This window comes from Oncorhynchus clarkii, chromosome 12 (assembly GCF_045791955.1).
Source record: "Oncorhynchus clarkii lewisi isolate Uvic-CL-2024 chromosome 12, UVic_Ocla_1.0, whole genome shotgun sequence".
Lineage (NCBI taxonomy): Eukaryota > Metazoa > Chordata > Actinopteri > Salmoniformes > Salmonidae > Oncorhynchus > Oncorhynchus clarkii.
In genome coordinates this window covers 79182107-79243054 of record NC_092158.1, presented here as the reverse complement: position 1 = coordinate 79243054, position 60948 = coordinate 79182107, and the positions used below count along the sequence as shown (strand labels likewise).

General features: G+C 44.2%; 3 protein-coding genes, 1 long non-coding RNA gene, 2 other non-coding genes and 2 pseudogenes across 6 annotated transcripts; 4 read left to right on the top strand and 4 right to left on the bottom strand.

The window, feature by feature from the left end:
- Positions 1-3901: 3901 nt before the first annotated feature.
- LOC139421417 (fas-binding factor 1 homolog) lies at positions 3902-13484 on the top strand (annotated as a pseudogene).
- A 1308-nt stretch (positions 13485-14792) lies between these two features.
- On the bottom strand, positions 14793-17078 carry LOC139421418 (uncharacterized). The gene is made up of 5 exons (XR_011635620.1): positions 16948-17078; positions 15798-15857; positions 15568-15596; positions 15306-15362; positions 14793-15069 (listed from the first exon to the last, which is right to left on the bottom strand). It is a non-coding gene; the product is annotated as an uncharacterized lncRNA (long non-coding RNA).
- On the bottom strand, positions 15437-15509 carry LOC139423289 (small nucleolar RNA SNORD49). The gene has a single exon (XR_011635841.1). It is a non-coding gene; the product is annotated as a small nucleolar RNA SNORD49 (small nucleolar RNA).
- On the bottom strand, positions 15677-15748 carry LOC139423288 (small nucleolar RNA R38). Its single transcript, XR_011635840.1, has one exon. It is a non-coding gene; the product is annotated as a small nucleolar RNA R38 (small nucleolar RNA).
- A 994-nt stretch (positions 17079-18072) lies between the features above and the next one.
- Positions 18073-35611, top strand: LOC139421416 (sphingosine kinase 1-like). Its single transcript, XM_071172294.1, has 5 exons — positions 18073-18125; positions 27954-28103; positions 31191-31285; positions 31432-31547; positions 32887-35611. The coding sequence occupies exons 2-5, from the start codon at positions 27992-27994 to the stop codon at positions 33737-33739; spliced, it is 1176 nt and encodes a 391-aa protein (XP_071028395.1). The 5' UTR covers positions 18073-18125; positions 27954-27991; the 3' UTR covers positions 33740-35611.
- A 1516-nt stretch (positions 35612-37127) lies between these two features.
- On the top strand, positions 37128-39727 carry LOC139422279 (serotonin N-acetyltransferase-like). Its single transcript, XM_071173466.1, has 4 exons — positions 37128-37213; positions 37638-37924; positions 38229-38383; positions 38567-39727. Exons 2-4 carry the CDS (start codon positions 37774-37776, stop codon positions 38981-38983), a joined length of 723 nt encoding a protein of 240 aa, XP_071029567.1. The 5' UTR covers positions 37128-37213; positions 37638-37773; the 3' UTR covers positions 38984-39727.
- Positions 39728-40441: 714 nt separating this feature from the next.
- The window catches only part of LOC139422555 (uncharacterized), a 27238-nt pseudogene continuing 6731 nt past the window's right edge, over positions 40442-60948 (top strand).
- Positions 44628-57952, bottom strand: LOC139421415 (envoplakin-like). The gene is made up of 21 exons (XM_071172293.1): positions 57836-57952; positions 55755-55854; positions 55378-55532; positions 55050-55173; positions 54613-54744; positions 54473-54514; positions 54015-54284; positions 53778-53873; positions 53573-53683; positions 53324-53470; positions 53049-53203; positions 52856-52953; positions 52532-52704; positions 52244-52422; positions 51956-52094; positions 51607-51800; positions 49192-49342; positions 48993-49076; positions 48768-48875; positions 48555-48647; positions 44628-48443 (listed from the first exon to the last, which is right to left on the bottom strand). The coding sequence occupies exons 1-21, from the start codon at positions 57877-57879 to the stop codon at positions 44946-44948; spliced, it is 6093 nt and encodes a 2030-aa protein (XP_071028394.1). The 5' UTR covers positions 57880-57952; the 3' UTR covers positions 44628-44945.

Below are 60948 nucleotides of genomic sequence, written 5' to 3'. Positions count from 1 at the left end.
AAAGTGCCCATTTGGCAATGTCTGATTTCTGATTGTCTTAATTTACGTTACGTTGCAGCCTTAATCTAAAATAGATTAAAATCCTTTTTTTCCTCATCAATCTACACACAATACCCCATAATGACAAAGCAAAAATAGGTTTTTAGAAAAATGGAAATAACACATTTACGTAAGTATTTAGACCCTTTACTCAGTACTTTGTTGAAGCTCCTTTGGCAGCAATTACAGCCTTGAGCCTTCTTGGGTATGACGCTACAAGCTTGGCACATCTGTATATGGGGAGTTTCTCCCATTCTTCTCTACAGATCCTCTTAAGCTCTGTCAGGTTGGATGAGGAACATCGCTGCACAGCTATTTTCAGGTCTTTCCAGAGATGTTTGACCAGGTTCAAGTCCGGGCTCTTGTGTGGCCCCTCAAGGACATTCAGAGACTTGTCCCGAAGCCACTCCTGCATTGTTTTGGCTCTGTGCTTAGGGTTGTTGTCTTGTTGGAAGGTGAACATTCACCCTGAGGTCCTGAGCGCTCTGGAGCAGGTTTTCATTAAGGATCTCTTTGTATTTTGCACTGTTAATCTTTCCCTCGATCCTGACTAGTCTCCCAGTCCCTGCAGCTGAAAAACACCACCATGCTTCGCAGGGATGGTGCCAGGTTTCCTCCAGACATGATGCTTGGCATTCACTTCATCAGACCAGAGAATCTTGTTTCTCATGGTCTGAGAGTCTTTAGGTGCCTTTCAGCAAACTCCAAGTGGGCCTTTTACTGAGGAATGGCTTCCGTCTGGCCACTCTACCATAAAGGCCTGATTGGGTGAGTGCTGCAGAGATGGTTATCCTTCTGGAAGTTTCTCCCATCTCCACGGAGATGCTCTGTCAGAGTGACCATCGGGTTCTTGATCACCAAGGCCTTTTCTCCCGATTGCTCAGTTTGGCCGGGAGGCCAGTTCTAGGAATAGTGGTTTCAAACTTCTTCCATTTAAGAATGATTGAAGGTCTTCGGGACCTTCAATGTTGCAGAATAATTTTTTGGTGCCCTTCCCCAGATCTGTGCTTTGACACAATCCTGTCTCGGACAATTCCTTCGACCACATGACTTGGTTTTTGCTGTGACATGCACTGTCAATTGTGGGACCTTTATATAGACAGGTGTGTGAATTTCCAAATCATGTCCAATCAGTTGAATTTACCAGAGGTGGACTCCAGTCCAGTTGTTTATTTTATTTTTATTGTACCTTTATTTTACTAGGCAAGTCAGTTAAGAACAAATTCTTATTTTCAATGACAGCCTAGGAACAGTGTTCAGGGGCAGAACAACAGATTTGTACCTTGTCAGCTCTGGGATTTGAACTTGCAACCTTCCGGTTACTAGTCCAACACTCTAACCACTAGGCTACCCTGCATCCCTGCATCTCAAGGATGATCAATGGAAACAGGATGTACCTGAGCCCCATTTTGAGTCTCATAGCAAAGGGACCCGTTGTCATTATGCGGTATTGTGTGTAGAATGATGAGGATTTTTTTGTATTTAATCAATTTTAGAATAAGGCTGTAATGCAACAAAATATGGAAAAAGTCAAGGGTAGTCAAGAATACTTTCCGAATGCACTGTATCCAGTGGAAGAGTCATTAAAACAGCTGTATGTCCCGAGCTCACTGGCGTGTTGGAAACTCTGAGGCCCTGAAACAGGCTAGTTGATCAAATGTTGCAAGTTAGCTACAGCTTCTGGCCACACCAAGTTGATGTTTTGATACAACGTGGCACTTCACTAGTAAGATTATATAGAAAGGGAGGCAGACAGTCGGAATAGAGAGATGAATGTGATTGAAAGAAACAGAATTTTCATCAAGATATTTTCTGCTGTCTTTATTTGTTGGCTTTAGGCCTCTGTATTTTACTTAGTTGTGTTTTACTTAGTTGACATGGTAGGTCTACTGCTGCGTTGGGCTATAGGCTATCTCTGAGTTCTATGCACTAATTTCTCTAGCCGCCAGTGGACCACAGTGTATCAATTTGCCCATATTTTAACTTTTAGATTTTACTTCAGATTTTATGATTAACCACGTGAGAATGGGTTTGAATAAATAAAACGTTATTATTGAAATTAAACTGTTCCACAAAAATGCGCATATAAAAATAATCATAACTTGTCACGCAGATCGGTAGAAATGGTAGGATAAATTGTAAGCTTCCCCAAACTTGAAACTCAGGAGCTGCCAATGGTCTTTACTATAACACCCATAAAAACAATTATCAACGCGCAAGCACATGCACGCACACACAGGATGTCCCTTGAAAAAACGTGCCCACCTATGAAAATCAAAGGTCCGTCCAACGGATTAATTCTGGCAACGGCCCTGGTGTGCAGTCTAAAGAAACAGTGCATGCATTTTTTTGCGACTTGTATCCTAGCCCATAGGCTTATATGTTTTTGATAATGTTTGTATCACACCTAGTGTCCAAATAACCCCTGGAACAGGGTTGGAGAGCCCATAGCCTACAGAGCTTGGTGAAACGTGTATTCTTATAAACCCAGTCATTGCGCAATCTCATCTGAAAACAGAGTTTTGACTGGCCACTAATTATGTTATATGTTTTAGGAAAACAGCTAACTTCCTGCATTTCAACACGGTTTGCCATGGGGCAGAGAGATCTGCAGTTTTATAATGCTATTCTACATATATTTTCATGAGTCTGAGAAAAATGTACAGTTAAGTTAATTTTCTGCTACTCTTCACATTTTGTGGAGAGAAAATGTTGCAGTTTTAAAGTGAAAATCTCACTTTTAAAAGTTCATATTCTGTAAGCTCATACCCAGATAATGTTGTTGACTCATCCTATACTCATATTGGTGACCAAAGCATGAATTTGAGAAAAAAACACCCCACCTCCAACTTGTATCTCAAACAGACCATTTAAAAATGCTTGCTATTTCCTCAGAGGATGATGTCATTCTCCTGAGGATAAACTGGCCAATCAGCGGTCTTTATTTAACTAGGCAAGTCAGTTGAGAACAAATTCTTATTTACAGTGATGGCCTAGGAACAGTGGGTTAACTGCCTTGTTCAGGGGCAGAATTACAGATTTTTACCTTGTCAGCTCAGGGATTCAATCTAGCAACCTTTCGGCTACTGGCCCAATGCTCTAACCACTAGGCTACCTGGTCTACTCGCATTAATATTTTTAATGGCTGGTGCCCACACCATTCTGTTGTTGGGGTTACACACACACACACACACACACACACACACACACACACACACACACACACACACACACACACACACACACACAATACAGAATAACTGTATGTGCGCACTCCCTCTGAAACCGTTTTGGAAAAATATATTTTCTATTTTATTCAGCTATATTCAATTCAATTGTATTCCTCTTACTATAAAATAATATAAAATAATGCCATAGGAATTATAAACTAATCTTGTCCGCTAAATGAACTAGTGTAGCCTACAGTCATATTGCATAGCCAGATCAGGGCCTAACATAAGGGCCTAAATCAACAATGGACTAAAGAAACAAATACCAAAAGATAGTTTTTGGGTGGAGTTTTCCTTTAATTCATCTGTTCGTGCCACTGAGATTTTGTTGGGTATAGTTTTTACAGTCCATCACCACCACTGACTGAATGATTAGCTATGTAGACCCATTAACAATGTTGTTATATAATCATTTACTTCGCTTATATACACCAATACTGACCTGCAATTAAACAAAAAGTATTTAGCTAGATAAAAGCAATATTTGTTATTCTATATTCTGCTATTATGTACAATAATAACAGATATTTAGAAATGTTCTAACCTGAAACGCCACCTGGTGGGGACCAAACATAATGTTTACCAATAATTCACTGGTAAACAGGGAGTGTACGTTGAAAACAGAGGAACCTGCGGGTAAAACACTCTGATAAAAGCATATGGATTGGTATTATATTAACTTAAATTGAGGGATGGTTAGATTTACTCTAAATATCTAAGTTAGTATTCAGTCATTCAACCTGGTCAATCAGAGGGAGTATGTTTTGATTTTCTAGCTAACGTTAGCTACATAGTTAACGTTAAATGCCTTCATGATGAGACAACCGCCTTTCCATGTCATTTGAATGTAGCTAGTGCTGGTGGTAACGTTACAACACCAGGCTGAGTCCACACTCAGCATTATTTGTCCGTTGTTTCCAAATTTTTAAAAAGGTAGCTAGTGACCAAATATACTAGCTAAGTTTGTGAACGAATAGCTACAGACAGTAGCTTCTAGTCGTCTAGCCAAAGCAAATTTGCAGACTTGTTGGGATTTCCCTTCGCTGTGGTTACCATTAGTCACCAGGCTCAGATTTAACGCTGCTGCAGTCAGAGAAACATCATGGTAAGAATCGTATACTATCTAAATCAAGATACGAGTATTTTATCACAAGTCTCCTAATACATTATTGGTCATTCTGCAAGATTAACCCTCTTAAGATGTAATAGTGCTCATTATAGGTTGTTGAGAGCTAGATAATTCCCCACAACAAGATAGCTTCTAGTTGAAGCTTAGTTTATTCAAGTGCCAGTCACCCCATTGACTGCAGTGAACTTTGTTTTAAAAACCCTAACCTGGGTGGGTATAATTTATTGAACGTTCCAACAGGAATCTGTTCCAGAAACTTCGTAAATAACAAGGTTGCCAACAAACAACGCATACAAAGTTGTATAGTGGCCGAATAAGATAGCGCACTCCCTACCGGGTATGTCATTAAGTTTTTCACTCATCACGTTTATTCCGAAAAATGTCTTTCCTCACTCTGGTAGCCTATGGACAAACATTAAGAATAAGCTATGTGGTGAGTTGATGCCTATTCGACAGCTAGTTAGCAAGGTGACTTTATCGTGCTACTTTGTATGCGTTGTTTGGCAATCTTGTACGAAGTTTTTGGAACAGATTCCTGTTGGAAAGTTCCACAAATTAAACCCACCCCCTATCCTATGTGTTCCTAATCGATACAGGCTAAACAGAAGAAAGGACAGAAGAGTAAGTCCCTCTGATGTTGTTATTTACCCATTTAAATCCTGCACAATACAACTTGAATGGAGCTCACAGATTCATTCAATATGATGTTTTTGTACTACAGGTTCAATTGATGATATGTTAGGAGACCTGTTGGGAGATGATGGTATGTGATTACATCCCTACAACAGATCTATGACAATTCAAAATGACAAATCATTAGTATAATATACTGCAAGTACACACTGTGTAGTGATGGTAAAGTTTTCCTGTTATTTGTACAGATTTCCCAGTGAAGGCCAAAGCTCCGGCCCGTGAAGCAGGCAGACTAGGACCTCCTCTACCATCACGCAGTGGAAAACAGTGAGTTAACTGGGACTGAAAAAATGTACTGCCAGATCAGAGAGTAGTCTCAACTCTTTCTTGACCATTTAGACAGAGGATACTGTCAGTCTGCTTGCTAATTCTATGCGTTTTGGTTCTCCAGCTCACTATTGGGTGACGACTTCTTCAGAAAACTGGCAGAGGAAGCTGAAAATGAGGTGAGTTGGCAGGTCATACATTAAGTATGGCAGGGAGGCTGTTGACTGTTTTCCATATACATCTTTTATATTCACTTCCAATCCAGGGCTCTGATGTTTCTGAGGCTGATCCCACAGCCTTACTGGAGAGCATGAAAGTAATGATGCCTTGTTCTAATGACGCCTCCCCAGGGAGTAAGACTCCAGGCTTTATGTGTGAACGTTCATAACCCAGCTATGTCTGTGCTATCCTTACATAGGACATAGATGATATGGACGCTGATCTCTTTGGATCAAAGAAAAAGCCCAGTTCAGCCCCAGCTCAGAGTAAAGGCTCCGGCATTGGAGGACCTACAAAAAATCCTCCTAAATCAGGAAACAAGTTAAAAGGAGGAGGAATCTCAGATGAGCTACACATTGAGGAGAAGAAGCCAAGTTCTGCTCCTGCATCGACAGCACGTGGCTACAAGAGGTTCAGCTTCACTGGTGAGGTGACTGTCCTGTCTGGGTCTTTGGCTAGTCTGGCTACACCATTGGTTATCAATGACCCGGGCCACCAAATTAGTATTAATACAATGCAAATATACATAATTGTACATTATTTCTTCCTATTGCTGCATTGCTTCAGATGATGATATTCTTGCCCCAACAACAGACACAAAAGGTACCAAAGCTAACAGTTGGACTCATGTATAGACCACAAAATATCAGGTCAACTGTAAAATCCATTAGAGTGGCCCTAAGTGTAGAGTTCTTAACACACCATAAAGCATATTAATATCAAAACAGAATCCCCAGCTCTGGTATCATATCTGTTGTCTACAGACTTTGATGACCCTTTGGCTGACCTGTTAGATAATCTACCCATAGAAGACAAAAATGAGCCAAAAATCATCAAAAAAGCTCCTCCAGAGAGATCAGTGCTGGGGGGACTCCCCTATCATAAAGAAACAGGTTGGTGAACCTTTTTGTGTGTTTTATTTGTGAATTTATACATACCCAAAAGAAGAGCGAGCCAGAATGTATCAAATGCATATATTTCTCCTGTAGCCTCACCAGCTCCAGTTCCAAAGAAGCGGGACGAGCTTACGTTTGATGATGACGAGGATGACCTAATGGATGCATTGGGGTTTGGGGAGAGGCCCAAAGAGAGCCCTAAGAAGAATGAGACCGTGCTCATACCAAAGAACGAGAGGTAGGGTCTCAAATGCCTCAGTCAACATCATCAGTTCCAACCAAGGCTATCACAAAACCTATGGACTATGATAAACCCAACAAAAAGTTATTGGAAATGCACCCTCCCTGTTCCTCTGCGCTGACTGTCTCTAGCAGCAGTGAGCTCCCTCAAAGAGCACGCACCAGGCTAGATGAGATTCTGGGGCGTGGGACGTCCCCTCGCCTTCTGGAGCGCCCTCTAACAGGGGAGACGAAGGACCCTCCGCAGGAGCAGGAAAAGCAGAAGCATCATCAGGAGACCCCCACTACTAAAGGTAGCTAACACTCCATGTTTTTGTATTTAAAGTGTGATATGGTATTCTTGAATGAAATGAGAGTTGATGTTTCCCTTTGTCAGACCCCTTCCTAGAAGAAGAGCTGACGTTTGGTTCCTATCAACCTACACTGGTCACTACACCTGAGGGACGCCACTCATGCAGACAGTCGGTCAGGTAAGTCAGAGCTCTAGTAGAAGCCTTCCTCATAGTTTGTTTTGGTCAAAGCCTGGATCAACCAAGGTTGGGTCAATAAAAAGTCCATCATATTTAGATATAATCTGAGTTCCTGAAGATTTTCTATGTAAGTTAATGGACCAGAGTGTATGTCAAAGGAAATGGCCCACCATCTAAGATTAGCCACTCCTTTTCAGATTCTCCACTGAGGACAACAGTGCCTCTTCTCCTGAGAAGAAACTCAAACCCATCACCCCCACCACGCTCACCCCTACCTTCCCCCGGCCTGCTGCAGACTGGCTGGGGCTCTCGCAGGTAGATGATGATGAGGAGAAGGAAGAGCCCCCGCCTGTACCAGAACCCTTGAAGACCCCCTCCTCTTCGTCAGTGGGAAGCAAACCCTCCTCGTCTGGCAACCTCATTCCACAGCCATCGACAGAGACTCCAAACACCTCCTTCAAATCCCCCAAACCAGTAGGACCCAGTGTAGAGGTTTCTGCAAGCCAAAAGGACTAAGATGATTGGCTATCAGGGGCATTGAGCAGGAAGAAGACTCAATCATCCACACGGTCAGAGGAAAAGAGGACAACCCAGCAAGACTTTCTGGGGTTTGGAGACGAGGTGGATCTGGAGTCGTTTCTCAGGTAAGGCTATAGGACTAGGCTAGGACTAGGGTACTCTACATTGAAGGCTGGGTCATACTACTACAGTTCTAGAGAAACACCTACATTAGAAGCAACTGCTTATATCTCAGTATGTTGTCATTGGTTGTCTGTTACTTCCTCAGCAAATGTGGTTCTTCACCAGCTTCCAGGAGGAAAGATGCATCCACCCCCAACAAGGAACCAGGGTATGATCAACCTTAATCTAAATAGCTGTGATGTATAATATCTACCACTGCAATATTGCCCCAATGTGCTATATGAGTTCTGGTGCTTTTGGACATTGAGGTCAGGATTATGTTCCTTCTCTTCAAGAGATTCTCCTCTAACCAGGGAGCCCTCCCACAGACAGCCCAGCCCTACTGCTCATTCTACCCCAGTGAGAGAGGTCCAGTTCAGGCCTGGTATGTTACTCACTCCCATCTTAGAGGACCCAGCTAACCATGTCCCTTTTCCCTCTACGTTGTGCTATTCAACTTCTACCACACGGGAAGCATCTTTTATAACAAACGTTTCGTTTTTCCAAGCCAAGTCCCTTTCTAGTCATTTGGCTGACCCAGTCTACTAGAATGTCTATCCCTATCCCAACTGACCCTCCTGAGCAGACACAGGAAACCAATCACACATTCACTAGTGACCCAGCTGAGCCAATAGGGACAAAGAGTCATGCCCAGCCCCGACCAGCTCATTCCACTGCCGAAGAAACTATCAGGCAGAATTCGCACACAGACCACACCCCTCACTCACCAACACCTAAGACCCGTACTGAGCTTGTCTCACATCCACAACCCACAGTCCTGTCAAAGGCACACATCAGCTCTCCACTCCCCACAGATACCAGTCGAGCAGTCCACTCATCCACAATCCCTAACAATAGTCATCCAACATCCGCCCACCAAACCTCAACCTTTCTCTTCCTCTCAACTAGTCTCCCCCTTTCTATCCACAGCTGTGTCTGCTAGAGTAGGCTTCTATCCTGACCAGACCCCTCTCCCCTGCCAACCTCTGCTACCATTAGCTTCCCCCTGCCCCCACAGTACCATCCACCAGCCCTGCAGGATCACAGGGAGCCAGGATGGCCAAGTCAAGCAGAGCTGCCCCCTAACTACCCTGCCCAGCCATGGCAGTCTATGTCTGGCCCCATGCCCCATGCTATGATGCCTGGCTCAATGCGGTGTAGGTACTCTTAGGGAAACATAGGGATGGATAGCTTATGGACAGTAGTCATTTGAATAACTTTCTAACTGTATTCATATTTCTAATAGTTATACCTCTAGTTTCTTATCAATCACTGGCATTGATGATGGGCAGATTGTCCTGATTGACACATACTGTTCTTGGTTTCCCAGTGCCACAGCAAAGCCAGATGCAGAACACTGCACCTGCTCTCCAACCACAGGTATGTAGAGGCTTTTCTATTTTTCATTTATATGCCCTGTTGTCATTATGGATGATTTGTTTGGAAACCATAAGTCACTTATTTCATTATTTAACTCTTCCTCTCTTTTAAACAGATGTCTCTTTCAGCCAACAGTTTGCAACAGCTCTTACTACAACAGCAGCAGGTAAAACAATTCTCCAATCACAATTACCTTTTCATTTGATGGAAACACTTCCCCATTCATTTGTTTTTACACAGATAACTCAGGTTTTATCAGATGTTCTCTTTTGAGAGTCTTCGTTAACTTTACTTTGGTATCCGTCTCTGACTGTAGTTGGCGTCCCAGCTGCTGGGGTTAGGGGGAGCTGTGGATGAAGCTGGGCTGCAGAGACAGAAGAGAGAGACTGAGAAGCAGAATGGACATCTAGCTTTACAGGCCCGCATCATCAAACTGGAGGGACAGGTATCTATCAACTATCTTTTTGACAGTGCTCTTCCTCTTTCTGCCACTTCCATAAACAACGTTCAGCTCTGAAAACTGCGTCTTCTCTTCCAGGTGAGATCTCTACAGCAGGAGCTAGACCAGAACCAGATGTTGCTGGAGAGTGTTCAGCAGAGACACAAGCAGGACACTGAGCTCATGGAGAACACACACAGGTATGACAGGAGCTCGGAGACCTATAGAGGTCCTGCCACCACCACAGACTGAATCACTACCTCTTTACCCAAAAGAGTGTGTGTGCATCCACCAGGGCTCGTGTGAAGCTGCTTGACGATTCCGCGGCACAGCGAGAAGCACGGGCACGACAGGAATGCGAGGACCTAGCAGAGCACCTAGCCACGGTCACACATATAGCTGAACAGGAGTGTATGAAGCTGCAGGCACAGCACCAGCGCAGACTGGCCCAAACCCAGCAGGACAGAGACCGAGAGGTGGAGAGACTCAGAGACCTACAGAGGTAGGGGGGCTGCAAGATACCACATTAGAGAACAAGAGATGCCTGTATTTTCTCCCTAAAGCCCAGCTATTTTCACTGCTTGTGGATAAAAGAATGTATGTTATCTTTATATTTCCATAATGTTTCTTAATTTTTATTTGCTCTGTCACGGTTTCCTTCCTCTAGGAAGTCTATTTTGGAGATGAAGAAAGACCACGAGGATCAGGTCCAGAGGCTGAAGAGATTGAAGGATGAGGAGATTGATGCTGTGACCAGTGCCACATCACAAACCAGGTCACACATGCATTTCTACTCAATACTCATTTTTAACCATACTCTGCTAAATCTCTGACCGTTGCATAAGAATTATACAGAGGACATGCTACATCTAACCAAACTTGTAACTTACTACAGTTGACATCATATTAGCATCTCTCATTCTGTGTATTGGTGTTGTAGGTCCCTGACAGTGGTGATTGAGCAGATGGAGCATGCTGGGGGACCTTTCGTCTCGGGCGGAGAGCACCCATGAGAACACTGCCCAGGGGCTGGAGCAGGGGGCACGGCAGAGAGACGAACAGCTCCGAGGTATCATACCACTACTCAGTTTTATGAAAAGAAAACAATGATTTTCATAATACAGTAGTTTCTATTTATTTTCCCTTCAGTCAGTGAGAATGACATTGTGAAAGTCAGCTTGTCTACTCGTTTCAGTGATGCAAGACCGTCTGGGCCAGCAGCAGAGGGCCATGGCAGAAGAGAGAACAAGGCTCAAAGAAGTCATCGCCAAGATGGACACCCAGCTGGCTGAGCAGCAGAGGCAACTAGAGAAGGTCAGGAGTCACTGAGGTTAGGTCTTTGTTGACTGTGCTTCTGTGACAGGTCGTCATTGTAAATACGATTCTTAATTGACTTGTATAAATACAAATGTTGCCATGTCACTCTGGAAGAAAATAGGATTGTAAAGGAAAACGTGTCTTGAGTGACTTCATTTGAGGTCTTGTGTGTGTCAACACAGGGCTCCAGACTAACGTTTTCTGTTGGTGGCACCACGCCCCTAATTTTTAAAAATTTGGCACCATCTTATAAAATCATTCACAATGCTTTATTATCATATATGCAGTCACTTTAACTATACATCCATGTACATACTTCCTCAATTGGGCTGGCCAACCAGTGCCCCCGCACATTGGCTAACCGGGCTATCTGCATTGTGTCCCACCCACCAACCCCTCTTTTAAGCTACTGCTACTCTCTCTTCATGTATGCATAGTCACTTTAACCATATGTACATACAACCTCAGCCTGACTAACCGGTGTCTGTATATAGCCTCGCTACTTTTATAGCCTTTCTTTACTTACCTATTATTCACCTAATACAGTTTTGCATTATTGGTTAGAGCCTGTAAGTAAGCATTTCACTAAGGTCTACAGTCGTGGCCAAAAGTTGAATGACACATTATTTTCCACAAAGTTTGCTGCTTCAGTGTCTAGATATTTTTGTCAGATGTTACTATGGAATACTGAAGAATATTTACAAGCATTTTATAAGTGTCAAAGGCTTTTATTAACAATTACATGAAGTTGACCCTTCTTTTTTAAGACCTCTGCAATCCGCCCTAGCATCCTGACTGATGGCAGCCCATTCTTGCATAATCAATGAGTTTGTGGGTTTTTGTTTGTCCACCCGCCTCTTGAGGATTGACCACAAATTCTCAATGGGAAGTTTCCTGGCCATGGACCCAAAATATCTGTATGTTTTGTTCCCCAAGCCACTTAGTTATCATTTTTGCCTTATGGCAAGGTGCTCCATCATGCTGGAAAAGGCATTGTTCGTCACCAAACTATTCTTGGATGGTTGGGAGAAGTTGCTCTCAGAGGATGTTTTGGTACCATTCTTTATTCATGGCTGTGTTCTTAGGCAAAATTGTGAGTGAGCCCACTCCCTTGGCTGAGAAGCAACCATGTTTGACAGAGAAAGAACAATGATTCTAAGCACCACCCTCCTTTTGAAGCTTCCAGTCTTATTTGAACTCAATAGTCATGAGTGATCTCCAGCCTTGTCCTCATCAACACTCACACCTGTGTTAACAAGAGAATCACTGACATGTCAGCTGGTCCCTTTGTGGCAGGGCTGAAATGCAGTGGAAATGTTTTTTGGGGGTTTCAGTTCATTTAAGACAAAAAGGGACTTAGTAATTCATCTGATGATTTCATAACATTCTGGGGTATAGGCAAATTGCCATCGTACAAACTGAGGCAGCAGACTTCGAAAATGAATGTAATTCTCAACTTTTGGCCATGACTGTACACCTGTTGTATTCTGCGCATGTGATAACTTTGATTAAGTGTAACAGACAGATGTTATTCAATAAGTTACATGTCCAAGCAGGATTCAAATTTTTTATATGCGGCCTAATCCAGTGATGTCATGAATTGTTGGTTCACAAGTCAAAATAGGGCTCCAGAATATAGACATGAATGTACCTTCATCTTTGTGCGCCAATATTATGTAGGCCTAATTCAATTGCCGCTAATTCACCACCTGAGGAAACCCAAAACACATTAGCTAGATCTAAATACACACATATTGCTAGAAGCATGCATTCATCTAACAGTAAAGGTCTAACAGTAAAGGTAACATCCTAAAAAACAGTGCACTTTGAGCTCAGTAATGATCATTAAGAAATGTTATACCTACAGAAAGCAGAGACCCCTCCATTTAACATAACTAGCTTGCTTCCAAAGTGATTTTCACCGCAAATGCATGAGGTTCGTTCATTAAAGCATCCAGTGGCACATCAGACATTTATGAGGATGTTGAACAACTTCATGGTTTTATCCACCCCACAATTGAATGTTTTGATTGAGGTGACCAGGTAGAATGTGCAGCTCACACCAGTGCCACCAATAAAATATGTACTTGTACAGCCAAATCAATATTATATTCACGAAGAGAGGTTGCCTTGAGTTGCATAAATAGTTAACGTTTCCTTCCATTTCTCCAGAATGTTAAATATGACGATTGTGTTGTAGGAGCGCTGGAGAGTGAATGCAGAGCATGCTAAGGCCGACTCATCTCAGCGAGGCTTGGACGAGGAGAGACGCTCTTTAACTCAGCATGGAGAGAGAGGAGCTGGAGAGGGCAAAAGACATATACTGAGGGAGAAGTGGTTAAAGACATCCGCCAGATCCCTACTCAAGTGTTTCCCAACCCTGGTCCTCAAGTACCCCCTACAGTACACCTGATTCAACTAATCATCAAGCCCTGAATGATGTGTCAGGTTGGGGGTACTGGAGGACCAGGGTTGGGAAACAGACTTCGAAGACCCCTACTCCCCTCCATGTCTAGAGTGCCTTGTTGGAGCAGCAGCAGGTAATGTAATGCTGTGCAGAGGAGAGAAGGAAGCTGGCGGCTGAGTGGACCCAGTTCCACACCCAGGAGAAGCAGAGGCAGGACCGAGCAGAGCAGGAGGCCAGCCGGGCACTGGAGAGGGATGCTCACAGAGAGGGCTCCATCATCAGAATGGCACCGGTACTGCAGACTAGGGGCTAAGATAGGCGTGTATGTCTAGCATTGTCGCATGCAAAATGCCAGAGTTTTACCATGTTCAGGCAATGGAGTTCACCTAACCCAATCGTCATTACATTTCACTCACTTGATCTCAAGCAATTGAGATTTGCAGAGTTTTGGAACAGGTGGACCTGAAGCAGCATGAGGCGGCTGTAGCACGGGAGAGGGGGGCTCTGGAGAGACAGAAGGAGGAACTGGACAGGGAGAAGGAGAGGCTGAGTGGTACAGGCCTGCAGCTGAAGACACGTGCCCAGGAGGTAGAGGCTTACAGCAAGGTCTGGACCACAACCTCATCACTGTTAGCTAGCTATTGGGTTGACAACCAATGATTTATATACATTACTGTTGTATGCGATAGTGGAGGTAGCACAATGTTGTGACTGGGCGCCCTGCGGCGGTATTTGCAGCTGGCATCAGAAAAATATAATGAGGGGGAGAAGGCCCTACAGGAGTCCAGACAGGTGGAGACTGAGGAGCATCCACTCCCAGATGGAATGGTTTCATTCCAGCCAGCCCTCCTATAGCACCTTTGAGTTGTGTACAAATCATATCCAGACTCATGGAAATGTTAGTGTATCAACTAACCATTTCCCCTTCTGCAGGAGAGAGTGAAGATGACTGAGCAGCGTAGAGCAATGGAGACTCAAGCGCAGCCTCCCAATCACTTCTTTCCCTCAATATATGGCCCCTATATTCACAGGTGGGCTGAGCCTTTTACAAAACAAATAGTTGTTAATTTGTCGAATTAACACAGAACAGCACATTTGACAATATTTTCAATACTGTAGACTTCAGACCGTTGTTGGCAGTACCTCAAATGGCCTCCACCAAGGCTATTTGCCAGCCCTCACCCGTTCTCTAGTCCGGATTCTACAGAGCTCCAGGCCAGATTGGCCCTGCTCAGGCACACAGCAGAGAAGGTAACTAATACATTACTAACCAAATCGAGTGCTTACATTACGGACAGTTCGAGACAATTTGAGGGCCAACGCAGTTTACAACAGAAGTCAGCTTTGAAAATTACTGTTGATGGTCTAGTAAAGATGGAAGCAGATTAGTTTCAAATCTTTATTGTAGATAAATGTACTTGTTTTATCTTCTTAGGATCGTGACTTTCTGCAGGACGAGCAGTTCTTCCTGGACACACTCAAAGCGCCTTTCACACTGATTAACTGTGGAGCTTAGAGCCTTGTGACTTTCTGGTTTTAAGTACGCCATTAAACTTGACATTTTCTAATGTTTGCATTGAACTAGTTTTTTAGTCAGTCACTGATCATTCATTTGGTGAATTTCAGTTCTTGAGTCCGGTGGCACATCTTTGACCCCATTACCTAAAATAAATAAAAACATCTAGTAAGCCAAGGAAGGGCTCCAACAGGCAACTGTTACCTTATAAAACCAGAAAGTGAGTACATATGGATCTCCCATCAAGCCTCAGGGGTTTCTATAAGTCAACACTGCTGTTCAGACAGGGATAACATGTTTCATCACAGGCTTGTTACCCTCTTCACATCTGCGCCACCATTACTCATACCATAAGACTAATTCAGTTCATGTAGTTAGTTACCTGATCTAATGGCATTATTTGCTGTATTTTCAGGGGTTCACATCCAGGTTGGCAGACCTGTAAAGAAGTTACATTAATTTGGTTCAATGCTACAATTGCCAAAAGCATGGTGACATTCAGGGCTGTGAATTTCTCAGAGCAGCTTTATCCAGCGTCAGTTATCGCATCAGACGGTACTTCCTATGCAGCAATTTCATCTCTGAAGCCACAGTCACCATTATATCCACTGTAAAGTAAACCTAAAACCTAGCTGAGCACTTACCAATTAACTGTCCTCTTGACCCACCGGCACTATAAACATTTGAAATATTAATACATGTTCATCATGGTAATACTTTAATGAATCATTATCTTACAATATGAATCTCCCATCAAGTCTCAGGGGTTTCTATAGGTCAACACTGTTGTTCAGACAGGGATAACTTGTTTCATCACAGACTTGTTACTACACCCCCCACAGATTGACCACTTAATGTCAAAAGTAGTGGTTACCTGCTCACATGGGAGTGACTTCATTGGAACATTTATGGGATCACACCCAGGTTGGCAGACCTGTAAAGAAATTACCATGTTTGGTTCGAATTAGCACAACTGTCAAATGCGCCGCCCCCCCCCCCCACAAAAAAAAATCGGCCCGCCACATTCTCTACACTACATACGTTCGAAAGACTGAAATTGTGCTTAGGGTAGATATTTATACATTTCAAACGTCATACTAGTATCTGGACTAGTATTTGAATTTCCAGGGGCAGACCTCTGTGCATTTCAGAGCATCTTCAGTGCAAAGTAAAACTAATCAATGTCTCCATTTGAGTCACAAGAGACCATAGAGGTTCTAGCTAAGTACCTACCAAGCAACTGTCCATTCACCCTCCGATGCCACAACACTACAAGAAAGGGTATCAATTAGTCCATTACGGCACGAGTTCAATTAATGATCTTGCTATGCAACATGGCTACATAACCTTGAGAAACTACGCCACACAATACAGTCACTCAACTGACTACTGCCAAAAAGTACCCATTCAAATCATATGAGTTTTCCATCAAACCTCAGGGGTTTCAGTTAAGTCAACACTGTTGTTCAGAGGGATATCTTGTTTCATCACAGGCTTGTTAATTAAGCTAGGCAGACACTTCAGACCTGCTCAAAACCGACCGTCAAACTTCCCAATTTAAAACTGGTCAAACGTAATCATGGATATTGTTTTACCGCTTGAGTGGACACAGCCCATAGGACTTCCATCCACGTGAGTTAAGATGGGAGACCGTTCAAACGGCTCTGAAAGGTGCAGACAAAGATCAGACGGATACATAGCTAACCACATACAATCTACAGTGGAAACAATGTTTCCGCGCTAGTAAATTAATCATAAGTCTGCCGCAAATGTTGACGCAGACCACGTTCCCACACCTCAGGCGACCTGCACCAGTGATTACTAAAAAAAAAAAAACTACTAAAACCCGTTAAGGGATAAGGAAAATCAGGTAACGTATGTTCGAACCTGATCTACAGAAACACCAGGGTTCTGAATGTAATTTAAACAGGCCAGGCCTAGACGTTGTCAGAAAGTTAGCTAGCCATGTGGCTAGCAGTTAGCGAGCTACCTCCTTTTGCACATGGCTAACAGTGGTTACTTACAATTTACACTCATGGTGGCTGGTTGACACTGGAGTTCGTAGTGTCTTTTAAGCATTTTGCTATGAGTTGGTGCAGATAGTTATCCCCCCCCAAAAAAAAAAATTCAGCCCGCCACATATTCTCTACAGTACATACGTTCGAAAGACTGGAATTGTGCTTAGGGTAGGGATTTATACATTTCATACGTCATACGTCATGTGACCAATCTTGGACCAGTAGGAAGTGAGGTTTGAATTTCCAGGGGCAGACCTCAAGTGGAGCACATATCAGGAAGGCTACTCAGTCAGCCGTTGGGTTGGGTGACTTAATGTTTTAATCAGTGGTTGCAATCGGTCTCAGTGAATGCACCTATTAATACATATTTGTGATTTCATTTCCATATTTTTCTTCTTTCTTTGCCCTCTGTTGCAAGCCAGTGTCCCTTGGTGCACATTTGTGCACGACATAAACTCCAGGACATAGCAGGCATATATCCGACTTTGTGAAATAATAATGAAAATATATATACCGGTAGTCTAGACCTAAATGATTGAACAACATGGGATATTCTGACCATATAGCCTTCAAATAGACAAATGAGTGCCTTGGTTTGAAAATACCTAATTGCATTTGGTGAGGCTATAAGAGAGTAATCAATCTAAAGCATTGCATCTCGTCTTTCCTAATAATATTCTAACATCAATATATCATATTATTTGCTACTGGTAAAATAGGGCCTTGAAGTAGCCTAGCCAATTCATTTTCCACGAGGTAAATAGCAAAGCAGTAATTAGGCCTAACTGATCAACAATGTAACCATTAGCCTGCAGCAAAATTGGTTATTTACCGCTTTGCTAATGTTTGCTCAAGATGCTAAACATTTATTATATTCCATGAGAAAAGGTGGATTCCTGACATGGGGCACCTTGTCCAACTTTAATTTCTCAGTGTGTGATTCCCCCTTTAGTCACTAGGGAGAGACCTTTCAACAAGGAAAACAGCTGGTTGACTCCGGGTCCAACAGCAGTCAAACAGGCAGGGGCAGCCAGCCGCAGTCATCCTCATCAACCGCACGTCGATCTGCGGATCACATCGTCCACTGGATGGATAACGACACGGCCGAACCGGACCCATCCCGTCAGCGCAATGGTGTCGTGGAAGGGCTTTATGGAGAATTCACGGACTCGCTCAATTCAAAGGTCAGATATTCTGTGAGCTTGACTGAGAGTGCTCTCACTATACAAAATATATCATCGTCACTTGAACAGGATGAGGTGGTTTTCCATTTAGCCGACTGTCTTGGCTGCCGGGCTTATAAAGTGGAGGACGAAGCGGACGTTGGGGCGTTCTTTACAGCCTATTTCTACCCGTTCAAGAGGCGATGGATAAGCACAGGCATGGCCCGGCAGAAAGTAGAGCAGTGCTTTCGGGTCGCACTGGTCCAGGACCCTCTCACTAATCTTCAAGAGGCAGAGAGATGGGCGCGTGCCATCAGAGAGGCTTCTATCCGCCAGATACCCCGACGACATGGTGAGAAGCAAGGCTGCATAGTTTAAATAAAACAGTTGTTTCTTTCTGGTATAGTTATGTTTGATGAGGGCGTAGGTTCTAATTTATTTTGCCAAATGGCATCAAACTCTAGGCTATTATATTATTATATGAATAACCTGAAAAGTCTGTCATCATTGCCATATACTGTGTGTCTATATGTTTCCTCATTTATTTCGGAGGAATTGTATACTTTGCCCAGGGAAATGGGGCTTATAAATTCAGTTCAAAATGTGAGGGTAACTTTCCATCCCCTTTATCCCATACTGCACCTAAGGTCCAGTAATTCACAACCTGCTTACTCGGTTTCTATAGAATAGGATAGGCTTAAGTGCCAACTGACTGGGCAAGCTTGGAGAAGGAAATGGAATGTCCTGGAAATGGAATGTTGTTCATCTCTCACACCCAAGAACCAGCATTACCTGCTGTGGGAGGATGACTGCCAGTTACCTTTCTCAAGAGTGAAATCATTTGCATAGATTTGCATCTGTGAAATTTCTGTATAATTTGTCAGGGGTAAATTAGTCATCGCAAAAGCAACATAGCTGAACCCAAGTACTCAAGTGATTAAACTCATAGTTTTTCATCTAATGGTGCGTATGCCGGTTGTCTTGGATCAGGAAAACCCTTATTACAACACAACCGTATTCAAATGTCTGCTTTTGAAAGCTTCAGTCCATGTCATAGACTTAGGTCCATGTGCAGAGACCCTACTGAATCAGTTCTGAACATGAAACAGTGCTGCTGATGCTAGTTACCCAGTTATCACTCACTGAGGAGATCATTTGGTGTGGATGAAGCTGCCATAGGGAGAGCCATATGCAAAATACTATGCATATGACATTCTGTCAAAATATCGCACATTATCTTGAATTGAGTTTATCCAAGTTATTGCTACAAGATGAAATGTCTCACATTAATGTGTGCTTCGTTAAATTGCATTATTAGATTGGTTTTATTAGTTTATTCGAATCCCCATTAGCTCTTGCGAAGCAGCAGCTATTCTTCCTGGGCTCCACACAAAAACATAGAACATGACAAGGAACAAAACACTGATACGCTGATAGACAAGAACAGTCACACAAATAAGATAGGAGTGCATGTGCCATGGGCCTAAATAGGCAGAATGTAAGGGAATTTCCATCTGAACAAAAAGAAGAGCTGTCGAGGATATAGTCAATCATAAATCTAATCGGTTTAAGTTGCAAGAAGGAGACACCCTCCAGCATAGAAACATAAAAAACTTCTAACGGTCCTTCTCTGAGAAGGCACTTATATATTAATCAAACAGTACCAAATATTCTCTAAACATCAGCCCGGGAGCCTTGTAATGAAGTCAAAATAACAGACAGTGACTTTGCCATCTGCTACAGAATCACACAGTGTTCATAATGTCATTGTGTGCCCAGTCCTTGTTTCCTCAGTAGCTCTGGCATCAATCACTATCGAACGATATGAGAACAATCCATAACATTCAGTGACAGGTCTAGTGACCATCAACCCCTACACAAATGAGTATCATAAATAGAGCACTGGAAATCATGTATTACAGAACGGGAAAACATATACAGTGTACATATGCTAAGCATTGTGTTAATTATCTTAACTGAATAACAACTTTATTCATCTTAAATATTTCCCATTACACAGAGTGAAGATAATTGTCCATAAAACAGGGGTGCCTGCCTATTATCTGCTTAGGGGCCCATGCTTAGGGGCACTCTCTAGACCCCTCAGTGGCATAGTTCTAGAGGAAACGGATATTTGATTTGGCAGTGACGGATTTGGAATGTTGGTTGCCAGAAATGGAGTCAGGTGTTGGTGGAATAAGGAATTAGGTCGCCCCGTGAATTGCCCTTTAGGTGTCCAAGGCAACTGAGACAAGGGTCTTTGTGTGAGTTGCACCTTAGGCTTGGAGCCAGCAGGAGTTGGAGTTTCAGAGCTTTGCCAAGAAGACAGATGGTAACCTGACCTGAGAGGTAACTGGAAGCATTCTCTCTGGCCTACTGGACTTCAAAAGCCACCTAAGAACATTTTTTAAATGTCAATTCGCACATATTAATGAAGTGTCTTTCGATAGCTACTGATCATAAGCCATTGAAATGCTAACAATTGATGAACTGTGGCATGACTCAGGATTCCTGCTCTAGTACAAGAAGGCTTCCCCATCTGTAGTACAGTGACTACTGCATAATGCAATGATATCATTAATTGATATGGTTTTTTTTAGCATTCAAGATTCGGGCCAGACAATAATACAGTATTCAACAGAGTATTGGGAAGCTAATAGATGCAACAAAATACGCCACATTAATTTTTGTTCTGGAGCAGGGGTGTCAAACTCATTCCATGGAGGGCCTAGTGTCTGCAGGTTTTTGTTTTGCCTTTCAATTAAGCCCTAGACAACCAGGTGAGGGGAGTTCTTTACTAATTAGTGACCTTAATGTATGAGGGACAGAGGGCGTATGAAAGTCAGAGGTTGTATGAAAGTCAGAGGGACCAACTAATCCCTGTTCTAGAGGGTGTATGAACGTCTGAGGGACCGATTAATCCATGAAGGGATATTTATGTTAATTAATTTAATTTTATCTGGTGATGCAGCTGGATAGGTTGGATTAAGAAGGTAATTTCTTTTTTTCCTATAAGGTTAATGTTTAGGGAAAGCTATCAGACACTTTCAGTGCGTAATACCACATCAATTTGTTGAGACTGTAGATATATTCCTTTTCCAGCTGTTTTATTGTGGTTCAGTCACAGCTTGACTGGGTAAGGACTGCACAGTGTGTGTTTACGTATCTATAGTCTACCATTCAGTTCCTGTCGCAGCCAGGTCATATCGGACTGAATGAGGTGTAAATAATGAAATCCTCAAACAATGTGATGTACCTTTGCACATCAAAGGCCATGGAAGGTAATATCCTGCTATTTGCAATGCTTAGAGGTACCATAAAATGAATGTCTGCATTTTTGTAAGGAAATTCAGTCTGTCTTGACTTTCAGGAAGGTAAAATGTTTTCAGTGTGAACTTATACGACTAAAACCAGATAGAAAAGATAATGGACCTATATATTTTTTAATAAGATCATCTTTGAGAACTAACAATCACCAAAATAAAAAGTCAGGGAGAATCTAAAATGTTAAAAAATGTCATGGCCCCCATTGATTTTGTTATAACGTTTGAGTCACTCAGATAGCACAAGAACACAACATAAGCCATGGCAAAATGTGTAAAATTGCAGGAAATTAGCTTTAAAACGTCAAAATGTTGTCTCTCTGTGTGTGTTCCACGGAGAGGGTATGTATCTGTCACTGTGATATCGCCCTATGGCCCAATGCTCTTCTGACGCCACAGTGTCTCTCAGTGATGGAGACAAGAGCTGAACGGTGCCCCTGCTACATCAGTGGCCTCTCACCCTAGCCAGGCTGGTCCCCCGGAGCCCTCATCTCCTGCTCTGCTCCTTCAGACAGGCCTGCCTGTGACAGGCTGTCAGGGCCCCTGGCTCTACCTCTGTGGGCTGGGTGTCTAACCCCCAACCCTAATCTTGGACTCACTCAAGCTTGTTTGCAGATATGCCAGCTATGTCTGAGTCATGGAGGTAGTGTTATACCTTGGGGACACCTGAGACAGCAAGCTTTCACTTAAAGCCATTTCTACCAGCATTGTCTTTTGTTTTCCTCAGTATTCTGGCTAGTTTTCACTTATAGTGAGTGATGTGTCATAGCAATAATGCAATAATGTGTGGACATAATGAGAGATATTATGTTCTAAATTCATGTGTTTAGTAATGCTATATTTATTGCTTTAGTAATAGATTGAACATACACAGCAAAGTTGATCAGCTAATCAGTTCCATTCATTTGATCCCAGCCTCAGTACTTGTTAGTACTCACACTCAGCCACCTCACCTCTCTGTTTACCCATTTCCTCAGAGAAACACACACACTAGCTTGCTTGTCAGACATCCCTTCAGCATGAGTCAGGGTCACATCTGCCCACAGGCACTTAACCACACACACACACACACACACACACACACACACACACACACACACACACACACACACACACACACACACACACACACACACACACACACACACACACACACACACACACACACACACAGGACCTAAAAGGTTGTTTCCACAGAAATGACTCTGGGCAGCATGTTACAAAATATGACTTATCATTTAGGGTCCACACTGTTTCTGTAACCAACTTGACTGGTGAAGATCACCGCCTGCAACAGAAGCCCTGTTCATACCTAGTTCTAGCATGCGCCTTTTGTCCTGATCTTGTCAACATTCTGATTGTGCCCACATTTTTAGACAGGTGTAGACGATGAAAAGACACATTGTGATTTGATTGTAATCAGATCTTCCTGAGGTAGTCAGGCACGGATTGTGTCTGGATATCAGTCAAGTGTAAACAGATCTGGAATGGTCAAACTATTTAAATGATCATTATACCAGCCTCAAACATCAATGACAGATACCAACATTGATTTACGCCACCAGTAATTGTCTTAAAATAAATACATTCATGTTATTTTGAAAGAATATCTGTCAAATAATTAGCTTACAGGGAGGCACCAGCTAATCTGGTCACAATGCGGACACAGTGAACGGATAAGAGACACATTTTAATACAATGTGTAGACACGACAAACCTTGATCACATAGTTATTGGATCATATTGATCAGATCACATGTTAGCGCAAGGTGTAAACAATGCTATAATGAACCATGTATGACTGCAACTGAAACTTTTGTAACTATCAAGCTCTGATAACCAACTTCAATTCGGATAGCTTTGCTTTCGTGCTGTATCCATGTGAAGGAGTATTTTTCCTGTGATAAGTGAAACACAGAGCTATACAGTATTTCTAGTTGCTGTCCATAGGTGCACAAACGTACACTTCTTTTAATGTCAACTCGATATGTTTTCTATACCCAATTTTACCATAGATAGACCTAATAATGATAACCGGTCTTTGACTGATTAGATCACCTGTGAGCACATATGTTAGAGCCCACCTCTTATTGACCCAGGAACCATGGAAATGCTTCCTCGACATATACTCTGAGGCTTCTGGGAGCTGAAGGCTTTTGAATAATGGGAGGCCCTATGTTTGAAAGTAACGTTACCAAGTTAATGAGTAGACCAACGTCTAGATTGCGTCTTTAGTTTTAGCCCCAAGCAACCATTAATGTACTGCTACAGGAGACTGAAGTAGTCAGGAGACAGGAAACACAGCAGAATACAGCAGAGCATGATATTGCTTACATGGAAATATCTCGTGTTCTGTGGTGGTAAAGGCGGTGCTGAATTCCTACTCACAAGCTGTCAGGGGAGGATGTTAAACCGCCTCTGTATTTGAGGCACAAGGACTTCAGCATTGGCTTTGACCCCTGAGGAGGCAGCGATTGTTCTGTCATCCCTGAACTGTTTTATCAAAGCCTTTATTTGGCTCATTGTATTGAGAGCATTTTATAGAGCTCATTTGACCTCACTTGAGTGGAAAAACGGACCCTAAAAGTTATGTACCAAACGGCAGCATCCACCATTGTGTCTGAAAGACATGTAGTCAGAGCCTTTTGTGTATAAAAGCCACATTGTGTAGTGTGAAGAAAAAAATACAATGACAACCCTTTGTATGAATGGGGAAGAGTTAGCAAGACTGTGTTTTGATACTGTCTTAATACTGCTCTTTCTGATGGTTTCACACTTCACTTTGAGATATTTCGGTACCTCTGCTGTCCCTGCACAGGAGCCAAATGAGTAGGAGGTGCCACTCCAGGTCAGCCGGCTGGTAATTGGATTTCTGGGCAGGGACAGGGGAGGCCATTTCCGCTCAGACGGCACTGGGCATGAACAAGACAGAGGGGCCTTGTGTGGAGGGACAGTGGCACAGCAGGGTAAGGGTGTACTGGTGCCAGTCCTGTTGGCATGAGGCTACAGGATGGAATTCACAGAGCAGCGCAATGGCTGTTTCACTGCTCCCAGGTGTCCAATTAGGCCCATGGGACCGGTCCCAATGCCCAGCAGAACCAGACTCACACTCACATGCAGGGTTCAGAGGATAATGCTCAACTGCCAACCTTGATCCGGTATTGATAATGTCTGACAGGGTTCATTTGAGTCTGAAGTACTACTCATAACCACAAACAAGTGTAATCTCTGTAAGGATGACCCAAATTAGTCGATTGGTCGATAGGTTGTTGCTTGACCAAGATTTTTTTAGTCGAGCAGTGGAAAATATATTAAAAATAAATTATGTGGACTAATCCATTTTGAGGCCTCAGGGATGGCAGACCACAGTATTAATTACCATAATTTCTAATTTGGAATGTTTGTTTGTTTATGGTAATTTATGTTAATAGATTCAATATCTTATCATAATTACAGGTCCTGGGTGGCACAGCGGTCAAAAAGCACTGCACCGCAGTACTGAGGCATCACTACAGCCCGGGGTTCGATCCCAGGCTGTGTCACAACCGGCCGTGACCGGGGCCCCATAGGACTGCTCACAATTGGCCATCCGGGGTATGGGAAGGTTTGACTGGTGCGGCTTCCCTTGGCTCATTGTGCTCTAGCAACTCCTTGTGACAGGGCCGGGTGCCTGCAAGCTGACTCCGGTCATCAGTTGAACAGGGTTTCCTCTGACACATTGGTGCGGCTGACATCCGGGTTAAGTGAGCAGTGTGATAAGAAGTAGGCGGCCAGGCGGGTCATGTTTCGGAGGACCTTCGCCTCTCCCGAGCCAATTAAGGAGCCATGGGACCTAATTTGAGGGAGAAAACGGGGTAAAAAAAATATGCTTGTGACTGTCGGGCCTGGTTAGTACTGGGACGGGAGATCGCCTGGGAATACCAGGTGCTAAAAACTATATTATTATTACAGTCTTACCGTTGTCATTGTAGGAGTGGAAACGTTGTTGGCAGAATGCACATCCTAAGTTTTGGTTTATTTCATTCCATTTCCGAGTTGTCAATTTATTCACTGTCTTTTGTTTGAAGCGCTCCTGTCAATCTTGAGTAAGGACATGCACCTGATTACACATAGAAGTAGGCCTAGGCTACCTGGCCTGCACACAAATGTAGACCTATAAATGTGCCCATTTGGGGATCTGATACTATTTCTGATTGTCTTAACTCACAATCCCTGTGGAGCTTCTCAAAGTCATCTTTCCTTCGCCTCAAACAACAAATAAACACTCTGTTTTTACATCCATTGGGAATCACAATAGTTCCTTAACGTAGCCTAATTGAGAAATTCACTCCCTTTTGATAACCACTCAGCATGAAAGGGTGAAAAAATCTCATGCTCTGATCCGGTTGAAACGTCATAAAATAGGCCTGCCTGATTACTTCTTCTCCCTTGCGCAAATAGTCTACAGCTGTGTCTGTTTGGGAAACTCTTAGAGCCCAGGATATTTTTACATATTGGCAATGGCAATAGAAGTTATTTTTTTATTTGATTAATTTTCATTTAGATAGAATTGTGATTAACCACATGACATTGATTTTGAGACACGAGGACTTTAATATAAATTAAATGAAACTTTTCCACAAATATGTGCATATGAAAATCATAACTGGCACGCAGATCAGGAGAAATGGTCAGATAACTTGGCACTCCAAATGGAAAAGGCTGCCAACCGCTGGTGTATTCTATTACTGGCAACTACACGAGCATAATGGCAGAATCTGTGAAGCCCAGCAGCAGCGAGAAGAGGAGGGTCGGGTCAGGAACAACTTCAGGAGCATAATGGCAGAATCTGTGAAGTCCAGCAGCAGCGAGAGGAGGAGGGTCGGGTCAGGAACAACTTCAGGAGCATAATGGCAGAATCTGTGAAGCCCAGCAGCAGCGAGAGGAGGAGGGTCGGGTCAGGAACAACTTCAGGAGCATAATGGCAGAATCTGTGAAGCCCAGCAGCAGCAAGAGGAGGAGGGTCGGGTCAGGAACAACTTCAGGAGCATAATGGCAGAATCTGTGAAGCCCAGCAGCAGCGAGAGGAGGAGGGTCGGGTCAGGAACAACTTCAGGAGCATAATGGCAGAATCTGTGAAGCCCAGCAGCAGCGAGAGGAGGAGGGTCGGGTCAGGAACAACTTCAGGAGCATAATGGCAGAATCTGCGAAGCCCAGCAGCAGCGAGAGGAGGAGGGTCGGGTCAGGAACAGGTTAGGCTTATTGATCTCTGGCTTCCTCTTTAGTAATTTGTGTGTCTTCATTTTTAATCGCAGTGCTTAAAGCATCAGACAAGCTAAGTAGCCTGCATATAGTTGTTTTTATTCAAACATAGGGTGTGTCTATAAATGGAAAAATACATGTTTTTAAATTTGGAACAATCTATTGGTCGAAAGAACAGACGACTCTCGACTAAGATTTGTTTTTGTCGGGGACAGCCCTAAATCTCTCTTATGATTTAGAAGACAGTGTGCAGAAAGACAAGGGCATCTACAGTAACTACAGTATCAGAGGCTAGGAGTTCATCCTGAGTTAAAAACAACTGTCTCTGAAATTATCTCTCATGGCGCTCTGCAACATCTGAACAAGTTCTGCCAGCTTTTAATTATTCCGTTGGTGTCTGGTAATAATTCTAAAGATAACCACACAGATCATAACAGAGTAGCATTACTTAAAGAAATTATCCGGTACTTGTGTATACTTTTTAGCCAGTAGTTCTGAAAGTAGCACTCATGAGCCAAAAGTAGTCCCCGAAAATGGTGTACTACCTCACATATGTGCAGACATGTGCACCACGTCATTGCTTTCTCTCTCGCTCTGCTCTGTGTGCATCTTGCTAGCTTTCACTCATATTGCAGCTGGCTGAAGCTCATTGGCTGAAACTCAAATTGCTAGGTGTCTGGCTCACGTGTGGGAAAATGTAGGGAAAATGGCGCAGCACAGAAAAACTGTCGCTTTAAAACTAGGGATTTGTGGCTAATTTAGGTAAAACTGCAGATTGACACATCCAGCCCAAAGCGGGAGGTTTAAAAGTTCCGGAGCATATCTTCAACTACAACATTAGGCGAATGAGTTGAGGTGGCATGTGTTTTGTTAGACTTACATTTCTGGGGAAAAATAAGTGGATCACAAAAACAATAACGTTAAGCACCATCTGTGAGTGAATGGTGTCACTGCGCTTGGCATCACTGTTTAATGCTATCTTTTTGAACAATGGTATTCTGCCAAGGGATCGAGAGGGTAGAGACTCCTTTCATAACCTCTTTGACATGTCTGAGATTGATGTCAGAAAAACATTTTGGAAGACAATGGAGAGTTGCATGATTGATGTTTCCTTGATACTAGAAAATTAAGTGGAGCAATTATTCCCATGACAACTTGAGAATACCAACTCACAAACTATTCATTTTTCCCTCTTCTGTTTATCTACATCTTTCACTCCATTGCTCTCTTTTTCTATTCTCTCTCTCTCTCTCTCTCTCTCTCTCTCTCTCTCTCTCTCTCTCAGATGTGAAGTACTATGAGGTACGGCGGCCATGCAGGGTCATGGTTCTGGTGAACCCCCAGAGTGGGCGGGGCCAGGCTCTCCAGCTTTTCTCCGGGCAAATCGAGCCCATGCTCACCGAGGCTTCAGTCCCTTACACGTTGGTCATCACTGGTCAGTCCCTACACATTGGTCATCACTGGTCAGTCCCCTACACACTGGTCATCACTGGTCAGTCCCCTACACACTGGTCATCACTGGTCAGTCCCTACACACTGGTCATCACTGGTCAGTCCCCTACACACACTGGTCATCACTGGTCAGTCCCTACACATTGGTCATCACTGGTCAGTCCCCTACACATACTGGTCATCACTGGTCAGTGCCCTACACATTGGTCATCACTGGTCAGTCCCCTACACACACTGGTCATCACTGGTCAGTCCCTACACGTTGGTCATCACTGATCAGTGCCCTACACACACTGGTCATCACTGGTCAGTCCCCTACACACACTGGTCAACAATGGTCAGTCCCCTACACACACTGGTCATCACTGGTCAGTCCCTACACATTGGTCATCACTGGTCAGTGCCCTACACACTGGTCATCACTGGTTAGTCCCCTACACACACTGGTCATCACTGGTCAGTCCCTACACATTGGTCATCACTGGTCAGTCCCCTACACACACTGGTCATCACTGGTCAGTCCCTACACATTGGTCATCACTGGTCAGTCCCCTACACACATTGGTCATCACTGGTCAGTCCCTTACACATTGGTCATCACTGGTCAGTCCCTACACATTGGTCATCACTGGTCAGTCCCCTACACACACTGGTCATCACTGGTCAGTCCCCTACACACACTGGTCATCACTGGTCAGTGCCCTACACATTGGTCATCACTGGTCAGTCCCTTACACATTGGTCATCACTGGTCAGTCCCTACACATTGGTCATCACTGGTCAGTCCCTACACACTGGTCATCACTGATCAGTGCCCTACACACTGGTCATCACTGGTCAGTCCCCTACACACACTGGTCATCACTGGTCAGTCCCCTACACACTGGTCATCACTGGTCAGTCCCCTACACACACTGGTCATCACTGGTCAGTCCACTACACACACTGGTCAACACTCAGTCCCCTACACACACTGGTCAACACTCAGTCCCCTACACACACTGGTCAACACTCAGTCCCTTACACACACTGGTCAACACTCAGTCCCTTACACACCTACCTGCTTGAGCCCTATTATCTCACTGTCCTGATTGCGCACACACACACACACGCACGCACGCGCGCACACACACACACACACACACACACACACACACACACACACACACACACACACACACACACAGTGTTTGACTGCACTGCCTTGTTGGATCCCCTGCTCCCAGTATTATATACTCTCAACTGCTTTTCACTAGCAGTAGCAGTGAGTTCAAAGTCACTGAACTCTGCATAACCTTTCACTGAATAAAAGTCAGGTATCTTTGAGCAGCAGGAACAATCCAAGGAGCCAGAAATACTTTTAAAAATCACTTCAGCTACACATTAACTCCACCACCTATACTTCACCATCACCCAGTATAGCTGACAAGAAACTATCTCTGCCAGCGTTACAAACCATCACCAAGACACCTATGAGTTGTTCAATGCCTTCTTAATCTTTGAAACAACTGAAAAAGGAGAGAGAGAGGAGAGAGAGGAGAAAGAGTGTGAGTTCAGTCCCAGGGGACCCAGGCCCCAGGTTAGCATCTGGGTGGTGATGAAAAAAGACAGTCTAATTACCGATGGTCGGCGTGACGATGCCGACCTGGGACTGCTGGGAGCTGGGGCTGGGAGAATAGCACGGCACTCCCCTCCACTGCCTGGGTACTGTAGCTAGCCTGTCTGAGTGGATTAACCAGCGCCACCTCGCTGCCCTGCCTGCCTCCACTTAGAGAATGGAGCCCTGCAGAACTATCATGTCATCTACTAGTCAATGCCAGAGGACTAAGGCACACTGAGAGGATCGTCTTTCAGCGAGGGAGTAAATCTGGGGGTTTCTGTGGTGTGTGTTCATGTGCTTGTGTGCACCTGCATGTTTGTCTCCCTCAGAAACTGAGGGAGCTCATGTGGAAAACAGTTCAATGTTGAAGTAGGTATGTATTCAGAAACTGAGAGCAGAAAAACGTTATATTGGGCATCTAATGTGATATGTATCATCCTAACCCAAAAGGGACCTTGGTTCATATCACATTAACAGAGAGTAGCTACCAAGCTATAGCTCATCAGAAGAGAGGATTACATAAAATCCAGAAAGTCAAGAGATAGTGAGGTAGCCCCTGTCTATGTGTGTTTGTGTGTGGCAGTGACCCCGTGAATAAGGAGAGGGCTGGGAAGTGCAGCCTCAGCCTCCAGCTAGCAGCATAGAGTGCTGAGTCAGCCGCAGCAGCCTCCCTCTGCCTGACAGCACAGGACCACATCACTCCGCTCTCAGTCTCCCCATACATACCAAACAGCATGGACTTAAAGGAAACTCAGTGGGTGAGGGAGGGCTAGGGGACAGGTACATGTTATGCTAGGAGACGAGGAGAAGAGGAGGAGGAGGGGGGGTCGATGTAGTAATGGAGTGTCCGGTCATTTTTCAAACCTCAACACATACGGTAACTCAAGCAGAAAAGTAATGCCCTTGTGATGACAATGCCTCAACACACCCACAGAGACACAGGCATAGACACACACAATTGCAAAAACAAACAAACACAGTACTGCACACGTCTCAGCTGGCAGAATGGTGCTAGACAGTGTGCTTAGGACATCTCCAATAAGACCCCCTGCAGCGCGACTGTCTCAAGGACATCTCCAATAAGACCCCCTGCAGCGCGACTGTCTCAAGGACATCTCCAATAAGACCCCCTGCAGTGCGACTGTCTCAAGGACATCTCCAATAAGACTCCACTAAACAAACAGAGTCGGCCCCAGTCGTCACATCAACTATCACAGCAGTGGCAGATGTTTGCACTAAGGCCCGGCTGCTTTGAAGACTGCCATCGGCCAGTTGAATAGCCGCTGCACGGTCTAATGTGATATGTATGGACTGATAGAGGGAAATTGAATCCCTTTTCTCTCCCATCCCACTGATCCCTCCCTGGGGGCTTCTGGTGAAGGGAGGCCATCTCTCTGACCTTATTCCTTCTCTCTTTCCTCCCTCCTCCCTGTCCCTCTCTCTCATGGCGTTTCTCTTTGTCCCCCATAGAGCACCAGAACCATGCGAGGGACCTGGTGAGAGAGACTGATCTGTCACAGTGGGACGCTCTGGTCATCCTGTCAGGAGACGGGCTGCTGTTCGAGGTGCGCCAAGTATAGACACTGCATGAACACGTTTCCAGCATAGCTAACTTGTCTAAAGTTTCCCTAAGACTGAAAAAGCAGTGGGGTTTGTGGGGTTGGAGGGTCGTGGCCTGATGCTGTTTGTGTGTGTTTGCCTGTCCGGTCAGGTGTTGAATGGTCTTCTGGAGAGAGAGGACTGGGAGGAGGCCATCCAGACCCCACTGGGCATCTTACCAGGGGGCTCGGGCAACGCCCTGGCAGCCTCTGTTCACCACTACACTAAGTAAGTCCACTAATGAGACATTTAAATGCATAGAGTACAGTAGAATGGAATGTGACAAGGTGATTTATCCCTTTTCTATGGATGTAATTATCACATTATCTGACTGGGCAGAGTAGGCACATTTCTCCAGAGACAAGGGAGAGAGATAGTGTCTGCTTCAGCTTCACACTTCATAAAGTCCAAGAAGATAGCTACTTTTAATGGAGTGATGTAATGGGTTCTAGAGCAACTGGAAATTCAGTGGACTACTACTGAGGTAGTGTCTGGACCGCCTTTATTACTGCTGTTTGTGAAATATGAGCCCCCTACATGTACAACATCAACAGAAAAACAACAACAAAATACACAGCGAGTTGTATAACATCAGATATCTATCACAGTTGAATAAAGCTTTGCAGCCTATGAACAACTCTAATCCTAACACCCCTGTTCAACTCAAACCAAGCTAACCCTAGCCACAACCATTATCCTAGCCACAACCCTTACCCTAGCTTCATGTCCACACCCCAGTTCAATCCTAACCCCATTATCTTACAGTCAGACAGTGCAGATGGTTATGTTTAAAGTACTATAACTGTCCAGTGTTTCCAGATCTCTATGAAATATGACCTATAATGAATATGAATATGAGTTAAATAGTGTTCCTTCCAAAATAATTGTAATTAAGAATGTTAAAAAGCAGCTGTTTGGAATGGTGTGGGCATACCCCAACAACGGAATGGTGTGGGCATACCCCAACAACGGAATGGTGTGGGCATACCCCAACAACGGAATGGTGTGGGCATACCCCAATAACGGAATGGTGTGGGCATACCCCAACAACGGAATGGTGTGGGTGTACAGTGTACCGGTCATTAAAAATATGAATGTGAGTAAACTGCTGATTGGCCAGCTCATCCTCCTCTAGACTGCTGATTGGCCAGCTCATCCTCCTCAGGAGTACGACATCATACTCTATGAGGAGATAGCAAGCATTTTTGAAATGGTCAGTTTAAGTTTTTCTCCCAGTTATACTTTGGCCACTGAAACGAGTATAGGATGAGTCAACAACATTATTTGGGTATGAGTTAGCAGAATATGAATTAAATTAAATGTGAGATTTTCACTGGACAGTTACTTTAAAACAATGGGATTAGGGTTTAACCGGCGTGTGGACATGAACCTAGGGTTAGGGTTATGGCGAGGGTTAGGGTTACTGCTGTAAGTACAATGTATTACCATTCTAGAGTTAGGGTTAGGGTCATTACTTTTAAGTGAAGGAGTAGCTCCGGCTCAATTGAACCACAGACTGATACCTAACTGCCTCAGTCTACTGTGAGCTGACTGCTACTCCCTTCAGGTCTCCCCCGGTCTGGGGTAAGGAGCTGCTGCTGAGCTGTGGCTTCCTGCTGTGTAAAGGCCTGGTGACTCGGCTCGACCTGGTCTCTGTCCACCTGGCCTCCAGCGAGCGCATCTTCTCCTTCCTCTCCCTGGCCTGGGGCTTCGTGGCCGACGTCGACATTGAGAGCGAGAAGTACCGCCTCGTTGGCCCCATGCGATTCCTGGTTGGTACGCTGATGCGCCTGGCCTCCCTCAAGGTATATCAGGGTAGGCTGGCATACCTGCCTGCTCCTCCCTTCACACCCCAGAACTCCTCCCTCTGCTCCTCTCTACCCTGTGGGCCCAACAGCTCCCCCAATCAGAACTCTCGCCACAACCACATCACAAACTCCAACCACAACACCGCCCACAACTCCTCCAACATTGCCATCACAACCATGAGGACCGAGCCCCAACCAGTCAACCAGAAGGGGCCTCCTGACTCGCTCCTAGCAGACCTGGAGCAGCCGGTGCCTGATCATTGGACAGTAGTGAATGAGGAAGACTTTGTACTGGTATTGGCCATGTTCCAGTCCCACTTGGCTGAGGACCTGTTTGCCGCCCCTGGGGCCGCAGCAGACGACGGCTTCATCCACCTGTTGTATGTGCGTGCAGGCATCTCCAGACTAGCCCTGCTCACACTCTTCATGACCATGGAGAAGGGGGGGCACCTGGCTAATGGCTGCCCACACCTTGTGTATGAGAGGGTGAAGGCTTTTCGCCTGGAGCCTCTGTCCCCCGAGGGAGCGATCACTGTGGACGGGGAGATGGTGGAGTACGGGCCAGTACAGGCCCAGGTTCATGAAGGAATCGCCAGGCTCATCTCAGGCTGAGAATCTACTCTGAGAGTTTGTCCTCCCCACAGCTCTGACTTCTCGCTCCCTTTCTTACTCTGTCTACTGTATATACAAAGTGCCAAAGACATTATATCAGCCTTTGGAGAATCCCCCCTCTTTTTTTCTACAGATACATTCAGTATCTATCTCTGTGTCCTGTTGTTTAGAGATCCCTCCCTTTCCTCTCCATGCTTCATTCAGGGTCAAAGCCATGGATGTTCTTGCAGCTGGCTGGTCTCAGCTAAGAGTGTGTGTGTATGACAGTGTGTGTATGATAGTGTGTTGTGAGCGGTGTGTTTAGTAGGTAGGGGCCCACTGCTGAGGAGTACCTTGTGTGCTCCGCTGTCTGACTTAATGAGTGTGACACACGTGAAGAGAAGCACATTCTTCTGTCCCGCGAGGATGTGGCAGGCAACCAGCTCTACGTCCGCTATCTAGCCCCGGGGTAATCATTCTGTGGAGGATGAGACACGGGCCTGACATGTAGGCCTTCCCCCCTCAGGATATACTGTTTGAGTCATGGGTGTAGGTTCTCTATGGAGAAGCACAACGTTGGAGAATGCAGCATTGTAGACCTCCACCAATGATATTAGGTTACTCTTCTCCCTCTCACCAGTGAAAACCTCCCCTTTACCTCTGTGTTTAATGGATGGGGTGGAAGGGGTTAGGTGCTAGTGAGGTCGTGTTAAAGCAGCATGGAGGTTCAGGAACCTGGCCAGCTGAGGTTACCTTCTTATATATCTTGCCTATCTCCTACCCTGCTGCTGCTGCAGCTCAAACCAACATGCTTCTTGGACCACCTTCTTCCTGACACAAACACACAGGCTTGACACTCCCTTTCAGATCTGGAGCACTCAGCAAGGATGGGGATGGTCTCGTCTGCTACATATGATTCCTTTCTTCTAGCTGTGTTAAGGTTGTACTCCCTCCTCCTTCACAAGATGTTGGAGCCATCAGCACCTAATGTGTCCTTATTCTGAAGCTTTATGGGCGAATGAAAAATACTAGCTGATGGAACTACAAGCAGTTGAAGAAGATACAGAACCATTGTCGATTTTTATGAACGGTTCTATTGTAGATAAAATAATATAAATATTTCTGTTGTTTTCTGTCCAAGCACACACTAAGAAGGGAAACAGGGTTTTGCACTACGCAGCACTGCATGGGTCAGTGGGTTTTGCACATTGATTCGATCAATAAGAGTTGGAGCGACCAGGCCAGAGTGCTGTGCTGTCTACTGGGGCCTTTTTCTTGTCGGGGTGGAGATGATGAGCATTAGTGCACAGGAGCATTAGTGCACAGGAGCATTAGTGCACAGGAGCATTAGTGCACTGGAGCAGAGACAAGCGCAAATGTGAGCATTATCATCAGTTCTACTCGCACCAGTTCATGCCAGGTCGGGTTCACCCCAGAGATATAATAATTACTGGTTTAACTAATCCTAGAGCACACACTTGGTTTGGTTTGGCTCAAAATGCCATATGGGTGGAAGGGTTTTAATTTACTGTATAATGAATCTAAAAGGATGCTTAAAATGACTCTACTTGAAGGTATGCTGACTGCAGATGTAACATTAACTTCTCCCATTCTGATTTCAATCTTCCATGTCTGTGCCTGTACCTGACTTTGATATGCCTTTAGATAAATACAAGTTTAAGTTTCATTTGTCACATGCACAAGTACAGTGAAATGCTTAACTTGAAAGCCCTACCCAACAGTGCAGTAGTATATATATTTAAAAAATATAATTAATAATAAGAAAAAAAACAAGGGGGAAAAAACACAAGAAATTAGAAAGAAGAGAGGAAGCTATATACAGCGTCAGTGCCAGTACCAAATATACAACGTACAGAGATACTGGAGTATTGAGGAAGAGAAAAGAGAGAAAGGGACTGGAAGCAGGATAAATCATTTGTTATTATAATATTAAACATACTGTATGGTACCTTTTACCCCATACATACCTATCTACCTACCTAATCCTCATTTGTCAGGCTCTGCTGGTGGTGTTGACAAGGTCATAGACCATGCATACACAAGTTAAAGCACATATCCAAATTAAGAGATTAGCTATGCAAATTCTTTCAATGTGGCCCGTTCTGGGACACCTCACTGCTCTTTATGCAGTGAGAGGGGTCCCCCTAGTGGATTTACCTTAACCAGTCATTGCAGTTCAAGTGGTGGAAGTTCTGACAAAGTACTTGCACATTTGTTTCTATGGTACAACAGTAGTACTGTATAAAATATTATGATAGCTCACTTTCATTATTTGTATGTTTGGTTGCATTGATTCACTAGCATACTGGTATCCAGGTTATGAAAACAATTACAAGCCATTTTAATTAAACTACAATCACTTATCATATTGCCATCTGAATATCAAAAACCTCCATTTGAATCACTTCAGGTACGGTAGCTCATGCTAGACTGTGTATACTGAGTATCATCTCTCTTCAGTCGAATATAATCTCTCCTCAACCGAACAGACAAGCGGACATCCATTGTTGACCCTAGTGACTGTTATGTAATATGTATAAAAAACAACTGGTCTCAACACATCTGAGTGGAGTAATTGCAATTGTGTTGAACTACTGTTATCTTCTCTATCCTGTACCCTTGGCTGGTAGGGTGGACTGTGGAGTGACTACATCATAGTACTGTTATTAATATTCAAATACTGCTGTAGTCTTCTCATTGCATTCATGTCATTTTGTATGTCATCATTCCCGTGTAGGAGAGAGATCTATATTTTTCCAGGGTTTCATTTAGTAAGAACCACAGCTAAATACATGAATCATGCTGTATCGACTGAATTGTAATAAAATTCCCAAATTTTCAAGAGAATCTGTCTTGTTCATCATTAGCAGCCATCTTTTCCAGAGAGCATTAACACTGTTAATTGTCTTTTTCGTTTTTATCTAAAGTGAAAATGATAACCCAGTGGTTAATATTGTCCATTACAGGTGTTGTGTATTTGAGGGTGTATTAAAGTTCTGCTTGTAGGACCAGACTAATCTTATCTTTATGATAGCAGTGTTCCAATGTCAGTACTGCTGACAGCTTCTCTACCTCTAACCATGGATACCCATTCTAAATATCCACCTGTTGAGAGAGTAACCACTAAATAATATCATTTGTAGGCCTATACTTAGCAGACCGGTATAGAGAACCTGGCTGGAGCAAGAGTTGACCACAATTACCCCATGCCTACTATATCTCCCAAATATACAGGAGAATATCCACTTTGCCATGTGTCAGTCAAACTCAAGGGATGAAGATAGAAGCTAATACGCCGAGTTGTGGAAACAACTTCTATAATCTGCCACGTGACATAGTAATAGTCACTGGCTTTATAATGAAGAGGTGGACGTCTTTCAGGGCACGCAAGAGAGAGAGGAGGGAGGAGATAAAGAGAGGGTGAGATAAGACAATAAGGCAGGTAGAGAGAGTGTTCGGATGAGATTGCATCAGGTAAGTAAAGCAACGTTATTTTCAGTTACAGTGCTCTTGTTGGTTACCATATAAATTCAGAGTATCTGCATATAAGTATCTGCATATCATGGCAAACAAATATCGAATGGCAGAGGAAAAAACATATTGTAAATTCATTACATTCAGTGGGTTAATTCTCTATTTTGTGGTACATTAATTCTCTAGGCAATTAATAAACAGGTTGTCACAACACTGCCATTTGTGCGTAAAGCAGCTGACCTCAGGTCGCTTCATTTCTGGTTCTAGTTAATTGCTCTCCACTCTCCCTCGCTTCAAATGCTATTATTTCATTCATGAGCACCGACGTCGTACTATTCATATTCTAAATTGTAAAATGACTCACATATACATGGCCACATCCTATAAATACGGATTCTACTCCCTCTTGGTCATCTGTGCACAGGCTGTCCCAACAAGAGGAGGAAACTGAAGATTAACCTTCGTGTAACAGCCAAGAGAGAAGACTTGTGCAAACAAACAACAATAGAAGGAACAGAAGAATATCGAAGTAATCCAACTGGAGTTATAAAAGTTGTAAAATGTCTCTAGTGGGCGCCTTGCCTTTCCTGAAACCGCGCCTATCCCCTTCTGTTTCTCCTGGGCGCCAAAGAAGACACACACTGCCAGCAAGCGAGTTCCGACCGCTCAACACGCAAGATGCCATCAGCGTGTTCGAAATCGAGAAAGAGGGTAAGTTGTCCATAAATTCAGTTATAAATGTGTGTATGTATTATGTGTTATGAATTAATGGTACGAATATACAATGTATGAGCGTTATCAGGGGTACTTAAATCGCGCGTAAAACTCGTGCCAACAGCCTCTCCTTGGGCTTTACGCACGTTGACTGGGCGCGCCAGTCTGTCTCTTCCTTTCCATAACACTTTGTATTAATCCCTTGTTATAGGTTTAATGCACTGATACGAATCCGCCTTGGCATTCTTAAATACAGTGAGTCCAAGGATGATGAAAACGTGTCTCTCTTTTCCTCCGCCAGCCTTTATATCTGTGTCAGGAGACTGCCCGCTCCATCTTGACGAGGTGCGTCATTTCCTCACGCTGTGTCCAGAGCTGTCCATGGGCTGGTTTGAGGAGGGGAGACTAGTAGCCTTCATCATTGGGTCCCAATGGGACCAGGACAGACTCACCCTAGTAAGACACTTCTATGATGTTATATAATTTCCTATTGATTCATAGGTAATTTACTCTATATCTTACTGTGTTTTTATTAGCTCACTGATATTTTTTCTCAATCAGGTGCTCTGTATTACATCACCATACATATTCTTGAATGAACTCTACTTGAGCTACATTTGCATTTTTCCTTTGCTGCAGGACGCCCTAACTCTTCACAAGCCCAAAGGTTCCACAGTTCATATCCATGTGCTGGCGGTCCACCGAACCTTCCGGCAGCAGGGCAAGGGCCCTATCCTGATGTGGCGCTACCTGCAGTACCTACGCTGCCTGCCCTATGTGCGCCGTGCAGTGCTCATGTGCGAGGACTTCCTGGTTCCCTTCTACCAGAAGTCTGGCTTCAAGGTGCAGGGCCGCTGTTCCATCACGGTGGCATCACTGACCTTCACAGAGATGCAGTACCCTGTGAGGGGCCATGCACTGATGCGGCGCAACAGTGAAGCTATTGGTTTTCCTCAGACTGTGTTATTATTGGAGGAACCGATTCAGAGGAGTGAGTCTGCATTGTTATTGGAGGAACAGACTCAGAGGACTGAGCCTGAGCCTGCTGATGTGTAAATATTTTTTTACTCAGTAAGATATTAGATTCCTGTTGTACATATCAACTATGATGTAAAATAAAGTGATGTAAACATTTACATTTATATCTAAGATGGTAGTCTAAAGTGCACACCATACACGCATGAGCATGACCATGAGTCTTTAAGCTTTATTACAATGTTTTAATTTAACGTTATTTAATATGTGAATATTTCAATGTTAACTAGCTACATGCTAATGAATGTTAGAACATATATTGTGTGACTTTTGTCTGTGTGAGATTATATTTTTACTGCAAATGTTCCCGTTTTATTTATTGGAAGTTTTGTCTGAAGGTTTGGGTTGCAAGCCCCCTCCTCTCTGATGGTATATGGACTGACGTCACTGACTACCAGGCTTTAGCAGCTCAACCGTGCCTCTTTATCTCTATTAGTGGGCATTAGGTATACTGTAAACATCTGAGGATTTACAAGAGGATCCTTTCATTGGACTGCCAGTAGATCTAGTGACTTAACAAGCCCGTTTTCATACGATGAGAAAAGTAGGCTACATCCACACCAATTTGGATTCATTTGTTACTGAAACTGTTTGTCTATTCATTTCCCTTTGGGTCATATGTGCAGAGCGTTAATCAAAGCATGTAATATCTTCTCTTACTCCACCAGAACCTGTCTTACCCTTGAAACCAATCATATCTTTAATAAATATGTTTTTGTACTGTTTTTGTTATTCAAAAATATAATAAAGATGATAATGTATTAACGTTCTGAGCATGTTCAATTTGCATGACTTCAGTATAATAATTACATTTACTGTTGATTCATTTAACTATATTTATTCATAAGAATGTACAACATCATACGCATACTTTGGCTGTGTTTACGAATGCAGCCCAATTCTGTTCTTTTGCAAAATTATTGGTCCAATAAGTGGGAAAAGATCCGAATTGGGCTACCTGTGTAAACGCAGCCTACCATTTGTCACGACCCAGAACTAAAGCTTGCGTGAACATGGCCAGCTACTGGACAGCAAAGACTACTGGACAGCAGCTTTCAATCTATAGCTAGAGGACTCCTGATATCTCTAGGCGACTTCAACCTACTTACGTCTACCTTCGGTTAATTTCTTTCCACCTCCTTCTTCCTCTCCTTGCCTCTTCTGGCTTCACCCTTTCCCGGACCCCTCCCACTCACAAGGCAGGCAATACGCTTGACCTAATCCTTGCTAGAGGCTGTTCGCCTACTAATCTCACTGCAACCCCCCTCCAGGTCTCAGATCACTATTTTGTTTCCTTTTCCTCTGACCCAACCCACTCAGCCCCTACCCAGATAGTCATGTGCCGTCGCAATCTTTGCTCTCTCTCTTCCACTACTCTATCCTCATCTATCCTATCATCTCTCCCTTCTGCTAAATCTTTCTCCCTCCTGTCTCCCGATTCTGCCTCTTCAACCCTAGTTTCCTCCCTTTCCGTATCTTATGACTCGTACTGTCCACTTTCCTCCCGGCCGGCTCAGCCCTCCCCTCCAGTTCCATTGCTGAGAAAATCATTGTGATCATACAGAACAGGGCGAAAATCGAGGAAAGCTAAACTTCTGGAGGACCAATCCTCCTTTCATTCCCTCCTCTCTACATTTTCCTCCTCTGTATCTGCTGCGAAAGTCACTTTCTATCACTTCAAATTTCAAGCTTCTTCCTCTAACCCTAGGAAACTCTTTTCCACCTTCTCCTTCCTCCTTAATCCTCCACCCCTTCCTCATCCCTCTCTGCAGATTACTTTGTCAACCACTTTGAAAATAAGGTTGATGACATCAGCTCCTCATCCACTCAGCCTATTGAGTCTATTGGTCCCACTGACACAGAACAACTACGCTACGCCTTGACCTCTTTCTCCACTCTCTCTCCAGATAAAATCCTGAGACTAGTGGGGTCCTGAGACTAGTGGGGTCCGGCCACCCGACAACCTGCCCGATCAACCCATCCCCTCCTCCCTTCTCCTGAACATCTATGTGGAGACCTTCTCACTTCCCTCATCAACTCATCCCTGGCCACTGACTGCCTCCCCTCTGACTTAAAAATGTCCGGAGTCTCTCCCCTCCTCAAGAAACCAACACTTGACCACTCTGACATCAAAAACTATAGACTGGTATCCCTTCTTTATTTTCTTTCCAATACAATTTAGCATGCTGTCTCTGACCAACTCTCTCGCTAGCTCTCTCAGAATGTCAGTCAGGCTTCAAGACAGGTCCCTCAGTTGAGACTGCTCTCCTCTGTATCAGTGAGGCTCTCCTCACTGCCAAAGCTGACTCTCTCTCCTCTGTTCTCATCCTCCTCCTAGATCTGTCCACTGCCTTTAACACAGTGAACCATCAGATCCTCCTCTCCACCCTCTCAGGGCTAGGCGTCTCAGGCTCTGCACACTCTTAGATTGCATCCTACCTGACAAGCCGCTCCTACCAGGTGATATGGAGAGAATCTGTGTCTGCACCACATACTCTCACTACTGTTGTCCCCCAGGGCTCGGTTCGAGGCCCTCTCCTTTTCTCTCTATACACCAAGCCACTCGGCTCCGTCATATCCTGACATGATCTCTCATATCATTGTTATGCGGATGACACTCAACTACTTTTCTCCTTCCCCCTTCTGACACCCAGGTGGCAACACGCATCTTTGCATGCCTGGCAGATATCTCAGCTTGGATGTCGGCCCACCACCTCAAGCTAAACGTTGACAAGACGAAGCTGCTCTTCCTCCCAAGGAAGGCCTGCCCACTCCAAGACATCTCCATCACGGTTGACAACTCTACGGTGTCCCCCTCCCATAGTGCAAAGAACCTTGGTGTGACCCTGGACAACACCCTGTCGTTCTCTGCAAACATCAAAGAAGTGACCCGCTCCTGCAGATTCATGCTCTACAACATCCATCGAGTATGACCCTACCACAAACAGGAAGCAGCGCAGGTCCTAATCCATTCACTTGTCATCTCCCGTCTGGACTACTGCAACTCACTGTTGACTGGGCTCCCCGCTTGTGCCATCAAACCCCTGCAGCTTATTAGACAAAGCCTTCCAGAGTACATTTTCCCCAATTAAGGCATACTGTCACCCTGTCAGTCTTCATCCACAGACCTGCCAGGTGAACAGCTGAACCCACATGGAAGGGTAAATCTGGCACAAGGAAATAAACTCCCCTCACTCATTTATTTAGAACCAAATCTACAAATAGAGCTAAATTATAACATGATCCGATTTTTCATCCTAAAATGTTATCATGACAAATTCTTTAAATCCCATCTACAAAGGGGAGACAACCACCACCATACATGTCAACAAAGCCATGTAAACACTGCTATGGTGTGTTTGAACTAATTCTAGCCACAGATCACCTAATTCCATCCTTTTGGTTAGAAATGTGTGCATTTCCCCTTGCTGCTCTGGATGTAATAGTGTTGGGATATTTTCTAGCCGTTAGTGAGGAGTGCTGCTGTATGATGTGTTTGCTGAGGTCATAGCAATGAAAGAAGGTCGACTCCCCCAGCCATCAGAGTTAGAAGCATGAGCGGCACTAAATTGTATTCAATGAAAGACAGGTGTCAGTGACGCCTATTCATCCCAACAGTGGAAACAGAGTGGTGCAAATGCTTCCTCTTGTGTGCAGTGGGCACAGGATCAGTGCCAAAGACCGTGGTATGGCATTATGGCAATAATCACACAGTAATACAAAAGGGCCTGCAATTACTTTCGTCATCCATTATGCTTTGTTTACAATGACTGAAAACAACTTACTGTCACACCCTGATCTGTTTCACCTGTCTGTGTGGTTGTCTCCACCTCCTCAGATGTCGCCCATCTTTCCCATTATCCCCAGTGTATTTATACCTGTGTTCTCTGTTTGTCTGTTGCCAGTTCATCTTGTTGAGCGTACCAGCGGTTTTCCCACACTCCTGTTTTTGCTCTAGTCCCTGTTTTCCCGGTTTTGACCATTCTGCCTGCCGTTCTGAACCTTGTTACACTACCCTGGATTACTGACCTCTGCTTGCCCTGAGCCTGCCTGTCACAGATCCCTCTGGAACCGTGTCATTACGCATACCTGGTGCCCATTTCTCTGATTGTAATTGTATAAATGTGCCCTTTGGTTCACACCATTGGGCTGTCGATTATTGTTCCAATGTCCGTTGGTCGTGTGAGTACCTGTGCTGTGTTTTGGCTTTCGTGCCGCTTGTATTGCACAGATGATTACGGGTCTCATCCCGTGTGGTATCATTGTGTGCGTGCGTGTATGTTACGGGTCCCGTCCCGGTGTATTTATTCAAGGTACTCCTCGCTCTTTTGTTTTGGTTTCTACCCTGTGTTTTGTATGTGTGTTTGTATATGTGTTTGTTTGGTCTTCGTCCCCGTGCCTTTACATGGCACTCTGTAATTTGGGTCAATAAAAAAACCTATTACGCATTCCTGCGACTGTCTCCCGATCCCTTTATTCCATCATGACACTGCCTGCCATTCTGTCGGACTCTGCTCTGGATTACTGACCTCTGCTTGACCTGTCGTTTGCCTGCCCCGTTTTTTTGTGATAAACCTTTGTTACTTCGAACTGTCTACATCTGGATCTTCTCTTGAGTCATGATACTTACTGTACTTTCATTGAGGTGGACGGACGATTCCATGCCACACCAACTTCCGTACTGCTAGTGAATGAGTGAGTTGTCGTCATAATGTACACCATAATTTGTGTCGTTTCAGTCATGACAGTTATTCAGACAGCATGGACAAATCAACAAAGTGGTCCCTTAGACCTTTGACTGCTGTTTAAAAGAACAATATTACAATGATCAATCTGCCAACCAGGGCATTCAAGTTGTTGCTTGATGTATTTTTCTCAATTTTGGAATTTAGGGATCATCTACCTCAGCATGGAACCACAGTAAGTCATTTCACCAACCAGTGCACAATACAATGTAACATTTGGACCTATTGGAAAAATTCACCATTGTCAAATGCATTCTTCTCATCATGTAATCGCTCTGTTTTTAATCCCTATATCATTTTAACCAGTTATGGCACCAGGTCACTAATTTTACAACCTTATTTTACGACCCCACTTACAGGAGGGGGCCACTTCCTCCCCCAGGCAGGCTCATGTCCAGTAATCCCATAAAGCCCTGTCTGTAACCAACTAATCTGTTTACTAGACATCCCATAAGAGGGGACTCTCACCAGTCCCCACAACACCTTTCACCTCTCACCAGGACAAGGGGAGGGACATTTACATCTGTAGATCCTTAGTTACTGGCATAACGGCCCGTTCCGGTTGGACACACAGCAGCACAGAAGCTCTCCAGATGAAATCCACTGTGTATTTCATTAGCATGCTACCTTGTTGTATGGTTCTGCCATCTCGTGAGAATGTCAAAACACGGATATTCTCATGTTATCATGTGGTCTCAGCTGGGTCACAGAAGTGAAATTGATTTAATTCATTTTTCACTTTTTCTATTATTGTTGCATTGTTTAAAGGTGAACATGCAAGTAAGAATGTCCTTGTACTGTGTACAGTACACCACAATGTGTTCCTGTCCATATGACAAATAAACAACTTGAACTTCAACAATTACCACCATATGGGAGTAATCATACACAGAGACCAACACTTGTTTTGAAAAATGTAATGAGTGCTTATTTGGAAGTTTATTGGAAGAAATGGCTCTCACAATACTGAAAAACAAATCAAAGAAAGCTCTTCACCAAACATTAATTTAAATTATGTGTACAGCAACTCTTGAGAATCATAGCATCAATAAAGAACAGGTAAATGTGTACAGTACAACCTAGACATTTTCTGACTTCAACAATCAGAACTATAAAAATGTTCTACCTTTACCATAAAGACATAAGAACATGTGTTTGTGTTGTTGTGATGTGAATTTCTATTTAGCACGTGGAGCTGTAGCATCTCTCTAGATCTGGCATGTGTGTCAGCCACATGTCTAGACTTGGCTGTAGGAGCCAGGGATTCGATAGTTGGAGTATGATGGTGCATCTTTGGAGTCACCGCTGGAGGCTGCAGGGAGCAGCAAGAGCCCTGTAGTGACATCTTTTTTGCAGCGATCCATTGCCTCCTTGTATGAGATCTTCTCTTTCGTGATGGGGTCAATCAACTCTTTGGTGTGGGCAGACTTGTCTTGGAGGTTCTTGGCTACTGTGCTGTCGATTATCTTGGTGTTAAGAGCATCTTGGACACTGATGCGACCAGCTTTATGGGGGTTCACCAGCCCCCCAGTCAGGTACTGTGCTTCCATGTACCTCACGGCACTATCCTGAGGTATCCAGCCTTTCTCAGCCGCTTGCCCTACTGCGAGACGCTCCTTAGTCACAGGATCCTCCACTCCAGTGAAGGCCTTCTGAGCATTCAGCAGCAGATGCATGTGACTTTTGTCAATGAGACCCAGCTCAACTGCTTTGTGAACAGAGAATTTGTCCTTTCTGTTGAGGTCGACGATGCCACCCGTGGCTGCCTGTGCCTCCAGGAGCTTCTGGGCTGTGGTTGGGTCAATAAGGTTTCGAGTCAGGGCACTACGTACAGACATACGACTGTTGGTGGTGGAGTCCAGCACCCCAGAGATTGGGAAGAGCTCATCACCGCTAGAAATATTTAGGTTGCTACTGCTGCCGTATCTATTGTTTGTGAGACTTGAGTAGGAAGACCTTAGTGATGATGGCATTGTGCTCAAAGAAGATGCTGCAGTGGTATTTGTCGGTGTCCTTGGTGTTGCGATTGGACCAATGTAAGGCTTTGGTCTGGAATCCCCAGCGACCAGGAGAGCAAATTCTGAGATAGGCATTTTACCCTCCTTGTAGCGGTGCAGATCGGACTGAGTCAAGCGGCCATCCTTTAGAGCATTCTTGACAGAGAACTGCTTTCCACTCTTGCGATCCTGCAGAATCGAGGTCTCCCCATCTGGACCCGTTGAGGTGATCTCCTCCCAGTCACATTCTAGCTCCTGAAGGTGGATGTACTGGTTGCGGTCAATCAGACCCTCTAAGTAGGCATCATATGGTGACATGTCTTTGCCAGTCTCGGGGTCAAGGATGCTGATTCTAGTGGAGAGGTTGGTCTCTCTGGTGTGTGTCTCAGAGTGGTCATCTTTCTTAAGATTGTTCTGCAGCTCCATAATGTAGGTCTCCTTTTGGTGTATCCGGTCTTTTTCATCCAGGATGTCCTTCTCTAGACGTTGTACCTCAGAATCCATCTTGAAGCCCCTTTGCCTGTTAATCTGGTTTCTCTCACTCATCAGCTTGGATTGCAGCTGGAACGATATGCTTAAATCATGTTTCTCAGACTCCAAAGTCCTCAGTGTTTTGAGGAAATTTTCCTTCTCTCTCATCAGGGAATCTCTATTGAGGGTGATGCTTGTTTCTTCATGAGAGGTGCTTGACTTTGTGGTCTGGAGCCGGGTCACTTTGGTATTAAGCCTCTGGATTTCATCTTCTTGATCCCGTCTGGAACTTCTTTCCTGCAACACTAGATCTCTGAGATGGTCCCTCTCAGCCTCCACATTCTGGTCCTTCTCCACCCGAATCACCTCTTTATATACAGTCTTTTCAATGGACTTTTCCTTGCGCAAGATGTCTAACTTGATCTTCAGGTTTCGGATGTCCCTTTCCAACCGACTGATGTTGGTTTCCTCCATATCCATGTCTGTGCGTAAGCCACTGGTTAGTTTCTCAAGCTTGGGGTCTCTCTCCACTTTGAGAACTTCCTCAATAATGATCTTCTCCGCAATGGGTTGAGGGGTATTGTCAAGCTCAAGGATGCGAGATTTGATCTGTCTAAGCTCTGTTTCTACTTGGATCTTCTTTTGCCGGTCGTCCATCAGTGCCAAGTTTCTCTCTTTCTCCTCAACCAGGGCTCTCAACTGTCGAACTTCCAATTCCAGTTTTCTACGGGATTTAACCACTTCATCCAAGTTCTTGTTCAGCTTTTCATACTCCAGGAGTTGTTTTGGATCCTTCTCAAGACGCACCACTTCCTGCATCACAATCTTCTCCTCTGGTTTCTGCCTTTCCACCATGATGTACTTGTTCTGCAGGTCAAAGACAGTTTCCTCCATGTTGCGTCTTTGCTGGATTTCCTCCCTCACATCTCTCCTCAGACGGTCAGCCTCCTTTTCCAGTAGGGGGTCATTTTCGTATTTGACTACCTCTTTGTTTACAAGCTTTGTCTCTAACTTAGACTTTTCGACCTTCCATTCATCTCTCTCTTTACGCAGGCGGCTCAGCAGATCCAGGGTGCTGTCATATGAGACCCGCAGAAGTGAAACCTGGTCATTCAACCTCTTGATTTCCCTGATGACCTCTGGGCTCTTCTCCTCTTTAATCACTTCCTGGGTCACTTCCTTGTACTCCGACTTGGGTTTCTGGGAACGCAGAGTTTTAAGATCTACCATAACTGAGTTGATTTCTTTCTCCAGATCAGTGTGGTTTCGATTAGAGTCGTGCAGCTCTTTCCTTAGCCTCACCAGCTCCACCTCTGTTTCAGGGTCCACCCTGTAGATCTCATTGACGATCTCCTTGACCTCAAGCTTGGGCCGCACCTTCTCCACTTCACTGTAGCGGATCTGGAGGATGGTGAGTTCCTTCATCAAATCACTGTTCATCTTGTTCTCCTCTTCCAGGCTGGTGTGGATAGTCTTAACCTCGTCAATGAGTTTTGGGTCCTGTTCCACCCTCTTCAGCACCTTGGTAACAATCTTAGGCTGGATAGTGGGAATGATCCTCTCAAGTGTGTTGATTTGGCTCCTAGTGCGGAATATGTCATCATTGAGGGACTTGGATCTTAACCCCTCCTCTGAGATCTCGGTCTGAAAGGTCAGAACTGCTTTCAGCATCTCCGGGTCCTTCTCTAGTCTCACCACCTCCTTTTTCACTACTCGTTCTTTGATAGTCGGTCTCTTCTGTGCCAGAACTGTGATCTCAGTCTTCATGTGGACCGTCTCTGTATCTCTCACCTGGACCTCCTGCTCCAGCTTGCGCATCTCCTCTCTCAGCTTGGTGGCCTCCTTGTCAAGCTGGGGGTCCCTCTCAAACTCAGTCAACACCCTGGTCAACAGCCTAGGTGTGACATTTGTCAGCTCAGTCTCCCGGCGGATGATATTCTCATTGACAACCTTTATCTCTGTCTGGGTGCCAGAGTGTTTTATAGTCTCATCTTGGATTCGACTCTTCAGGGACACCAGGTCACCCTCTAGTTTGGGGTCACGGTAGTACTGCACAACTTCCCTCTCCTCCATTCGTTCCACACCTCTACGGCTTTTCAGTGAAATAAACCTCTTTCTGTATGTTGCTAGGTCATTCTCAGCATGGGAGCGCCTGGTGGTCTCATCCGCCAGCTCTCTCTTTAGAACGTCTGTTTCCTCCAGGTCTTTCTGCTGGCTCTGCAGCTGCCGCTGCTGTTTCACCTCCACCTGGCTCACCTTCTCTTCATTCTGTTCAGAGCAGGTAACAGTGGACAATATAGTTTAACCTATACTAGTGTTTTTTTATAAGGAATTACAGAATCCACTGTGTTGATGTTTTACAAAGTAATTGTGTCATACCTGGGCAATTATGTTCTTAGCGAATCCCATCTTGTTGAGAAGCTGATCATTCTCTGCAGACACCTCTGAGTAGAGGTTCAGTAGAGCTCTTTCCTGAAACAGAAAAATACAGTCTCTAGTCAGATCATGGACCTTGAATCAATGCCCAAACTTGAATGCAAATGAAGTCAACTATAGGATGAGGATTGTTGCAGTCTCCCAGGTCCACAATACCTTTTTAAGCACAGCGTCAGCCATGGCGGATGTGTGACGTCTTTTGGCATCTTCATCATCCACATCTTTCAGTGTACCACGGTACTTATCAGATTTGGCCTCATACTCCTACGAGACATGGTGAATATTTATTTTCTCCTTTAAGAACAACATTGACCAAAACCCTTCAACGGATAAGGACATTTTTAATGGTAGCTCTGATTATATGTATTTTTTTCTACTCACATTGAGGACATTCTGCAAGTCACGGGACTGTTTCACTGCTAAGCCCACATCATCTGATTTCCTTTTTATATCCTCCACCACTCTCTGAAAAGAAAGCAAACACACAATAAGAACAAGAGAATGTACTGCAGAAAACTAACGATGTTCATAGCAGGGACAATTTATGAGATAAAAATAACACAAAAATAAACCCACAAACCTTCTGAGAGTTCTGCTTGGAGTTAATTTGAGAAAGTCCATCACTTGGATTGATCGTATTATTAGGCAGGTTGGTCAAAAATAAGTTCAATGATTGGACAGAGCTCTGGAAGCCTTGATTCTTATTGGTTGCCTCTTGTAGCAGAACCGTTCTATAACAATAGATTTTTTATTAAGCATCAGTATATCATAGACCACAGAAGTAACCACAGACACAAGACATATACAGTGCCTTGCGAAAGTATTCGGCCCCCTTGAACTTTGCGACCTTTTGCCACATTTCAGGCTTCAAACATAAAGATATAAAACTGTATTTTTTTTGTGAAGAATCAACAACAAGTGGGACACAATCATGAAGTGGAATGACATTTATTGGATATTTCAAACTTTTTTAACAAATCAAAAACTGAAAAATTGGGCGTGCAAAATTATTCAGCCCCCTTAAGTTAATACTTTGTAGCGCCACCTTTTGCTGCGATTACAGCTGTAAGTCGCTTGGGGTATGTCTCTATCAGTTTTGCACATCGAGAGACTGACATTTTTTCCCATTCCTCCTTGCAAAACAGCTCGAGCTCAGTGAGGTTGGATGGAGAGCATTTGTGAACAGCAGTTTTCAGTTCTTTCCACAGATTCTCGATTGGATTCAGGTCTGGACTTTGACTTGGCCATTCTAACACCTGGATATGTTTATTTTTGAACCATTCTATTGTAGATTTTGCTTTATGTTTTGGATCATTGTCTTGTTGGAAGACAAATCTCCGTCCCAGGTCTTTTGCAGACTCCATCAGGTTTTCTTTCAGAATGGTCCTGTATTTGGCTCCATCCATCTTCCCATCAATTTTAACCATCTTCCCTGTCCCTGCTGAAGAAAAGCAGGCCCAAACCATGATGCTGCCACCACCATGTTTGACAGTGGGGATGGTGTGTTCAGCTGTGTTGCTTTTACGCCAAACATAACGTTTTGCATTGTTGCCAAAAAGTTCAATTTTGGTTTCATCTGACCAGAGCACCTTCTTCCACATGTTTGGTGTGTCTCCCAGGTGGCTTGTGGCAAACTTTAAACAACACTTTTTATGGATATCTTTAAGAAATGGCTTTCTTCTTGCCACTCTTCCATAAAGGCCAGATTTGTGCAATATACATAGGATTGTTGTCCTATAGACAGAGTCTCCCACCTCAGCTGTAGATCTCTGCAATTCATCCAGAGTGATCATGGGCCTCTTGGCTGCATCTCTGATCAGTCTTCTCCTTGTATGAGCTGAAAGTTTAGAGGGACGGCCAGGTCTTGGTAGATTTGCAGTGGTCTGATACTCCTTCCATTTCAATATTATCGCTTGCACAGTGCTCCTTGGGATGTTTAAAGCTTGGGAAATCTTTTTGTATCCAAATCCGGCTTTAAACTTCTTCACAACAGTATCTCGGACCTGCCTGGTGTGTTCCTTGTTCTTCATGATGCTCTCTGCGCTTTTAACGGACCTCTGAGACTATCACAGTGCAGGTGCATTTATACGGAGACTTGATTACACACAGGTGGATTGTATTTATCATCATTAGTCATTTAGGTCAACATTGGATCCTTCAGAGATCCTCACTGAACTTCTGGAGAGAGTTTGCTGCACTGAAAGTAAAGGGGCTGAATAATTTTGCACGCCCAATTTTTCAGTTTTTGATTTGTTAAAAAAGTTTGAAATATCCAATAAATGTCGTTCCACTTCATGATTGTGTCCCACTTGTTGTTGATTCTTCACAAAAAAAATACAGTTTTATATCTTTATGTTTGAAGCCTGAAATGTGGCAAAAGGTCGCAAAGTTCAAGGGGGCCGAACACTTTCGCAAGGCACTGTATAACTGTGACATAAAAACTCAGAAAAAAAGAAACGTCCTCTCACTGTCAACTGTGTTTATTTTATGTGTAAATATTTGTATGAACCTAACAAGATTCAACAACTGAGACATAAACTGAACAAGGTCCACAGACATGTGACTAACAGAAATTGAATAATGTGTCCCTGATCAAAGTAGGGGTCAAAATCAAAAGAAACAGTCAGTATCTGGTGTGGCCACCAGCTGAATTAAGTACTGCAGTGCATCTCCTCCTCATGGACTGCACCAGATTTGCCAGTTCTTGCTGTGATATGTTACCCCACTCTTCCACCAAGGCACCTGCAAGTTCCCAGACATTTCTGGGGGCAATGGCCCTAGCCCTCACCCTCCGATCCAACAGGTCCCAGATGTGCTCAATGGGATTGAGACATCACTGGCCATGGCAGAACACTGACATTCCTGTTTAAACCCTTTACAATGAAGATCTGTGAAGTTATTTTAATTTTTATTAATTATCTTTGAAAGACAGGGTCCTGAAAAAGGGACGTTTCTTTTTTGCTGAGTTTAGCTGTGTGACAGATGGGGTTCTCACCTCTCCTGTAGCTGACTGTTGACGTTGGCATAGCGGTTCTTCAGGTGTTTGACCTCTGTCTGCTGGCGGCGGATGTCTGGGCAGTACTCATGGAAGCCCTTCTGCAGGGAGCTGCTCAGCTGCTCTGTGGACTCCAAGTCCCTGCTCAGCTTCAGCATCTCGTCCTGCTTTAACGCTACATCCTTGCGCATTTTCTGTTTGTAGGACAAGGGAGAACCACATGGGACTGATCAAAGAGGATGGGTCAATCAAAGCAAAACACTCACTGCAACTTGTAAGAGTCCATCATCATGACATGATGATGATGTGTGATGAACTTTAAGTAGTCATATGACTGAAATACTGTTACCTGAAGCTTCTGGATGCGTGTCTGGAGGACATTGGGAACATCAGGGATGGCAGCATCTTCAGCCAGCTGCTCCTCAAAGCCAGAGACTGAGTTGTCCACCGTATTGATCTGCCTCTCCAAGAACATGGAAGCTGTGGCTCTGGTCAATATAAAAAAATTTAGTGAGTGAGAATCATCTTGAGCAATTGGATGTAAATAAAATAAAAACAAGTAAAAAATCAGAACATGTAGCTAACACAACCTTTACATAGGTTTTTATTTATTTCACATTGTAAACTAAATTCTTACTTTTTGTTGTACAGGTCACAGAGGACGTTGGTGTCGTCAAACTTGTTGTTAAGACCACTCAGTTTGAGGGACAGGGCGGAGGTGGTGGGCCCAAGGGGCTTCTGGGCTAGGATGGGATCCATATCTCTCTGGACCGCTGCCTTCTCTGCCTCCAGGTTCCTAACAGTCAGGGTGGCCCTCTGCAGGGCAAAACACACCATGGATATCACACTCTGGAACCACACTGTCCATTATAATGATGCTATGTAGCAGGCTGCAGTGGTCTGAAATAAAAAACAATCCCTTCACCTCATGCTCCTTCAGCCTGTTGGCCAGGTCACATGTGGGGTCACTGCGATCCAGAGGGGCCCTCAGCCGGCTCAGAATGTCCTTCTCACTGTGGTCCAGGTTCTTGCTGATCTTGTCCAGCTGGCTGGCCAGCACTGTGGTCTTTGGGTCCACTTGGGCATTAGCCACAGGGGCTGAGGACAAGCAGAGGGTACAGTGAGAAATAAGGGGACAGGAGAGGGCCACACTGAGTCTAGTCCCCTGTATCGACTAGGGTCCCACTGTGAGTTCAAACTAAGTGATTTCTGCTAAAGTTCTTAGCAAGTGGGGGGATGTTCCACTCACCTGCTCTCACTGAGCGCACCACCTCCACACCGGGGCTCCTCAGGGAGGCCATCAGAGTAGTTCTCTTTCTCTTCAGGTTAGAAAGCTCTCTGTCCAGACTGGACACACAAACACACAATGTCATTACAGTTCGCCTGGGATGGTGGTTAAGTTTTGGGTCATTGTAATAAGGAGTCTTTTTTTCTCTCTTTACCTTTCCACTTTCTCAAGGGCCTCAGTGTCTGGCGGTGGGACCAGGAAGCAGGCCCCAGGCAGGGTTTTGGTCTTCCCAGTGCTGGTCTGGACCTCCCAGTTCTCATCGTCTAAGTTGGACTTTAGCATGAGCTTCTCTGCTTGGGACACTGAGTCCTAAGGGTGACAGGAGTTTGCATCATTATATTATGCTACAGCTGTCAATTGACAGGACATTAGCTTGCCCTTTAACTTCTCAGAACTCCCACAATGCTATTCTATGAAGCTATTTTCTACCTCTCCATTGGTCCATTCACACAGGGACACCACAGGGGTGGGTTTGGTGGGGCGGAGACGCCGCAGCTTCAGAGGGGCGATGGTGCTGCTGAACTCCCTCAGGGCTACGAGGCGCTGTTCGTTCCTCTCTATCGCTCTCTCATCACCCTGAGGATATGAGGTACAGAAGATATTAGACAACAGATTGAAATAATGCTGTACGTCATAGAAACGACTGAACTTAGATACAAAGAATAAACCAAATCTCACCTCAAGCTGTAGCAGGATCTCTGGGTTGTTCTTGTTGTTCAGTGATTTGGGGTCCAGATTAGAGTTGAGTCTCTTCATGGACTCAGACAAGGTCTCTACATCCAGCTGGTACTGTGGGTAGGAACACACATGGGAGTAATGTTACATTGAGCCATGACAACGAGCCATAAGAAACGTCCTTTCCCAGGGTTAAGAGATGATGTACCTTCCTGTAGTTGTCTATGTTGTCAAGGTGTACCTCCTGGCAGATACACAGGTTTAGGAAGCTCTGCCACTCGTTCTGCAATGCGTCGCTGTGTGCCTGAGACAAACCAAGCATATTGCCCCATGGAGGATCAGAGTAGATGATGAGGTGAGTAACACATGTGGTGAGTAACTCAATGTCCTATACTTAAGCTATTACAATGGGAAAGGTTTATATTTTGTAGCCATATAAACATACCCGTATTGTGGAGCTGGCAGGGTGCTTCATTTCAACGAGACGATCCCCATCCATCTGTAGCTGGTTGGTCTCGCTCTCATGTGTTAGCAGAGTGTTGTTTTTGAACTTCTCGTACTCCATGCGCACCCCTGGGGGGTCCAGCATGCGGTCGCTCCAGTCCTTCCTGAGGATCCTCTCCTGGTACTCGCTCAGGTAGACCAGCTCCTTACTGCAGCCCTGCATGTAGTCATACAGAGAGGCCAGGTACCTGTGTCTCCACAGGGAGGCCTCCTGCACCACACAGCATGAGGAGAGACAGATCAGTCACACCTGGACTATCTTATAGTCAACGATGGAGAGATAGCACAGGCACAAAGGTTCAAATACAACCACAACAGTGTAGCATTCTGAGCCCCTTTGACATGTCAGAGCCATACTTTAATGCACACACAGATGTATTACATAACTTCTGGACTCACCAAGAGATCTGTGTACTGTCTCTGAATGGTAGACAACTTTGCCTGTGGACAGAAAACAAACCATGATAATCATTGTTTCGAGTTTATCCCTAGTTTTGGTGAGATTCAGAATGAAGAAAGCAGCCGAGGGTAGTCGTTACCGGAGAGCCAGTGCTGCTGCGGTTCATTTGGGAGCCGTAGGCCTCAATCTCCTGGTGCAGGATGTTATGAGAGGCAATCTGCTTCTCCACATCAGACAGGTTGGGCCCGTACCTCTCTGCACTTATCTGCTTCTATAACACACACCACAACACACAGGTATAGTAAATCCTCTAGAGTTCAGCTGTATGTTTACCTCAACCACATGTCTTGTTAACTTTGCTTGGCTGTTTTCCCCCTGGGGATAATACAGTTTTGTACCACTACTACTACATTCAGAAATATATGTTACTCCAAGCAACTAGGAGCTAATACCAACGGTTTGGTTGCACCAGCAGAAAGCAGTGGTCAACCAAAGTTGTTATATAATGGCAGGACAATACCGTCTACGGTCATACTGGTCTTGAATAGAGTGTTACCAAGGATATGGCAGGCTCACCTGTTTCTCCTCCAGCACCTGAGACCAGTCAATCCTGGGAGTGAGCTCCACCTCCTGCACTGCCTCATACAGGTCCCGGTACATGGTACAGTCCTTAGACCAGCGGTCATGGAGGTTTCTCACACTGAGGACCAGAGAAAAATGAGAAATAAGAGGCATATTGAAAGAGGGAAAGAGAGAACAGGTGTGTGTGTGTGTGTGTGTGTGTGTGTGTGTGTGTGTGTGTGTGTGTGTGTGTGTGTGTGTGTGTGTGTGTGTGTGTGTGTGTGTGTGTGTGTGTGTGTGTGTGTGTGTGTGTGTGTGTGTGTGTGTTCTTGCTGGAACTCACTCAATCTCTATCTCTCCAGCCTGTGGGTGTGAAAGCTTCTTGGCCCGGTCCACATCCAGGAACAGATCCTTCAGCAGCCCCTCAGCCTCAGCTAGGATCTCTGTATTCTCCTTCTGGTGCAGTAAGGGCCTGTCCTTCTTGTCATTCACTGTGTCCTGGAACAGAAACGGAAAGCCACTCATCATGACACATTTGTGTTGAATTGCACATTGATAAAATATCTGTGGGGGATTGAAAAGTTTTTACTTGATCAAGTGGAATTAAGGGATGCGTATTTCATTAAGTTGGGCATTGTAACGTGTTAGGTAAAAGTGTACGTATAACTGTGTAATTACATACACAGGCAGTGTGTGGGTAGGGATGGTAGGACCTCTTACCACAGCCATCAGCTCCTCAGAGCGCAGCACATTCTTCTCCACCTGGTCTGCATTGCTCTGCATGCGTGCCACCAGCACGGCCACATCATTACCTTGGCTCCTGGGAAGAGAAAAGACAAACCTCCATTCACATCAGTGTAATTGGCACATTGTTGAAACCAGTAGGCCTATCTAAGAGAGATCAGTAGAGCAACCTGAATGTTCAGGAACCAGACTCCAGGTTTGGTAGAATAATCCAAATGAGAACCAGACTCAGGCAGAACAAAAAGTATTCCTCAGTCTCCCCCATCAAACTCCACAAAGGACTGTCAATCATCTACACTCATCTAGCAATCAACACATCTTTAAGTTTGTTTGTTATTGTACTTATTGTCCTGTCATTCCTACTCGTAGTCGCTGTTATGAAAGTCAGCTATTTATTCGTACACACCCTCACATTGATGGATTATTGAGGAGTGTCCTCAGGAATTTACAGTGAATGGGTGACATAACACATGGAATTCTACTGATGTCCCCATGAATCGCTTTGATCCAAGTTAATAGCTGATGAATGCAATTACATTCCAATGGGACAATAAATGAATAGTGATAGTGGGGGAGAGATTTACTGTTTCAACATTGTGGTATCCAGTATCTCATACATGCCTTGTTGACAGTTCTGAGTCAGGCAACTTTAGGCAACTGCTTATCTCTGTTAGTATATGTGGTAAAATGACAAAGTCCACATAGCTGTAGAAGCCATCTAGGTTTGGCAGAAACATCCTGTCATACCCTGTCACATCCTAAAAAAGGTTAAAAGGAGTTAGATAATGCATAGCTACCGTACCAAAGCAAACAGCACACATACATGTCAGGGTGAGTAGGAGTGTGACAGGCAGACACTAAAGGGAAGCCTAAAAGTCACCCTGCTGGTTCTATAAGATAGAGAGCTGAAAAGGATCCAGACTCTACACCCTGTCGCTCCAAGACACACCCCAGTGTAGGAGTGATGTGGAGGGTGTTCCTGCATGTGGTGAGGGACACAGTGTTCAGTGATGTAAAGGAACTGAAACATAATCCTCAGATTATTGATTTATCAAGGCACACTTGAAAGGAACATAGTACATATTTCACAAAAACATATAATCTATTAATCTCTACGCAACTTTGTATATACACAAATCTGATAGAACCTGTTTAAGCAACAGAACACACAGTACATACCCTCTTCTCTATATAAACACAAATCTGATAGAACCTGTTAAAGCAACAGAACACACAGTACATACCCTCTTCTCTATATAAACACAAATCTGATAGAACCTGTTAAAGCAACAGAACACACAGTACATACCCTCTTCTCTATATAAACATAAATCCTGAGTGTTCCAGCGATGTACCGAAACACATTCCACATCTGCTGTCTGTCACTCACTTCTGTGAGATCACACTTCTTCAAACAGTGCTTTTATGTGCTCTGGGCTCTTTGTTACCGGGCCAGGCCACTTTAGTGTAACATAGTATTATCCATCAGAGCTATTGTTGCTCTGTCTACATAATTAGTCAGAGCAGCCATCTACTGAATACTGAGAGCAATGTGGAAGATCAATGCACCTTAATGTCACACCCCATTGCTAAAGGCACACATCAGTGGTTACATACAACACAGTCCAAAAACCAGTGAAATTACTCTTTTCTCAGTAAAGTTAACAAATTGTGACAGTTACTACAGAAATTATTGTCTTGTGTCATCATCAATCAGTTGCAGATAAGATAGATTTTACACTTATGTAAGGTAGCAATGAGGCGTTACCAATACTAAGTGCTCATAGATCAAATCTGATACTTCATCTAAATCATCTCCTGCCTTTTCATGGAAAACTGCAGACTCTTAAAATACACTATCATTCCAAGTTGGACATAGAAAAGACCAGTCAACAAATGCCCACATGTGCAGTGGACTAGATTCCAGGTTGCCCCAACAGGGAATACAAGCAGGCTGAGATTAAATGAAAAAGAGAAATAAGAGACATAGAAAAGAGAAGCAAAGAGAAGGAAACATGACACAGGAAACAAGTTCAGGCAACGGAGGGCAAACTCACTGGGCCACTTTCACCAGGTCGTACTCCTTCTTCTTGCTAAACATCCTGGGAGGCTGTGTGTTCTGTCAGTCCCAGTGCAATTACCTTACTCCTCACTTCCCTCTCCTTGCTGTACCTCTCTCTCTAGCCGTGTCTCCTCTCTCTAGTTAAAGAGCAGCCACCTGCCTCAGCTCCACCCCAATGAACAGGTGTGTCATTATGAAGGCACTAGACCAGAGAAACAGACCGGGTAGACCTGTTCCTCTCTCCTGTTCTCCATCCCACCCTCTCTCTCGCTCTCTCTGTCTCTCTCTCACTTTCTCTCCATTCCTACACACCTGCATTCCTATCTTTTAATATATTTACTTTGCCTTACCTGGGCATAATCAATAAAGATAGTTTTGTTATAGACAATGTTGAATAGGCACTGCTTTTCTAAATCAAGGGAATCAACACTAAGAGATACACATTATTATAACAGTTGTTATTACAAACAGAATATCTAGATTCTAGACATATTTGGGATGAAATGCCAGAACACCAAAAGGCTGTAGTGTAATGCCAAACAATGCCCAAAGTTCACACTGCATAAAAACATATCCAACAAGAATCGTAATAGTTACTACTACATACACCTTTATTGAAGGTTGGGCACACCACATCCCAACTGTGCTATCCACCCAACAAGCAAACAGTGAAGGTCAATAATGTTTAGAGAGTATCAGACTAAGGGGGTGTGATCTGTGGGTAGTAATAATATCACAAAAATATGCAAGGAAAATGTAATAGCTATTTGTAGTAGTGTGATGACACCTATTTAAATGTTGTGTTAGCCTGACACGCTAGCCCACTACAGAAAGACAGAAAGGGTGCAGTGAAACTGAACAAGTTAAAACAGGCCTATCTTACCGGAGATAATAAACAAAACGTGACAAATGTGACAAGCATTTGACATCACCATTGATCCTTTATTTTAGGAAGTCAAAACTGTGCAGACCAAAGTGAGTGGTCGTGCTGGTTTGCATTGTTGTTTGTAGCTTAGCCATCGGGTACAGCATCAGACATCAGTACAGTAGGCTAAAGTTCCCCAGGCTTCTGAGTATGAGTGAATTTCAGACACGCCCTGTTGAATTACCACTCTTGGTATTTATATATTATATTTATATGGTATTTTTACCTTTATTTAACGAGGCAAGTCAGTTCAGAACAAATTCTTATTTTCAATGACAGCCTAGAAAAAGCGGCTTAAATGCCTTGTTCAGGGGCAGAACGACAGAGTTTTACCTTGTCAGCTCAGGGATTGGATCTTGCAACCTTTCGGTTACAAGTCCAAAGCTCTAACCACTAGGCTACCTGCCGCCCCTAGTATAAGGAGTCAAGGTCTCAGAGAGGAATGCAGAGTACACTTACCGCTGAGGGAAGAGCTGGGTCCTCTGCTGACAGTAGATAGATAAACATTTATGAGTGTATGTGCATTGTGCCCTCATAATCAAAAAAATCTAATCAAATCCAATTGTGTTCATCACATGCTTGTAAACAACAGTGAAATGCTTACAGGCCCTTCCCAACGACGCAGAGAGAAAGAAAATAGAGAAATAATAGAAAAATAATAACACGTAATAATACAAGTTATAATAAATAGGGTCAATGCAGATAGTCCGGGTTAACGATTTAACTAACTATTTAGCAGTCTTGTGGCTTGGGGGTAGAAGCTGTTCAGGGTCCCATTGGCTCCAGACTTGGTGCATCGGTACCTCTTGCCATGCGGTAGCAGAGAGAACAGTCTATGACTTTGGTGGTTGGAGTCTTTGACCATTTTTAGGACCTTCTTCTGACACCGCTTGGTATATAATTACACAAGCATGTGCAATTAATAGAAAAGTGGGAGGTGGGAGTTTATGTCTGAGTTATATTAACGCTACTAACTCATAATGTGATGTCTATGGCTGAGTCAAAGCTGTGGTTTAGCCTGCTGTTGAGCATCAGGCTTGACGTAGGTGTGTCTGGCTCACATCCATATTGGGTACAGTACTCTCCTGACCAACGGCAACATGCCAGTAGAGAAACATGCAAGATACTAAAGATACAAAAAGTGAAGAGTGATGAATGAAGAGGGAACTACAGGTAACTGCCAAAATAAAGGAAACACCTGAGTAAATGAGGGATACAAAGTATATTGAAAGCAGGTGCTTCCACACAGATGTGGTTCCTGAGTTAATTAAGCAATTAACATCCCATCATACTTAGGGTCATGTATAAAAAGGCCCGTTTATTATTTTGGTTACCATGACTTTTTAAGAGGGGTCTCAAAGATACATAGGGGGTTTAAAGGGGGTGTGTGTGTCTCAGTCACCAGATCTCAGCACAATTGAACACCTATGAGAGATTCCTGATTCCACCACCATCAACAAAACACTAAATAATGGAGTTTCTCGTGTAAGAATGATGTCGCATTCTTCCAATAGAGTTCCAGACACTTGTAGAACTATGCCAAGGCGCATTGAACCTGGCAGCTCGTGGTGACCAAACGCCCTATTTAGACACTATACTGGTTTTCTATATTTTGCCATACACTAAATTACCAAAAGTATGTGGACACCTGTTTGTCGAACATCTCATTCCAAAATCATAGGCATTAATATGGAGTTGGTCCCCCCTTTGCTGCTACAACAGCCTCCACTCTTCTGGGAAGGCTTTCCACTAGATATTGGAACATTGCTGCGGGGACTTGCTTCCATTCAGCCATAACAGCGTTAGGTCGGGCACTGATGTTGCGCGATTAGGCCTGGCTCGCAGTCAGCGTTCCGATTCATCCCAAAGGTGTTTGATGGGGTTGTGGTCAGGACTTTTGTGCAGGCCAGCCAAGTTCTTCCACACCGATCTCGACAAACAATTTCTGTAAGGACCTTGCTTTGTGCATGAGGAAATGTTATGCTGAAACAGGAAAGGGCATTCCCCAAACTGTTGCCACAAAGTTGGAAGCACAGAATCGACTAGAAAGTCATTGTATGCTGTAGCATTAAGATTTCCCTTCACTGGAACTAAGGGGCCTAGCCCGAACCATGAAAACAGTCCCAGTCCATAATTGATCCTACATCAAACTTCACCGTTTGCACTATGCATTGGGGCAGGTA

Bases quoted from the DNA above. Each gene is read 5' to 3' on its own strand.
- LOC139421416 (XM_071172294.1), top strand. From the start codon at position 27,992: ATGGTTCTGGTGAACCCCCAGAGTGGGCGGGGCCAGGCTCTCCAGCTT. The intron at 28,104-31,190 runs GTCAGTCCCTAC...TGTCCCCCATAG, and splicing joins TTACACGTTGGTCATCACTG to AGCACCAGAACCATGCGAGG. The intron at 31,548-32,886 runs GTAAGTCCACTA...TACTCCCTTCAG, and splicing joins TCTGTTCACCACTACACTAA to GTCTCCCCCGGTCTGGGGTA.
- LOC139422279 (XM_071173466.1), top strand. From the start codon at position 37,774: ATGTCTCTAGTGGGCGCCTTGCCTTTCCTGAAACCGCGCCTATCCCCT. The intron at 37,925-38,228 runs GTAAGTTGTCCA...TTCCTCCGCCAG, and splicing joins GTTCGAAATCGAGAAAGAGG to CCTTTATATCTGTGTCAGGA. The intron at 38,384-38,566 runs GTAAGACACTTC...CCTTTGCTGCAG, and splicing joins ACCAGGACAGACTCACCCTA to GACGCCCTAACTCTTCACAA.
- LOC139421415 (XM_071172293.1), bottom strand. From the start codon at position 57,879: ATGTTTAGCAAGAAGAAGGAGTACGACCTGGTGAAAGTGGCCCA. The intron at 52,095-52,243 runs GTAAGAATTTAG...TATATTGACCAG, and splicing joins TGTGACCTGTACAACAAAAA to AGCCACAGCTTCCATGTTCT. The intron at 48,444-48,554 runs GTATGACACAAT...TGCTCTGAACAG, and splicing joins CTAAGAACATAATTGCCCAG to AATGAAGAGAAGGTGAGCCA.